At 47.2% G+C, this 72,089-nt stretch overlaps 2 protein-coding genes across 2 annotated transcripts; one reads left to right on the top strand and one right to left on the bottom strand.

Moving 5' to 3' along the window:
* The first annotated feature begins 36,339 nt into the window (after positions 1 to 36,339).
* LOC123139854 (uncharacterized) lies at positions 36,340 to 42,099 on the top strand. Its single transcript, XM_044559554.1, has 3 exons — positions 36,340 to 36,985; positions 37,943 to 38,130; positions 41,164 to 42,099. The coding sequence occupies exons 1-3, from the start codon at positions 36,385 to 36,387 to the stop codon at positions 41,671 to 41,673; spliced, it is 1,299 nt and encodes a 432-aa protein (XP_044415489.1). The 5' UTR covers positions 36,340 to 36,384; the 3' UTR covers positions 41,674 to 42,099.
* Positions 42,100 to 50,210: 8,111 nt separating this feature from the next.
* LOC123139847 (probable xyloglucan glycosyltransferase 7) lies at positions 50,211 to 54,237 on the bottom strand. Its single transcript, XM_044559547.1, has 5 exons — positions 53,178 to 54,237; positions 52,298 to 52,606; positions 51,894 to 52,184; positions 51,685 to 51,798; positions 50,211 to 51,310 (listed from the first exon to the last, which is right to left on the bottom strand). The coding sequence occupies exons 1-5, from the start codon at positions 53,931 to 53,933 to the stop codon at positions 50,672 to 50,674; spliced, it is 2,109 nt and encodes a 702-aa protein (XP_044415482.1). The 5' UTR covers positions 53,934 to 54,237; the 3' UTR covers positions 50,211 to 50,671.
* Positions 54,238 to 72,089: the final 17,852 nt, after the last annotated feature.

Genomic DNA, 72,089 nt, shown 5'->3' with positions numbered 1-72,089 from the left:
CGCACAGTACTTGAAGGATTTATAACAGAGTGGCAATCACACATTTATTACATCAAAAGTCTCAAAAGAGAGCTTAATACAATAAATATGGCTTATGGCCATCTAATAACGATAACAGCGGAAGGCTTGGAAGATAAGTGAGTCCATCAACTCCAACGGCATCACTGAGTATAGGACCACGATCCTAAAGCATCTTACTCGTCGTCTGAAAAGTCTGCAACATGAACGTTGCAGCCCGAAAATGGGTCAGCACATGGAATATGCTGGCAATGTAACACATAGAGAGTAATGAAATGATAAAGCTATACTACATGCATATATGGCTGGTGGAAAGCTCTATGGTTACAGTTTTTGAATAAAGCCAGTTTTCCCTACTGCAAAGAAATAAATTTGATTTAACTATCATGGTAGTTGTTAAACATTGAGAATGGTTGACAGTATTCTCAATCCCAATTAAGCACAATCATTAAAACCCAACAATATTAATTAAAGTAACATGATGAGATTCACATGATAATCCAAGTACTAGATACTCAAAACGTCCATAACCAGGGACACGACTAATCATGATTAGTTTGTACACTCTGCAGAGGTTGCGCACTTTTCCCCACAAGACTCGATCACCTCCGTTTGTTTTCTCGCACTTCACGGTGTTTGAGAAACGGATGACCGAGACATAGTCTTTCAGAAGCGCTAGCACCTTACGATTGGGTAGACCGTACCACCTACATCCCCTACATCTGCTAGTCTACCACCATAAGAGTCCGCACGACTTACTCAGCTATGCTAGAGCCCATAATAGCATGTGGCTGCACACGGAAGTTTCTAGCATGAAATAATCTTATGATCCCTTTGAGCCTGGGTGGCGGTCCAAAACAAAAAGGCAATCCTGGAATACCCAAGTGCCTCAATCCACCCAGATGTGTATTAAAGTTGCCATCTGTCATGCCCAATATGCGACCCTATCCAAAAGGAACTCGAGGTCCCACCAAGGATAGACCCGCATATTGAAACGCTTTTGCAAGGTGGATATCATTACATCAACATTACATAATAGATGGGGATACATACATAAGGCATACAATGCCACTCGAATACAACAATACATCATCCATAAGATCAACATCCGACTACGGAAGAAACACAAACAGAAACTCAAACGACATCCACCCTGCTAGCCCAGGCTGCCGACCTGGAACCTATCCCCTGATCGAAGAAGAAGCAGAAGAAGAACTCCAATACAAGCAAACATCGCTCTCGCGTCATGATCATCGCATAATTTGTACCTGCAACTGTTGTTGTAGTAATCTATGAGCCACGAGGACTCAGCAATCCCATTACCATGGGTATCAAGACTAGCAAAGCTTAAAGGGAAAGGAAGGGGTAAAGTGGTGAGGCTGTAGCAGCGACTAAGCATATATGGTGGCTAACATACGCAAATAAGAGCGAGAAGAGAGCAAGCAGAACGATCGTCAACTAGTAATGATCAAGAAGTGATCCTGAACTCCTACTTACGTCAAACATAACCCAGAAACCGTGTTCACTTCCCGGACTCCGCCGAAAGGAGACCATCACGGCTACACACACGGTTGATGCGTTTTAATTCGGATCTGGTGTCAAGTTATCTACAACCGGACATTAACAAATTCCCATCTGCCTATAACCGCAGGCACGGCTTTCGAAAGATTATACCCTGCAGGGGTGTCCCAACTTAGCCCATGATAAGCTCTCGCGATCAACGAAGGATATACCTTCTCCCAGGAAGACCCGATCAGACTCGGAATCCCGGTTTACAAGACATTTCGACAATGGTAAAACAAGACCAGCAAAGTCGCCCGATGCGCCGACAAATCCCGATAGGAGCTGCACATATCTCGTTCTCAGGGCAACACCGGATGAGACTAGCTACGAGTAAAACCAACCCTCAAGTTGCCCCGAGGTGGCCCCGCAGGCAGCTCAGTTTGGACCAACACTTAGACAAGCACTGGCTCGGGGGGGGGGGGGCTAAAATAAAGATGACCCTCGGGTTGGCCAACCCAAGGGAAAGGTATAGGTGGTGGTGAGGCAAATGGTAAAACCAAGGTTGGGCCTTGCTGGAGGAGTTTTATTCAAAGCGAACTATCAAGGGGGTCCCATAAATCACCCAACCGCTTAAGGAACGCAAAAATCCGAGAACATAACACCAGTATGACGAAAACTAGGGCGGCAAGAGTGGAACAAAACACCAGGCATAAGGCCGAGTCTTCAACCCTTTACCAAATATATAGATGCATTAATTAAATAAGAGATATTGTGATATCCCAACATAATCCTGTCCGCCATGGAGCAATCTTCAACTTCACCTGCAACTAGCAACGCTATAGGAGGGGCTGAGCAAAAGCGGTAACATAGCCAAACCACGGTTTGCATAGGAAAGGTGTCAAAGGTTAGAGGTTCATGGCAATATGGGAGGCTTGATGAGCAAAAGATAGGTAACGCAGCATAGCGATAGAACGAAGCAACTAGCATAGCAATGATAGTAGTGAGATCCAGGGTAGCGGTCATCTTGCCTGAAATCCCGCAAGGAAGAAGAATGAGTCCATGAAGAAGATGAAGCCACGAATACGAACCAAGCATAGACGAACGAATCCTCACGATCGCAACGGAAACAGGAACTATCGAAAAGAAGCACACAACATGGTAAACACACCACACATGAACAAGGCATGATGCACAACAAGCATGATGCATGACAAGGCTACATGAAGCTACTCAAGGCAAGAGATGATGCAAACAAGAGCAACACATCAAGGCAAGTTTAAATGAGGCCGGAAACAACATATAACAATTTCGGTAAGTCCTCATATGCATATTTCAAAATTGGTCCAGATCTGAATAAACATTATGTTCAAGTTGTTAAACAGCAATTTAAGATGCACAAAGATGATCTACACGAGATCCTAGTCAAGTTACATATAAAGTTCATTTAGTTCGGAGCTACAGCCTAGGAGATATGAGCAAAACGAGTTAAACATGGCATTGATGCAAAATGCATACAAACATCAAGCAAACACCTCAAAACGAGGATGCAACATGATAATATGAAACTACATGCAAAATCAAGCAAGTTTCATATAGAGCACACTCAAAACGGAGCAACGGTTCAACACACACACACTATACAAGTTATAGCAACAATCTGTCCAAAACAGCAACTAGGCATATTGCAAACATCAAAACAATATGCTACAGCATCTCAACATGAAAACAAAAGACATGGGCATTATGTACAGGTAAAGCATTACAAAACATGAACACTGAGCTATCTCCAGAAATCACGAGAACATGCTCAAACACACATGGCAAGATTGCAAACAATAGCAGTTCCGACTTTGCATAAAATAACACCAGGTTGCAACGTTTAGAGCTATCAAACAAGATGTTACAGGAACTTATCATGGCAAACAAAGGCATGACATGAATCTACTAAACCCATAGATCAAAAGTCCCTTACTAACCATGAGCCAAAAATGATCAGAAAATATGATGGCACCCATGTAAACATAGCAAGTTATATTACAGATTCATACATGGCAGGAACAACGATAAGTAGGCATGTAGATGAGCTTGTGCAACTCACTACAGAGCAATACATGGCATGATAGGGCAACCAACAGTAAGAATGCCTGTTTATTAAGCTAAGCATGGCAAGAGCAAGTTCATAGGGTGCATGTATCACTAACAACAATCATGGCAACAACTGAACTTAATGTTAACAGGCTGATAGCAACATTATATAGCAACTTTGGAGCAAGATATGAACAAGCTACAGAAGGCTATAAATGCAACCAGGGGCATGGATGGATAGAGCATAGCATGTAGAACAAAACATATTTAGTGAACATCTCCAGATTATGCATAGAATGATTTGTAGAAGCAGATTTACATAGCATCGCGAAATAACAGATTCAGCCTAGCAAAACAGCAACAACGAGTACCCTACTTAACAAGCTCGATCACTCACCACAAGTCATTGCATGACAAGATAAGCATAGCATCAGCAAGAAGACATATTTATCAAACAAACCAAGGCAAGAACAAGTACATAGCATGCAAGGATCAACTACAACAACCTTGGCAAAATTGAATAACATGTAAACAATCTGCTAGGAAACATTTTGAAGCCAAAGTAGAGCACGAAAATGACATGCTAGACTACTCCACAATTGCAAAAAGGGGCAGGGATGGATAGAGAATAACCATATGTTCAAAGCACCCTTACTGAAGTATCTCAAAATATGCATGGATCTCTCTCTAGCATCATGTTTACATGGCATCACAACAACAGCAGAACAGGGACTAAAATCAGCAATATCATGAAGCCTAGTTTGCATGCTTGTGCTAGTCACCACATTGATCACTAAAATACATGGTAAGCACCTCTGTAAAGAAGACATGGCATAGTTCAAAACACATGTAGACATCAACCTCATAGGATGCACACATCAATCATGGCAAAAATGACAAAAGTGCATGTTCTGTTAACAGACAGCAGACAACATCATGAAGCACTCTTGCAACGATGATTCCGGCATCAAGATGACCTCAAATGAACATAATGCAATGGAATGAAATGAAGTACTCGTTGAGACAAACAATTTGGTATGCTACACGCTCAAAATGGAGCTACGGATGCAGAGATATGATGCGATGAACATGGCATGATAATGTCAAAATATTTCGGGACTTGGTCATTTTTCGAGAAAAAAACAGGGTGAGCGTAATATAGTTAAGCATCGCACGGGCGAAGGATAGGGGGCTGCTCACCCACGGGCTTCGGCCCAGGCGGAGGGATGCAGGCCGGGCAGAGCTGGGCTGGGCCGCGGTGCACGCTGGGCCGAGGAGGAGGGCGTCGGCCCACGCGGGGAGGGAGCTCGACCCCGACCTCGATCCCTCCTGGATCGGGCAGGGGCGACGGCGCACTCCGGCAGGGCGGGGCGGCGCTCCGGCAGGGCGGGCGCGGGCCGCAGCGGCCGGGGACGGCGGCGCTTGGGCGCGGGGCAGCGGCGGAGATGCGAGAGGGCGGCGGCGGACGGGATCCGCGGCGGGGCGAGGTTGCGCCGGCGGCGACCAAGGTCGCCGGCGGCGGAGCCGGGGCGAAGACGCGGACGGCGGGGCGCGGCCCGGTTCGGGCCCGGCGGGGGCCGGATCTGGGCCTCCCGAGCCTGCGCAGGCGTAGAGGAGAGAGAGAGTCAGCGGCGGTGAGGTGGCGCGGTGGGATTGGGCGAGGCGGCGGCGGATCTGAGGTGGCGGCCTCCGATTCGTCGGAGCGACGTGGCGGCGGCGGCGGACATGTCCAGCGCGACGCGGACATGTCCGGCGGCTGAGAGGGAGAGGGCTAGGGTTTGGACTACGAAAAATCGGGAAGGGGCACATCTTTATAGTTTCTGGGAGCTAGGAGAGTCCAAATTAGGAGCGGTTTTCGGCCACGCGATCGTGATCGAACGACCGACATCATGGAGGGGAGTTGGATGGGTTTCGGGCCACTTTGGAGGGGTTTTGGGCTGCAAAGAGAAGGGGGGTTTCGGGCTACGCGGTTAACCGTTGAAGTATCAAACGAACTCCAAATGGCACGAAACTTGACAGGCGGTCTACCGGTGCTAAACCAAGGCCGCTTGGCAAACCTCGGGCCATTCCGAGAAAGTTTAACACCCACTCACAAGAGGAGACAAAAGGGGAACGCCGGAGGGCATAGGAGTGCCGGATTGCAAAAGGGACAACGAGGAAAATGCTCAGATGCATGAGACGAACACGTATGCAAAATGAAATGCACATGATGACATGATAAAATGCAACACGCAAGAAAATGACATGGCAATGACGGCGAATAACTGGCAGACAACTGGCGCATCGAATCCGGGGCGTTACACCACCTTAAATAAACCATTAATTATCAATCTCACACATGTCATGGATATTCACTCACCCAATCCACGTCTACTAGCATAGCATGGCATAATAAGCAAACGTAGAAGTAACTCCCAAGGGTTTGATAATAAAACAGGTAATAGGTACTACCTCATCTACTTCCCAGAACCCACAATTTAATTAGATCCTAATCATGCAAATTATTTGAGGATTGATCTAATGCATAAAACTAGGTAGTAAAGAGATATGATCAAAGTGTTACTTGCCTTGCTGATGATCCGTGAAACCTAGGGATTCGAAGTAGCAAGCGGCGCAATCCGTGTACTCTATCGCAAGCAAACAAACAAACAAGCATACAAGAAGTACTCATCTAATGCACAGGTAAAAATCGAATAAGAGATCTAACCAGAAAGTTCAACTTAAGAACTCCGGTTGGCAAAAAGAATCAAATCAAACAAAGCAATGAAGATCAAACTGCGAAAGAAACAAACTTCGTTTACCAATCTGGACCTAAGTCAAATTTTACAGAAGCAAAAACTTGTTTGAGTAGATTAAACGGAAATAAGGTTTCGAGACGAAACTCTAGGCGCTTGAATCGCCTGATTCCGATAAACGAGCGAAAAGTTATACTAAAACGAAAATCGGATCAGAAATCACGATCAGAATAATCAGGAATAAAATCCGAGAAAAAGAAAAACGACGAACAGATTAACGAACGAACGTTCGTGATCTGGATCTAAACGATGAATGTGTTCGTTAAAACGAACGAACGAGCGAACGCTCGCTAATTAACCTAAACTGAGAAAAACCCGATCTAAATTAAAAAACAGATCTAAAAAAACCAACGGAAAAACCGAACGGTTTTTCTAAAGAAAAAATGGCAGCGGCGGGGTTAACCTCGGCGGCGGGTCCGGCGGCGGCGGCGGCTCCGGCGGCAGGCGGCGGCAGCGGCAGCGGCGAATTAGGGTTAGGGTTTGGGCGCTGGTGGCGGTGGCTGGGCTGGGGCGGCGGCTTGGGCTGGGGCAGCTCGGGGCAGCGCTATTTAAAGACCCCCGGCCAGGCAGAGTCCTGGCCGGTTACGGAGAGGTATCTCCGAAAGTGTCTGTTGGGTTGACACGGATCGAGACTGGGATTTGTCACTCCGTGTTACGGAGAGGTATCACTGGGCCCACTCGGTAGTGCATCATCATAATGAGCTCAAAGTGACCAAGTGTCTGGTCACGGGATCATGCATTACGGTACGAGTAAAGTGACTTGCCGGTAACGAGACTGAACGAGGTATTGGGATACCGACGATCGAGTCTCGGGCAAGTAACATACCGTCTGACAAAGGGAATACTATACGGGGTTGCTTGAACCCTCGACATCGTGGTTCATCCGATGAGATCATCGAGGAGTATGTGGGAGCCAACATGGGTATCCAGATCCTGCTGTTGGTTATTGACCGGATAACCGTCTCGGTCATGTCTGCATGTCTCCCGAACCCGTAGGGTCTACACACTTAAGGTTCGGTGACGCTAGGGTTGTATGAATATGAGTATGCAGCAAACCGAATGTTGTTCGGAGTCCTGGATGAGATCCCGCACATCACGAGGAGTTCCGGAATGGTCCGGAGGTAAAGAAAACTGTATAGGAAGTGTTGTTTCGGCCATCGGGAAAGTTTCGGGGTCACCCGGTATTGTACCGGGACCACCGGAAGGGTCCCGGGGGTCACCGGGTGGGGCAACCTATCCCGGAGGGCCCCGTGGGCTGAAGTGGGAGGGGAACCAGCCCCTAGTGGGCTGGTGCGGCCCCCCTTGGGCCCCCCCTGCGCCTAGGGTTGGAAACCCTAGGTGGGGGGGGGGGGCGCACCACTTGCCTTGGGGGGCACTCCACCCCCCCTGGCCGCCGCCCCCTTGGGAGATTGCATCTCCCAGGGCCGGCGCCCCCCCTGGGGGCCTATATAAAGGAGTGCAGGGGGGAGGGCAGCCGCACCCAAGTCTTGGCGCCTCCCTCCCCCTGCTACACCTCGTCCTCCTCCCGCAGCAGCTTGGCGAAGCCCTGCCGGAGTTCTGCTGCATCCACCGCCACACCGTCGTGCTGCTGGATCATCATCAACCTCTCCTTCCCCCTTGCTGGATCAAGACGGAGGAGACGTCATGCTGACCGTACGTGTGTTGAACGCGGAGGTGTCGTCCGTTGGGCGCTAGGATCTCCGGTGATAGGATCACGGCAAGAACGACTACTTCAACCCCGTTCTTTTGAACGCTTCCGCTCACGATCTACAAAGTGGTATGTAGATGCATCTCCCCTTTCACTCGTTGCTTAGATGAACTCATAGATGGATCTTGGTGAAACCGTAGGAAAATTTTTATTTTCTGCAACGTTCCCCAACAGTGGCATCATGAGCTAGGTCTATGCTTAGTTCTCTATTGCACGAGTAGAACACAAATTTGTTGCGGGCGTAGATCTTGTCAACTTGCTTGTCACCAGTAGTCTTTTCTTGCTTCAGCGGTATTGTGGGATGAAGCGGCCCGGACCGACCTTACACGTACGCTTACGTGAGACAGGTTCCACCGACTGACATGCACTAGTTGCATAAGGTGGCTAGCGGGTGTCTGTCTCTCCTACTTTAGTTGGAGCGGATTAGATGAAAAGGGTCCTTATGAAGGGTAAATAGAAGTTGACAAAATCACGTTGTGGTTATTCGTAGGTAAGAAAACGTTCTTGCTAGAACCCAATTGCAGCCACGTAAAAGATGCAACAACAATTAGAGGACGTCTAACTTGTTTTTGCAGCAATTGTCATGTGATGTGATATGGCCAGAAGTTGTGATGAATGATGAATGATATATTGTGATGTATGAGATCATGTTCTTGTAATAGGAATCACGACTTGCATGTCGATGAGTATGACAACCGGCAGGAGCCATAGGAGTTGTCTTTATTTTTGTATGACCTGCGTGTCATTGAAGAACGCCGTGTAAATTACTTTACTTTATTGCTAAACGCGTTAGCCATAGAAGTAGAAGTAGTCGTTGGCGTGACAACTTCATGAAGACACAATGATGGAGATCATGATGATGGAGATCATGGTGTCATGCCGGTGACGAAGATGATCATGGAGCCCCGAAGATGGAGATCGAAGGAGCTATATGATATTGGCCATATCATGTCACAACTATATAATTGCATGTGATGTTTATTATGTTTTATGCATCTTGTTTACTTAGAACGGCGGTAGTAAATAAGATGATCCCTTATAATAATTTCAAGAAAGTGTTCCCCCTAACTGTGCACTGTTGCTAAAGTTCGTCGTTTCGAAGCACCACGTGATGATCGGGTGTGATAGATCCTTACGTTCACATACAATGGGTGTAAGACAGATTTACACATGCAAAACACTTAGGGTTAACTTGACGAGCCTAGCATGTACAGACATGGCCTCGGAACACAGAGACCGAAAGGTCGAACATGAGTCGTATGGAAGATACGATCAACATGGAGATGTTCACCGATGATGACTAGTCCGTCTCACGTGATGATCGGACACGGCCTAGTCGACTCGGATCGTGTAACACTTAGATGACTAGAGAGATGTCTAATCTGAGTGGGAGTTCATTAAATAATTTGATTAGATGAACTTAATTATCATGAACTTAGTCTAAAACTTTTGCAAAATATGTCTTGTAGATCAAATGGCCAACGCTCATGTCAACATGAACTTCAATGCGTTCCTAGAGAAAACCAAGCTGAAAGATGATGGCAGCAACTATTCGGACTGGGTCCAGAACCTGAGGATCATCCTCATAGCAGCCAAGAAAGATTATGTCCTAGATGCACCGCTAGGTGAAGCACCCATCCCAGAGAACCAAGATGTTATGAACACTTGGCAATCACGTGCTGATGATTACTCCCTCGTTCAGTGCGGCATGCTTTACAACTTAGAACCGGGGCTCCAAAAGCGTTTTGAGAAGCACGGAGCATATGAGATGTTCGAGGAGCTGAAAATGGTTTTCCGAGCTCATGCCCGGGTCAAGAGATATGAAGTCTCCGACAAGTTCTATAGTTGTAAGATGGAGGAAAACAGTTCTGTCAGTGAGCACATACTCAAAATGTCTGGGTTGCACAACCGCCTGTCCCAGCTGGAGATCAACCTCCCGGACGAGGCGGTCATTGACAAAATCCTTCAGTCGCTCCCACCGATCTACAAGAGCTTTGTGTTGAACTACAATATGCAGGGGATGGTGAAGACCATTCCTGAAGTATTCTCAATGCTGAAGTCAGCAGAGGTTGAAATCAAGAAAGAACATCAAGTGTTGATGGTCAATAAGACCACTAAGTTCAAGAAGGGCAAGGGTAAAAAGAACTTCAAGAAGGACGGCAAAGATGTTGCCGGGAAGAAGTCAAAGAATGGACCCAAGCCTGAGACTGAGTGCTTTTATTGCAAGGGGAAGGGTCACTGGAAGCGGAACTGCCCCAAAACTTAGCGGACAAGAAGGCCGGCAACACTAAAGGTATATTTGATATACATGTAATTGATGTGTACCTTACCAGTACTCGTAGTAACTCCTGGGTATTTGATACCGGTGCCGTTGCTCATATTTGTAACTCACAGCAGGAGCTGCGGAATAAGCGGAGACTGGCGAAGGACGAGGTGACGATGCGCGTCGGGAATGGTTCCAAGGTCGATGTGATCGCCGTCGGCACGCTACCTCTACATTTACCTACGGGATTAGTTTTAAACCTCAATAATTGTTATTTAGTGCCAAGTTTGAGCATGAACATTGTATCTGGATCTCGTTTAATACGAGATGGCTACTCATTTAAATCCGAGAATAATGGTTGTTCTATTTATATGAGAGATATGTTTTATGGTCATGCCCCGATGGTCAATGGTTTATTCTTAATGAATCTCGAACGTAATGTTACACATATTCATAGCGTGAATACCAAAAGATGTAAAGTTGATAACGATAGTCCCACATACTTGTGGCACTGCCGCCTTGGTCACATTGGTGTCAAGCGCATGAAGAAGCTCCATGCTGATGGACTTTTAGAGTCTCTCGATTATGAATCATTTGACACATGCGAACCATGCCTCATGGGCAAAATGACCAAGACTCCGTTCTCCGGAACAATGGAGCGAGCAACCAACTTGTTGGAAATCATACATACCGATGTGTGTGGTCCAATGAGCGTTGAGGCTCGCGGAGGATATCATTATGTTCTCACTCTCACTGATGACTTGAGTAGATATGGGTATGTCTACTTGATGAAACACAAGTCTGAGACCTTTGAAAAGTTCAAGGAATTTCAGAATGAAGTAGAGAATCAACGTGACCGAAAGATAAAATTCTTACGATCGGATCGTGGAGGAGAATATTTAAGTCACGAATTTGGTACACACTTAAGAAAATGTGGAATCATTTCACAACTCACGCCGCCTGGAACACCTCAGCGTAACGGTGTGTCGGAACGTCGTAATCGCACTCTATTGGATATGGTGCGATCTATGATGTCTCTTACCGATTTACCGCTATCATTTTGGGGATACGCTCTAGAGACAGCTACATTCACTTTAAATAGGACACCGTCTAAATCCGTTGAGACGACACCGTATGAATTATGGTTTGGGAAGAAACCTAAGCTGTCGTTTCTAAAAGTTTGGGGATGCAATGCTTATGTCAAGAAACTTCAACCTGAAAAGCTCGAACCCAAGTCAGAAAAATGCGTCTTCATAGGATACCCTAAGGAAACCATTGGGTATACCTTCTACTTAAGATCCGAGGGCAAGATCTTTGTTGCCAAGAATCGATCCTTTCTGGAAAAAGAGTTTCTCTCGAAAGGAGTAAGTGGGAGGAAAGTAGAACTCGATGAAGTACTACCTCTTGAACCGGAAAGTAGTGCAGCTCAGGAAAACGTTCCTGTGATGCCTACACCGGCTGGAGAGGAAATTAATGATGATGATCAAGGTACTTCTGATCAAGTTGCTACTGAACTCCGTAGGTCCACAAGGACACGTTCCACACTAGAGTGGTATGGCAACCCTGTCCTGGAAATCATGTTGTTAGACAACGGTGAACCTTCGAACTATGAAGAAGCAATGGCGGGCCCAGATTCCAACAAATGGCTAGAAGCCATGCAATCCGAGATAGAATCCATGTATGAAAACAAAGTATGGACTTTGACTGACTTGCCCGATGATCGGCGAGCGATAGAAAACAAATGGATCTTTAAGAAGAAGACGGACGCAGATGGTAATGTCACCATCTATAAAGCTCGACTTGTCGCTAAGGGTTATCTGCAAGTTCAAGGGATTGACTACGATGAGACTTTATCTCCCGTAGTGAAGCTTAAGTCCGTCCGAATCATGTTAGCAATTGCCGCATACTATGATTATGAGATATGGCAGATGGACGTCAAAACGTCATTCCTTAACGGTTATCTTAAGGAAGAGTTGTATATGATGCAGCCGGAAGGTTTTGTCGATCCTAAGAATGCTAACAAAGTGTGCAAGCTCCAGCGATCCATTTATGGGCTGGTGCAAGCATCTCGGAGTTGGAACATTCGCTTTGATGAGATGATCAAAGCGTTTGGGTTTATGCAGACTTATGGAGAAGCTTGTGTTTACAAGAAAGTGAGTGGGAGCTCTGTAGCATTTCTCATATTATATGTAGATGACATACTTTTGATGGGAAATGATATAGAATTCTTGGACAACATTAAGGCCTACTTGAATAAGTGTTTTTCAATGAAGGACCTTGGAGAAGCTGCTTACATATTAGGCATCAAGATCTATAGGGATAGATCGAGACGCCTCATAGGTCTTTCACAAAGCACATACCTTGATAAGATTTTGAAGAAGTTCAAAATGGATCAGTCCAAGAAAGGGTTCTTGCCTGTACTGCAAGGTGTGAGATTGAGCTCGGCTCAATGCCCGACCACGGCAAAAGATAAAGAAGAGATGAGCGTCATCCCCTATGCCTCAGCCATAGGATCTATTATGTATGCCATGCTGTGTACCAGACCTGATGTAAACCTTGCCGTAAGTTTGGTAGGAAGGTACCAAAGTAATCCCGGCAAGGAACACTGGACAGCGGTCAAGAATATCCTGAAGTACCTGAAAAGGACAAAGGACATGTTTCTCGTTTATGGAGGTGACGAAGAGCTCATCGTAAAGGGTTACGTCGACGCTAGCTTCGATACAGATCTGGATGACTCTAAGTCACAAACCGGATACGTGCATATGTTGAATGGTGGAGCAGTAAGCTGGTGCAGCTGCAAGCAGAGCGTCGTGGCGGGATCTACATGTGAAGCAGAGTACATGGCAGCCTCAGAGGCAGCGCATGAAGCAATTTGGGTGAAGGAGTTCATCACCGACCTAGGAGTCATACCCAATGCATCGGGGCAGATCAAACTCTTCTGTGACAACACTGGAGCTATTGCCCTTGCCAAGGAGCCCAGGTTTCACAAGAAGACCAGGCACATCAAGCGTCGCTTCAACTCCATCCGTGAAAATGTTCAAGATGGCGACATAGATATTTGCAAAGTACATACGGATCTGAATGTCGCAGATCCGTTGACTAAACCTCTCTCGCGAGCAAAACATGATCAACACCAGAACTCTATGGGTGTTCGATTCATCACAATGTAACTAGATTATCGACTCTAGTGGAAGTGGGAGACTGTTGGAAATATGCCCTAGAGGCAATAATAAAAGGTTTATTATTATATTTTCTTGTTCATGATAATTGTCTTTTATTCATGCTATAATTGTATTATCCGGAAATCGTAATACACGTGTGAATACATAGACCACAATACGTCCCTAGTAAGCCTGTAGTTGACTAGCTCATTGGTCAACAGATAGTCATGGTTTCCTGACTATGGACAGTAGATGTCGTTGACAACGGGATCACATCATTAGGAGAATGATGTGATGGACAAGACCCATTCCTAAGCATAGCACAAGATCGTGTAGTTCGTTTTGCTAGAGCTTTTCCAATGTCAAGTATCTCTTCCTTAGACCATGAGATCGTGTAACTCCCAGATACCGTAGGAGTGCTTTGGGTGTACCAAACGTCACAACGTAACTGGGTGACTATAAAGGTGCACTACAGGTATCTCCGAAAGTGTCTGTTGGGTTGACACGGATCGAGACTGGGATTTGTCACTCCGTGTTACGGAGAGGTATCACTGGGCCCACTCGGTAGTGCATCATCATAATGAGCTCAAAGTGACCAAGTGTCTTGTCATGGGATCATGCATTACGGTATGAGTAAAGTGACTTGCCAGTAACAAGACTGAACGAGGTATTGGGATACCGACGATCGAGTCTTGGGCAAGTAACATACCGTCTGACAAAGGGAATACTATACGGGGTTGCTTGAACCCTCGACATCGTGGTTCATCCGATGAGATCATCGAGGAGTATGTGGGAGCCAACATGGGTATCCAGATCCCGCTGTTGGTTATTAACCGGAGAACCGTCTCGGTCATGTCTGCATGTCTCCCGAACCCGTAGGGTCTACACACTTAAGGTTCGGTGACGCTAGGGTTGTATGAATATGAGTATGCAGCAAACCGAATGTTGTTCAGAGTCCTGGATGAGATCCCGGACGTCACGAGGAGTTCCGGAATGGTCCGGAGGTAAAGAAAACTATATAGGAAGTGCTGTTTCGGCCATCGGGAAAGTTTCGGGGTCACCCGGTATTGTACCGGGACCACCGGAAGGGTCCCGGGGGTCCACCGGGTGGGGCAACCTATCCCGGAGGGCCCCGTGGGCTGAAGTGGGAGGGGAACCAGCCCCTAGTGGGCTGGTGCGCCCCCCCTTGCCCCCCCTGCGCCTAGGGTTGGAAACCCTAGGTGGGGGGCGCACCACTTGCCTTGGGGGGCACTCCACCCCCCTGGCCGCCACCCCCTTGGAAGATTGCATCTCCCAGGGCTGGCGCCCCCCTGGGGGCCTATATAAAGGAGGGCAGGGGGGAGGGCAGCCGCACCCAAGTCTTGGCGCCTCCCTCCCCCTGCTACACCTCGTCCTCCTCCCGCAGCAGCTTGGCGAAGCCCTGCCGGAGTTCTGCTGCATCCACCACCACGCCGTCGTGCTGCTGGATCATCATCAACCTCTCCTTCTCCCTTGCTAGATCAAGACGGAGGAGACATCACGCTGACCGTACATGTGTTGAACGCGGAGGTGCCGTCCGTTCGGCGCTAGGATCTCCTGTGATAGGATCACGGCAAGAACAACTACTTCAACCCCGTTCTTTTGAACGTTTCTGCTCGCGATCTACAAAGTGGTATGTAGATGCATCTCCCCTTTCACTCATTGCTTAGATGAACTCATAGATGGATCTTGGTGAAACCATAGGAAAATTTTTATTTTCTGCAACGTTCCCCAACACTCGTGGCTCACAGATTACTACAACAATAGTTGCAGGTGCAGGTTATGCGATGATCATGACGCGAGAGCGATGCTTGCTTGTTTTGGAGTTCTTCTTCTGCTTCTTCTTTGATCAGGGGATAGGTTCCAGGTCGGCAGCCCAGGCTAGCAGGGCGGATGTCGTTTGAGCTTCTGTTTGTGTTTCGTCCATAGTCGGATGTTGCTCTTATGTATGATGATGTTGTATTCATGTGGCATTGTATGCCTCTTGTATGTATCCCCAACTATTATGTGATGGTATGATGTAATGATATCCACCTTGCAAAAGCGTCTTCAAGATGCGCTTCTATCCTTGGTGGGACCTTCGAGTTCCTTTAGGATAGGGTCGCATCTTGGGCGTGACATCTTTCCATGAAACTCAGTGTGGCTTTCGTTGACCATCTTTGTTTCCCATCGAAAATTCCTAATTAACATATTAAAATGCTCACAAAGTACCCTACGAAGGTTGAAGCAAGACATAGAATAAACTAGAACTGCATGGGCCACTGCTTTTACCAATACTTCTTTACCTGTTGTGGACATGGTTCTTTCAATCCAACCCTGTACTTTGCTCCCCGGATGATATTTTAAATATTTGAAAGCCACATTCTTGGAGGAGCCAACATCAGATGACATCCCCAAGTATTTTCCATTCAGAGTCTCATTTGGGACATGAAGAAATTCCTTTACATCTGTCCGCGCATTCTCAAGAACACCATTGCTCAAAAATATTGATAACTTGTCATAATTTTCTACCCTATGGCCTGACAATAAGTATCCAACACCTGTTTCACCTCGGTTGCTCCCACACTATTAGCCTTGAACAACAACACGCTCTCATCAGCAAAACCGTAAGTGGTTAACCGGTGGCGCAAAAGGAACCACTTATAGACCAGGAAGATTGGATGACTCAACTCTTGATTTTAAGAGGCATGTAAGGCCCTCTGCTACTAACAAGAACAACTATGAATAGACCGGGTCCCCCTCTCGAATACCCCGAGATGGTTTGAATTCTTACAATTTCATCCCACCAAACAGAATTGAGAACTTAACAGAAGTTATCATGCTCATAGCAATGTCAACCCATCTATCCGTGAATCGTAGTTAACATTATTGCTTGAAGGTAGGCTCACTCCACTTTGTCGTACGCCTTTGTCACATCCAATTGAGAGTGGTTCTTCTATGCCCACTCTCAGTGCACTCACACAAGAAAACATATCAAAACATTTCGAAAAAATATAAAAATTTATGAAAATGATCATCAATAAATGTTAGAGAGGTTTGCAAAATTTGGTAGTCAAATGACATTCGAGGAGCTCTATATAAAAAAAATACTCAAATTAGTCAAAATGTATGTGTAGTGTTTGACCAAAATTTGTAATTTTGTGTTTTTGTACAGTTCGCCTCGAATGTTATTTGGCCACCAAACTTGGCAACCCTCTCTAACATTTGTTGACGATCGTTTCCACAAAGTTTCAGATTTTTTTGAAATGTTTCCGTCTATTTTTCTTGCGTGGGTGCACCGAGGTAGGGTTCAGCCATTAGTTTCCCTAACCAATTTCAAGGCACAATGTTGATTTCTTTTTGCCCTAATTCGTTTCATAAGATGGAGACACTCATATGCAAAAATTATATTATCAGTAAAATCTCCTTGGGACAAAGGCTGATTGTTCATCTGAAATAATTTCTGGTAGGACTAGCTTTAATCGGTTGAAGATAACCTTTGAAGCAATTTTGTGGAGGACGCTGCATAAACTGATAGGACGGAAAACCGCGAGGAGATTCGGATTTTTTACCTTTGGGATCAAAACTAATAAAGTGTCGTTAGTTCATTCTGCTGACTCGGTCCCTTCCACTATCCCGAGGATGAGTTAATTGCATAGAAGTACCACAATTGGGGCATTTGAAGCAGATTGGTACTAAGATTGGTAATTTTTACGTGTTAGTACCAAGATTGGGGCGAGCTGTAGGACCTTGAAGTATGTCTAGAGGGGTGGGTGATTAGACTACTTGACCAATTAAAAACTTAACCTTTTCCCAATTTTAGAGTTTGACAGATTTTAGCTATCTTGGGACAAGTCAAGTAATCATCACACAGTTCAAGCAAGCATGCAAAGAGTATATAGGCAGCGGAAATTAAAGCATGCAACTTGCAAGAAAGTAAAGGGAAGGGTTTGGAGGATTCAAACGCAATTGGAGACACGTATGTTTTTGGCGTGGTTCCGATAGGTGGTGCTATCATACATCCACGTTGATGGAGACTTCAACCCACGAAGGGTAACGGTTGCACAAGTCCACGGAGGGATCCACCCACGAAGGGTCCACGAAGAAGCAACCTTGTCTATCCCACCATGGCCGTCGCCCACGAAGGACTTGCCTCACTAGCGGTAGATCTTCACGAAGTAGGCGATCTCCTTGCCCTTACAAACTCCTTGGTTCAACTCCACAATCTTGTCGGAGGCTCCCAAGTGACACCTAGCCAATCTAGGAGACACCACTCTCTAAGAAGTAACAAATGGTGCGTTGATGATGAACTCCTTGCTCTTGTGCTTCAAATGATAGTCTCCCCAACACTCAACTCTCTCTCATAGGATTTGGATCTGGTGGAAAGAGGATTTGAGTGGAAAGCAACTTGGGAAGGCTAGAGATCAAGATTCATATGGTAGGAATGGAATATCTTGGCCACAACACATGAGTAGGTGGTTCTCTCTCAGAAATGGTAAGTTGGAAGTGTAGGTTTAGTCTGATGGCTCTCTCCACGAATGAAGAGGAGGTGGAGGGGTATATATAGCCTCCACACAAAATCTAACCATTACACACAATTTACCAAACTCGGTGGGACCGATTCAACAGACTCGGTCGGACCGATTTAGTAAACCTAGTGACCGTTAGTGATATTAGGTGGGACTGACATGCAACTCGATGAGACCAATTCGGTTAGGGTTAGGGCATAACATAATCTTGGTAAGACCGATTACACAAACTCGGTGAAACCGATTTTGGTAATAAGCTTTCCAGAGAGTTGGTCAGGTAAACTCGGTGGGGCCGATTTGCTCTTTTCGGTGAGACCAAAATGTTACAAAAGGGAAACAGAGAGTTTACATTGCAATCTCGATGGGACCGATCGCTCACTTCGGTTAGACCGAAACATTACGAAGGGAAACAGAGAGATTACAATCCCATCTTGGTGAGACCGAGATCCCTATCGGTAGGACCGATTTTCTTAGGGTTTGTGGCAGTGGCTATGATTTTTGGAATCGGTGGCGCCGGATTGGAAGAATCGGTGTGACCGATTTTGGCTTTGGGTTTAGGTCATTTGTGGATGTGGGAAAGTAGTTGAGGGTTTTGGAGCATATCACAAAGCACATGAAGCAAGAGGCTCATTAAGCAACACCTCATCCCTCCTTGATAGTATTGGCTTTTCCTATAGACTCAATGTGATCTTCGATCACTAAAATATAAAATGAAGAGTCTTGAGCTTTTGAGCTTGAGCCAATCCTTTATCCTTAGTATTTTGAGGGATCCACTTTCATCATCCATGCCATGCCATTCATTGAGCTTTCCTGAAATAATAGTCTTGGAATAGCATTAGCTCAGTGAGCTATATTTTGTTATGAATTACCAAAACCACCTAGGGATAGTTGCAGTTTCAATCTCCCCCTTTTTGGTAATTGATGACAACATATAGATCAAAGCTTCGACAAATGATAATAAGAATAAAAACATCGTCGCTTTGAGAAGTATGTGATAAGAAAGAGCTCCCCCTAAGTTTGTGCATAGTTTAAAATTTGCTTTGGACTGCAAATGCATAAGGAATTAGGCTCATGGGTTACTCTTCCATGTCACATACATCTTGGTGGAGCGCTCAAAATGATCAGTATTGAATACATGCACTCATCATCAAGCAAAGTGAATGATCACATAAGATAGATAAGATAATATCATCAAACATGCATAAGTGTAGCTTATGATCAAACACATGATCATCAATGTCTCACAAGCATAGTATCTCAACCAATCAAAAAGCAAACAAGTTTAAACCAACAAAGCAAGAGAGAACAAAAGCAAAACACTCTCTCGAAGCCTATGACCTATACATTTTTCTCCCCCTTTGGCAACAAGTTACCAAAAAGTTCCTAGAAAATGCATAGTGCTAGATCGACTCTCAGGCTTGATCTTCAGTTGGTGGTGTCCGGAGAACTCCAAGGATGAAGGCTTCAGTTGATGTAGAGGGTGCTGGAGTTGATGCTGAAGCTGGTTGCACTGGAGCTGAAGGGGCAGTAGCTGGTGCTGAAGATGTTGCTCTAGTGTCTGGCACTGGCACAATAGCTGACCTCTGAGCTCTGGGCACTCTGGCAAAGACATTTCTGGTTGTCTTGCCCTTCCTCTCCTGCATGTCATCCTGTAGTTGCTCCACAACTGACTGAATCTCAGTTACTTTGACGTCTAGATCATAGAATTTTTGTTCCATGATTCTCTCCAGGCTCTCCTGATTCTGAGTGAGGGTGGCCAACCCCTTCTCAATCCTCAGTGATGATGCTATCAAGTAACCAAGCTGCTCCTGCTTGTTTTTCAAGAAATACTCAGATGCCTCCTCTTGAGTTGGCATCTTAGCAGCCTTCTCCTTCCTTGCCTTCTCCTTCTTCTCTTGAGCTTGAACTGATGATGGATCATCCTCATTCATGACAACCTCATTGTCTTCAAAGTCTGGATAGAGAGGAAAATGTTCCCTATCCAATAGATATTTGCCAGTTCCCATCTTTGAGTTGATCAATTCCTGAATCTGAGGGGCATAGCCACATCTCCTCTTCTAATCTGCTGCAGTCCTCTTAATGGTTTCAACTATAAGGCTCATGACTTTGAATTTCTGTGGCACATCAAATAAATGCAACATATTGATGGCATGCCCTCTGATCATGTTGTGGTCACGAGACTTGGGCAACAGAGTGTGCCTCAGAATCCAATTGATAGTAGGCAGCCCTGACAACAGAAAATGGACTGATCCAAAAGAGAAAGTCTCTAGGGATTTGTCTGGGATCTCCTTGTACATGTGTGCCATGGTATTGTGTCCCATTTTCTTCTTGGCATATACATCCAAATCATCATCATTTTCCTTTGGGGCATTTATCAGTTTTGCCCATTCTTCAACAGTGGATTGGTACCTTGTACCTTCAGACATCCAAACAATTCTTCCATCTGGGTAAAAATGTGCTGTGGAGTAGAATTGCATGATAAGTTCATCATTCTAGTTTGTGAGCTTTTGCCCAACAAAATCTGCAACTCCACAAGCAACAAAGTTGTCTTGCACTCCAGGATAGTGCTCTTCATTTTCCTTCATGTAGGTCTAGTTGACCCACCTCATATCACAAACTATGGGCTTCTTGTCCAATAAGATTGTCTCATAGAAGTCCTGCTATTCCTTTGTATGGAACCTATAATCAACAACAGTTCTTCTCCTTGTGGCATATGGATCTGCCATCCTCCATAGCCTCAATCCTGAGTCTTTTCTGATGTTCATGTCCTCAGCCACATGATGGGCATATTGTGATCTGGTATCTTAGGCTTGAGCTTCCTTAGAATATGTCCTTCTTCATCTTCCTCCTCAGCAACCTCAGGCACTGGGGCCTTGTTCTTCTCAGCAGCTGGAATACTCCTGGTATTCCTCTTTGGTGCAGACTTGGCCTTGGGGGCAGCTTTGGGTGCTTCCTTGGGCTTAGATGTTGCAGCCCCTGATTTAATAACATCACCCATAAGCTTTGGTGCCTTTGGTGCTGGTGCAGTAAGCTCTTCCTCTTCCATCATGGAAGGTTTCCCAACAACTCTGGCCATGGTCTTCTTGACCCTTTCCTTCCTCTTCTTGCCTTCAGCAGCTGGCTCTTTGGGATCAGGCTTTTCAGGAAGTTGAGTTGATGCTCTGGCCTTGGACATTGGTTGTCTTCCTGCAGGCCTTTTAATCTTCATGCCTGGCTTTATATCTTTTGTTGAGCCATATTCCTTCTTGAGCACCACTTTCTTGGAAGTAGCCTCATCTTCTTCAGCTTTGTAATCCTCATCTTCTGAGTCTGAGGTTCTCTTTCTCCTTTGCCTGGTAGCAGCCTTAGGCAGGTTGCTAGGAGTGCTTCTGCTCCCTTCATCTGAAGTGCTGGAGGGACTAGTGCCCTCACTCATGTGAATCTACCCTGCTGACCTGTTCTGACTGTCACTCTGATCTGACATGCTGCAAAAGCTGACTGCTGACCCTGTGAAGAGTTATAGATGAGATAGAGTGGATGAGCATCACAAAATGCAGAGATTTTTAAAAATAATGATTCAAAAATTCAGTTTTAGTTTTCCACAGAAAGCATTTCGGATCAACCGATTTTCAAACTCGGTGATACCGAAGCAGTTTTTGGAACCTAAACTAATGAACTCGGTTGGACCGAGTCACAGTTCGGTGGCACCGAGACTTCTAGGGTTTCACAGAATCCTAAAATCGGTCGCACCGATTAGTAATTCTCGGCCAGACCGAGAGTCACTAGTGCAATGGCATATGCCAAATCGGTGAGACCGAGTTTTTCAACTCGGTGGGTCCGAGATGGTTTTGGCGGAAACCTAACCCTAAAAATTTGAATCTAATCTACTCTACGGACTACTTTGGCTGGATAGGATTGTTTCAATCGTGGCAAGAATCAATAAGAGTACAATGTGCTAGGAATCAGATGTGGATAGCACAAAGATCAAGTCCATACCCTAGTGCGGCGATGAACTCGCTATGGTGGCAACAGTGGGGTTGAATTCCGTTGACGGCGGCGGAGACCAGTGATAGGAGGCGGCTGGCGACGAGGAGACGATCCGGAGACCTTCATGGCAGAGCGAGCTATTGCGCGGGCGAAGGGGTTCGGAGAAATTTCCAAAATTTTGCTCGTGTCTATATATAGCCCGACCCTGTCGGTGTGACCGAGTGGAACAACTCGGTGGCACCGAGATGCATAATTGTGTTCAGTTACAGCAACTCGGTGTGACCGAAAAGTTCAAATCGGTTGCACCGAGATTGAAAACTTAGATCAACTTAGTGATCTCGGTAGGACCGAACTGGAGGAATCGGTCAGACCGAGAATCACAAAGAGGTTTTGGAAGTTTAAGTCTATGACGAATCGGGGACTCCGAGTGCTCCTCACACAGAGTGGTTCGAATCTGACTTGATCAAATTTTGTGATGTAGCATGAATAGAGTTTGAGACGAGAAAAGCATAGATAGCTAGAGAGGGTTCTTAGGCATTCTTGTCCATCCACTTGGCCAAAAGAAGAATGAACCAAACAATCAAAACAACAAGTGGATGTCCTTGAATGAGTAAAATATGCACCAACATGCTCACACAATAAAATGGCAAATGAAATATGTGGCAAAGCATGCACAACCAATTCTAGCATCTATCAAACAATTGGCGATGACTAGGTCATCTATATATGAGTATATTGACTTAGGAGTCAAATGAGAACATTTGATCATAGGTCATACTCATCGTTTAAGCTCAAGTGGGGTTACCACTTTTACATAATGCATTTATGTGTTCACATCATTAGAGTTGCTTTGACTCAATTCTTAGAGTTAAGCTCCCCCTAGATGTGAAATCCCCCCTTAGAGGGATGAACTAACCTTGGGTTTTGTCGATGATGACTTCATGTAGGTGTTGAAGATGTGAATGCTCAATGTTGATGTAGATCATTTGGAGCAATCCTTTGGAGTGAGTTGCACTTTCAACTTGCCTACATGGGTTAGTCCCACAAGGAACAAACAAGAATATCCATAGACATAGAGTGATGCACACACAAGATGATGTCCATGAAATCATTTGGTTACCTTGTCCCTTGCCTTACCAACATGAGGGTTTGTGACTCCTTGAACTAGTGCAAGATGTGGAAGTTGATTGCACTTGTCCTTGCCATAAAGATATGAGTGAAGAATGTTGGCGGAGTCACTCTCAAGAACTCTCTAGTTCTTCTTCTTCGGGATCCACATTATCTTGATGGGAATCCTTGGAGTTGTAGTTGTACTTGATGAAGTAGAACTTGCCGTAGTCTTGGGAATCCACTTGACCGAGACCTTAGGTGCTTCTTCAAATGTATCAATCTCTTCTTGAAGCTTATCCTTGCCTTTGTTCTTGTGGTCTTGTGGAGGAAGATCATCTCGAGCTTGTGTTCCCTTGAAGGAAGTAGGATTATACTTCTCTTGTTGAGGAACAAACTTCATCTTGGGGTATTGATCTTCTTCCCACTCAACTCCATTGGCATTGAACTTTCGTTCAAAACCAACACCTTGATTCTTCCGGTGTCTTCCTTGCTTGCGTACAATTTCCTCGAATTGCTTACTCCCGGCAAGGCTATTGTAAACACCTTTCTCTATAATTCCCTTCAATAAGCTATTTTCTTGCTCAAGTGTAACTTGGCTAAGAGAATCATTAGTGGAATCAAGAGAACTACTAGAAGCAACAATATTGGATTTAACATTATTATTGTTACTACTAGAGGAAGTATCGTTCTTGTACTTGTTACCAGACTTGACTTGAGGCATGTAAGTAGATAAGAGTAAACGCTTGGCAATGTAAGAAGAACTTTTCTTACGGAGATCATCATTGATTGCCTTTAAGAACTCATGCTCTTGCTCAAGATTGAGCTTTTCAAAGCGTAACTTCTCATGAGCCCTTAAAACTTCTCGATGATCTTCGAAGATAGTTTCATGAGCCAACTTTAGAGTGTTTAGTTCTTTAGTTAGAAGCTCAATTTTCTCCTTATCATTGTCATTCGTTTGATTAGCATTATTAATTGACGTTTCATCATAGTATTCATCACTAGAGTTGTCAACAAGTAAATCATCATCCACAAGCAAGTCATCTTCATCACTATTGAAATCAACATACTCAAGATATGTTACCTTTGGACCTTTGGCCATGAAGCATCTTCCAATTCCTTCATTTGGTGAATCAAATATGTCGTAGGAGTTGGTTGACACAAGTGCTAGACCGGCAACACCTTCATCTTGAGTATGTTCGGAGTCGGAGTGATAGCTTCTCTCGGAGTGATTGTCGGAGTCGGAGCCGGATACCCATTCACCAACATGAGCTTGATGTCTTCGTTTTGTGTAGCTCCTTGATGACTTGTCCTTCCTTTCCAAATCCTTGCTTCTCTGTGAGGGTCTTCGTTCATAACGATCATCTCTACTCCTCCTATCTCTTGGTGGTGATTCTTCTCTTTTGCTTCTTCTTTTTGGAGAATCTTCTCTTCTTTTGTAGGGTGATGTACACTCATTTGAGTAGTGTCCAGGCCTCCCACAATTGTAGCAATTGCGCTCTCGACTAGAAGATCTTTTGTCATGATAAGACCTTGACTTGGAGCTTCTTTCTTTGCTTCTACTCTTGTAGAATTTGTTGAAGTTCTTCACCATTAAGCTCAATTCTTCATTGAAGGTTTGTTTCTCACTTGATGATGTGGGGGCTTCGCTTGAGGCTTTGTAAGCACCACTTGACTTGTTGTGAAGTTCCTCCTTATCCTTGAGTGACATCTCATGAGCAACAATTCTTCCAATGACTTCCGTTGGCTTGAGATTTTTGTAGTTTGGCATCATTTGGATCAATGTGCACACGGTATCATACTTTCCATCCAATGCTCTTAGGATCTTCTTGATGATGAATCTGTCGGTCATCTCTTCACTCCCTAAGCCGGCAATCTCATTTGTGATAAGTGCAAGCCTAGAGTACATTTCAGTGCACCTTCACCATCCTTCATTTTGAACTTGTCAAGCTAACTTTGGAGCACATCCAACTTGGATTCCTTGACGGATTCGGTACCTTCGTGCATATCAATCAAAGTATCCCAAATTTCCTTTGCATTCTCAAGACGGCTGATTTTGTTGAATTCTTCGGGGCACAATCCGTTGAAGATGATATCACAAGCTTGAGCGTTGTATTGCAGCATCTTCAATTCTTCCGCATTCGCTTCACAGTTCGGTTCTCTCCCATCAAAGAATTCACCTTGCAAGCCAATACAAATAATTGCCCAAACGGCGGGGTTATGTCCGAGAATATGCATTTTCATCTTATGCTTCCAACTAGCAAAATTAGTACCATCAAAGTAAGGACCTCTACGGTGATAATTTCCCTCGCTAGACGCCATACTCTCCTAGGTTGTGAAACCAAGGCTATGACCACCAAAAGCTATGGAAATCAAAGCAAATGGAGACCAGAGCTCTAATACCACTTGTAGGACCTTGAAGTATGTCTAGAGGGGGGGTGATTAGACTACTTGACCAATTAAAAACTTAACCTTTTCCCAATTTTAGAGTTTGACAGATTTTAGCTATCTTGGGACAAGTCAAGTAATCATCACATAGTTCAAGCAAGCATGCAAAGAGTATATAGGCAGCGGAAATTAAAGCATGCAACTTGCAAGAAAGTAAAGGGAAGGGTTTGGAGGATTCAAACGCAATTGGAGACATGGATGGTTTTGGCGTGGTTCCGATAGGTGGTGCTATCGTACATCCACGTTGATGGAGACTTCAACCCATGAAGGGTAACGGTTGCGCGAGTCCACGGAGGGCTCCACCCATGAAGGGTCCACGAAGAAGCAACCTTGTCTATCCCACCATGGTCGTCACCCACGAAGGACTTGCCTCACTAGCGGTAGATCTTCAGGAAGTAGGCGATCTCCTTACCCTTACAAACTCCTTGGTTCAACTCCACAATCATGTCGGAGGCTCCCAAGTGACACCTAGCCAATCTAGGAGACACCACTCTCCAAGAAGTAACAAATGGTGCGTTGATGATGAACTCCTTCCTCTTGTGCTTCAAATGATAGTGTCCCCAACACTCAACTCTCTCTCATAGGATTTGGATCTGGTGGAAAGAGGATTTGAGTGGAAAGCAACTTGGGAAGGCTAGAGATCAAGATACATATGGTAGGAATGGAATATCTTGGCCTCAACACATGAGTAGGTGGTTCTCTCTCAGAAATGGTAAGTTGGAAGTGTAGGTTTAGTCTGATGGCTCTCTCCACGAATGAAGAGGAGGTGGAGGGGTATATATAACTTCCACACAAAATCTAACCGTTACACACAATTTACCAAACTCGGTGAGATCGATTCAACAGACTCGGTCGGACCGATTTAGTAAACCTAGTGACCGTTAGTGATTTTCGATGGGACTGACATGCAACTCGGTGAGAACGATTCGGTTAGGGTTAGGGCATAACATAATCTCGGTAAGACCGATTACACAAACTCGGTGAAACCAATTTTGGTAATAAGCTTTCCAGAGAGTTGGTCAGGTAAACTCGGTGGGACCGATTTGCTCTTTTCGGTGAGACCGAAATGTTACAAAAGGGAAACAGAGAGTTTACATTGCAATCTTGGTGGGACCGATCGCTCACTTCGGTTAGACCGAAATGTTACGAAGGGAAACAGAGAGATTACAATCCCATCTCGGTGAGACCGAGATCCCTATCGGTAGGACTGATTTTCTTAGGGTTTGTGGCAGTGGCTATGACTTTTGGAATCGGTGGTGCCGGATTGGAAGAATCGGTGTGATCGATTTTGGCTTTGGGTTTAGGTCATTTGTGGATGTGGGAAAGTAGCTGAGGGTTTTGGAGCATATCACAAAGCACATGAAGCAAGAGGATCATTAAGCAACACCTCATCCCTCCTTGATAGTATTGGCTTTTCCTATAGACTCAATGTGATCTGGGATCACTAAAATATAAAATGAAGAGTCTTGAGCTTTTGAGCTTGAGCCAATCCTTTGTCCTTAGTATTTTGAGGGATCCACTTTCATCATCCATGCCATGCCATTCATTGAGCTTTCCTGAAGTAATAGTCTTGGAATAGCATTAGCTCAGTGAGCTATATGTTGTTATGAATTACCAAAACCACCTAGGGATAGTTGCACTTTCACGAGCCGTTGCAAAAAAGACTAAAAGTGTGTTTTATACGTATTGACAGAAAAGCTGACCGGTTGGGCCCGCCCGTCAGGCGCCACACTAGCAAGTGCGCACGTGCCCACACGCCGACTGGGTGCTGACTGGGATGAGGCCGGCTCGCACCGTTTAGGTCTCGCTGGTGCGACCGAGCCAGACCCTGACCCCGCCCCCTCTTCCTTCTCCTTGCACCCTCGCCGGCGGCTGCCTCCCCGCCCGCCCCGCCGCCCGCCCGCCCCGCCGTCCGCCACACCACGCCACTGTAGCCATGGATCGAACTGCTTAGGAGTTGTCACCTCCCCGTGGCTGCTCCTCCTTCACGCCCTCCTCTCCCCCGCGGCTGCTGTGCCCTAGGTGACGATGGCCTCGGCTACTCCGGTAGGCGGCAATGGCCGGGGCGATGCGAGCGGCGGCGACCTCCCCCGCTTAGGCCTCGATGGCAGTGGCGGCTACTCCAGCTCGGAGTACAGTAGCGCGGACGAAGATTTTGCGGAGCCGGCGTTGTCGATGGAGCAGAGGCTGAAGATGGCTCGAATTTGGGTGGCCAACCCTAGCACCGCCCATCACTGGACTCATGGCTTCGGTGGTGTTATGTAAGTGTTCCACTGTTCCATTCTTGCAAACTGAAATTGGGTATACTGCCTGGTTTACTGCCTGCATGTTAAGCACTCTAATTGCTAGTCCTAAGTAGAGCAGAGAAGTATAGTAGATTACATGAGTCCTAACTAGAGCAGAGCAGAGCAGCATTAGTGGATTACATTGTTATTTCTTAGTCCAAATTGTCAGAGCAGCATTAGGTGTTACCTAGGTAGAGCAGAGCAGAGCAGAGAAGCATAGTGGATTAAATGATTCCTAACTAGAGCAGAGCACCATTAGTGGACAATTCTGTTAACTACTTATCTGAAAATACAAATCATCAGTTTGCTGTCAGTTAAGTACCCACTCTGTAATAATTGTTTACATTGTTTGATTTTGTAGTAATTGTTTAGTTTATATGTTAACTTAAACAAAGCTATGTTTATATGTTAACTTAAACAAAGCTTTGTTTATATGTTAGCCTATCTGTTAAGTAAAATTGTTTATTAACCATTTTTGTCTGTTATTTCATTTTGCAGTTTGTATGATGACATTTTGGATGTTAGGTTCTATTTTGATGCTTCAGAAATGTTTGAGCTGAAGCTCTGCAGTTTAGATGTAACATACCTGAATATGATTGCGGTGATGGAAACCCAAGGATTTAGTGAATATGATCTGTTGTTTCACATTGAGAATCCACAATTAGGGGAGAAAGGATTGGAGATGGTAGAGTGTAATGCTGAGTTGCTTTTAGTAAAGAAGCAGGTTGAGGAGTCTAAGGTCTTAAATTTGCTAGTGAGGGCACGTCCACCTCCTTGCAGCCAGTTTGAGAGGCAAGAATTATCCACTGTTGTGTATGAAGAGCCTGTGTTATACGATCTCAGTGAGCCACCCATCTATGCTGTTAATGAAGAAGGAGTTGCATTTGAAAGTTAGAGTAGCAGCTGTAGTGTAGCTCATGGTACTGGTGTTTGCACACAAGAGAGCAAGAATGTAAAAGGAAAACTGAAAGTTGTTTTGGAAATAGAAGAAGAAGAGGGATATGATGGCAGTGGTGGTTCTGATTGTGAAGGTGAGGAGGACAGTGATGTACCACCTTTTTATATGGGTGATGCTGATGACATAGAGATGGCTGAGGGAAAGAAACAGAAAGAGTATGATGAAATGGAAGAGGAAGAAACATATGATGAAGAATCTGAGGAGGAAGAAGTGGAGCATTATGAGGATGACACAGAGGTGGAGGAACCTTTTCAAATGGATGAAGATGACAAAGTTGTTTCACAGGATGAAGAAACTGTAATTGTACATGAAGAGAAGAAGAAGAAGAAACAGAAGCTTCCAGTTAGGAGAGGGCCTACAACAAGGTCACATTCAAGTGTAGTACCAGAGGAGGAACCTGATTTCAAACCTTCATCTGATGAAGAAGATAAAGGATTGTTGAAGGAGGCTGATGATGATGGTTTTGAGCCATTGTCATTTGTGCTGCCAAAGAAAAGGAAGAGCAGGGCAAAGCAGAGGCCTCCTAGAAAATGGTACAATGAGAAAATGGATGCACCACATGAGCAATTATGTCTACACATGTGTTTCTTGGATCAACATCAATTCAGAGAGGCTTTGTTGAACTTACACATCACTCAAAAAAGAAACTTCAGATATCACAGGAACTCAGATCAAAGAATAATTGTAGAATGCAACCAAAAACATTGCAACTTCTTTATGGTGGCAGTAGTTATAAAAGGTGAAACTACTTTTGTGATTAAGAAGATGAGAATTAAGCACACTTGCCCTACTAGTACAGAGACAACAAGGGTAAGTGCCAAGTGGCTTGCACAGAAGTATGAGTCAATGTTCAGATCTGATCTAACAACTGGCATTCAGACTTTGATTGATGCTTGCATGGAGAAGTATGGTCTGGATGTGCCCAAGTCAATGGCATATAGAGCAAAGAACAAAACTATTGATGCTGTGCTAGGAGACCACAAGAAGCAATACCCTAGGTTGAAAGACTATGCTCAGACAGCGATGGATACAAACCCTAGGAGTAGAGTAGTAGTCACTACTGTAACTCCAACACCCACTGAAAAAATCCCCCATCCAGGTCCAAGATTCCATGCTATGTTCTATTGCATCAATGGAGCAAGGGAGGGGTTTCTCAAGGGGTGCAGACCATTCATTGGTTAGTTTGTTCACCTTGTGCATTAGTTACATATTGTTTCATCTTGAAATGCATTTGAATGTTTTAAATATTGAATTTGCTTGCTCATTCAAGTGTTGATGGGTGCTTCATTAAGTTAACTACTGGTGCTCAACTACTTGCTGCCACTGGTAGAGATGGCAACAATAATATATACCCACTAGCATTTGGTATTGTTGGGCAAGAGGACACACCTAACTGGTGTTGGTTTCTACACCAACTTAAAATCTGCCTAGGAGGAGAAGAGGGACAGTTTGGTCCATATACAATAATGTCAGATAGACAAAAGGTATGTGCTTGCATCTTATGTCCTTGTTCCTATATGGTTGTTTTGTGCTAGATAGTAGCTTAGCTAGTTTAATTGTGTGTCCCAGGGCCTACTAAATGCAGTGAATGTTGTCTTTCCTAAGTGCAACCAAAGGTTCTGCCTTAGGCATATCTATGCAAACTTCCAAAATGCTGGGTTTAGGGGGGAAGATCTGAAGAAGTGTATGGATAATGCTGCCTATGCATATAGTGAACACAAATTTAACATTGCAATGAATGACCTTAGAGCTGAATGTCAAGAAGCTTGGGAGTGGCTTTGTCAAATACCCAAGAAAACATGGGCAAGGCATGCATTTGACACAAACTGCAAGATTGACCTTGTATTTAACAATTTGTCTGAGGTGTTCAACAAGTATGTCCTAGATGTTAGGAAGAAACCAATTAGGACAATGTGTGATGGAATAAAGGATAAGCAGATGATGAGGTGGCATAGGAATAGGGAGAGTGGAAAGACAGCTAGATGGGACATAACACCCCATTATAGTGAGAAGCTAGAGGTTGAGAAGGAGAGGGCCAAATATTGCAAGCCAATTCAAGCTGGTGTGAACTTGTGGCAGGTTACAAGTGGGCAGCAAACCCATGTTGTTAACTTGCAAGTGCACACATGTGGGTGCAGAAAATGGGACCTCACTGGCATCCCATGTAACCATGCCATCTCAGCAATAAACAAGGGAAAAAGAAAACCAGAGGATTATGTCAGCAAGTTCTTCAAGAAAGAATTTTATGTGGCAGCTTATGAACCAATGATCTATCCAGTTCCTGGTGAGCATGACTGGACAAAGACCCCTGGTCCAGACATTGACCCACCTACATTTAAAGTGAAGAGAGGAAGAAAGAAAGAGAAGAGGATCAAGGGGAAATTTGAAGTTCCAAAGCCTAAGGACACATCAAGAATGGGGACTATAACATGTGGCAATTGTGGACTGCAAGGACATAGGTACACAAGCTGCCTCAAGCAGTTGAAGCCTGAGCTGGCTTTGAGGAAGAACAAACATGTGGTAATCCTCTTATAAGTGGTTTTCCTTCTTGTACATTCCATTTTTTAAGTACTAACTCATTTTCCTTCTTGTTTATGCAAGCTTCTTGCAAGGAATTCCAATGGTGGTGGTGCTGCTACTACACCAGCAGCAAGAACCTCTCATGCAGCTCCTACAACAACACCAACAGCTGGAACAGGAGGTGCTGGGAGAGGAGCTGGGAGAGGTGCTGCAGCTGCAGGAGCTGGGAGAGGAGCTGGGAGAGGTGATGCAGCTGCAGGTGCTGGGAGAGGTGCTGCAGCAGCTGCAGGTGCTGGAAGAGGTGCTGGGAGAGGTGCTGGAAGAGGTGCTGGGAGAGGTGCTGGGAGAGGTGCTGCACCAGGTGCTGTAAGAGGTGCTGGGAGAGGGAGAGGTTCATCCTCTGCCCCAAGATAATCTGGTCCCTCCACATCTACTGCTCCCTCCACATCTGTTGCTGGGAGAGGTGTTGCTGGTAGACATAGTGGATGGGGGAGGTACTTCTATGCAAGTGGTAACTAGATACTTCATGTGTGTCTTCTTGCATCCTATGATACAATGTCATCTTTGCTTTGGTGGTGTATTTTAAGAATCAATGCCATATATGGCTTTTGTTGATGTGGATGCAACTTATGAGTGAATGCCTGGAATGGACTATCTTCATGTGATATGTTGCTGGAGTTATTGACATGCTGGAGTTATTGATATGCTGGAGTTATTGATGAGTACTCATTATATTATGCAAACTTGGATGGTTCTTTTTATGATTGATATGTTTTCTATGCTAAAAATGGTTCTTTTTATGATTGATATGTTGTCTATGCTCAAAATGATTCTTTTTATGATTGATATGTTGTCTATGCTCAAAATGGTCCTAAAGCCATCATTTTGGGTTTTGATGGTTCGGGGTCGACGGAACCACCTAAAGCCATCATTTTGGGTTTTGGTGGTTCGGGGTCGACGGAACCACCTAAAGCCATCAACTAGGGTCTATGGTGGTTCGGGGTCGACGGAACCACCTAAAGCCATCAACTAGGGTCTAGGGTGGTTCGGGGTCGACGGAACCACCTAAAGCCATCAACTAGGGTCTAGGGTGGCTCGGGGTCGACGAAACCACCTAAAGCCATCAACTAGGGTCTAGGGTGGCTCGGGGTCAACGAAACCACCTAAAGCCATCAACTAGGGTCTAGGGTGGCTCGGGGTCGACGAAACCACCTAAAGCCATCATTTTGGGTTTTGATGGCTCGGGGTCGACGGAACCACCTAAAGCCATCAACTAGGGTCTAGGGTGGTTCGGGGTCGACGGAACCGCCTAAAGCCATCATTTTGGGTTTTGATGGCTCGGGGTCGACGAAACCACCTAAAGCCATCATTTTGGGTTTTGGTGGTTCGGGGTCGACGGAACCACCTAAAGCCATCATTTTGGGTTTTGGTGGCTCGGGGTCGACGAAACCACCTAAAGCCATCAACTTTGGTCTACGGTGGCTCGGGGTCGACGGAACCACCTAAAGCCATCAACTTTGGTCTAGGGTGGCTAGGAATCGACGAAACCACCTAAAGCCATCAACACTAGGGTCTAGGGTGGCTCGGGGCCGACGGAACCACCTAAAGCCATCAACTTTGGTCTACGGTGGCTCGGGGTCGACAAAACAACCTAAAGCCATCAACTTTGTAACATAACAAACTATTCCTTTTGCAAATGCATTTAAGAATTTAAGCATCACTCTAACATATGTAACTATTCCTTTTGCAAATGCATTTAAGCATTTAACCATCAGTATAACATAAGCATCAGTATGTCATCATTTTCAGTCTAACATAAGCATCACTATGTCATCATTTTCAGTCTAACATTGAAAGCAAACGATACTAACTGGAGTTCAACACATTATAGGAATACACAACCATTGTTCACATTACATAGTGGAGTTCAAATGCACAATCCATCCTTTTCTCACAAAAAGATGGATAGCATAACTACTAGGTACATAAACAGCCAGAGTTCACAATTAGTACTAGAACCATACATTACACAACCATAATTCTAAGTTAGTAGGTCATTGCACAACCATCCTTCCCAAAAAGTCTGCAATGCCCACTAATCTAAATTCATCTTGTTTAGTTATGCAAGATGGCCTGGATCCCCTTGATCTTCTCCTTCAGCTTCTCCTGTGCCTTCATGAGCTCAGTAATCTTAAACTCTTGCATCTGCTTCTCTTCATTATAGTTTTCCTTGAGCTTCAGCAGATCAGCAACCTAGAACTTCAACTCTAGCTTCTCTTGGGTGAGCTTCTGCTCAAACTGTGTGAACTCTGCATTCTTCAACTCCAAATTCATCCTAGCCTCACTCGGCAATTCCTTCTCTTTCATATTCCTCAACTTCAGGTTTTGGATGATAGTTGCTTGAGCACTTGTCAGGTTGCACAGGATTTCATACTTCTGTTGAACCTTCTCTGCAGCTGCATCTTTCTTTGCCATTTCTGCCTTCATACCAGCAATCAACTCAGCTCTGCATTCCTGCTGATATGTGAGGTTGGACTGCAGATAACTGAAATCCACAACCCTATCAGCCTGGATATCCACAAGTTGATGCACATCTTTCACCAACTTGTCATAGTTTGCATCTAGCTTGTTCTTTTCTTCTGTCAAATGGTGAATAGTTAAAGCACTTTCAAGATTATCATTCACCCTAGCACACTTGCTCTCTTCAACCATTGACCAAAGCTTCAACAATGCATTCTCCATTGTTGGGGGCCACTGCTTATCAACCCACTGAACAAACCCACAATTCTGACCTTCCTGGAAAAATTAGAAGGGCAACATTTAGTACAATACAACTACTAAGCAACAAGAACACATTGAAAAATAAATTAATGTAATCCTACAATGTGCAGATTAACATTGGGCAGTACCTAACAATGGGCAAAATTTAGTACAATACAACTACTAAGACTAGTAAGCAACAATTAGTTGTTGGCAGTACCTAATGTTGGCACTGACATTAACTGATTTGCACAGCCATTTGCTAAGCAACAAGAACACAATGTACCTAATGATGATCAATATATTTACCAGGCACCAGAGTAACACTCCATTCAACTTACTAGTTGCTAAGCAGCCATGTGCTAACCAACAGCAATTGCTAAGAATTGACCATTAATATAATGGAATCCTAAATGATACCTACCAATACAATGTGAACTACTTTGTCCAGCTAAATGCACTACACTAGCCTGCAGCAACAAACTAGCTAATGAGACTACCTACTGTCAGCAGTAAGCAATAGTTACTAACTGGCTTCACTGAAGTTAATATTGAGCAACACTGCATTTGGAAAGAAGTGTAAATAAATAACATGTGCACACAACAGGAGCATACATTTTAGCAGAAATGCAGTCCACTGTTTAGCAGAAATGCACACAACTTAGTATTGTTTGCCACTAAAATTAATAATGAGCATTCCCACAATGAGCACTACAGTAGGGCATATATGACTAACAGAGCATATATTTTAGTACAATGAGCACTACAGTAGGGCACATATGACCACCACAATAAGCATATATTTTAGCAGAAATTTAGCATGCACATAACTGAATCACAGGTGGCAAACAATACTCTGCCACTTTCAATGAACAAATCCAATGCTTAATCACCAAGGCAAGAAACATACCGGCTCAACACATGCTAAGAACCTTCTCCCAGTCATTGTTCCTTCAAACGCAACAAGCCTCTCTGATGGCTTCCCATGCTTCTCACAGAACACCATCAGATCTAGCTCAAGGCCCTTGTAATCTGGGCCCTCAAGTGAGAAAGGCACCTGCACAATTAAAGCACAACAAGAGGACACAGCAAATCAAACGCAATCCTCAGAACAAAGAGCACCTACACACAAAAATCCCAAAAATTCCTAAACCTAACCCTAACCCTATCTCCAATGGAGTAACTAACCTGGTTCAGCCCATCAGTGGAGGTTTCGGAGTACATGTAGGGGAGGCTTGAGTTGTCATCGCTGCTCTCATCCTCCAGAACCATGGCTACGGCGGCGTGGTGTGGCGGCCAGCGGTGGCGGGCGCAAGCGACGGCGACGCAGGGAGCAGGAAGAAAGGAAGAAGAAGGCGAGCGGGTCAGGGTCGGGATCTGGCTCGGTCGCACAGCCGCGACTTAAACGGTGCGAGCGAGCCGGCCTCGTCCCAGTTAGCGCCCAGTCAGCGCGCGGGCACGCGCGCACTGGCCACTGGCCAGCATGGCGCCTGACGGGCGGGCCCAACCGGTCAGCTTTTCTGTCAATACGTATAAAACACACTTTTAGTCTTTTTTGCAACGGCTCGCCCCAATCTTGGTACTGACACGTAAAAATTACCAATCTACTTTCAATGCCCCAATTGTGGTACTTCTATGCAATTAACTCCCCGAGGACCGTCTTTGTCACCTCTTCTCCACGGACCTCCCAGTGGTGCTGAAAAAATGAGCAAGAATCTTAATGAAGATTTTAAATCTAACATTTAGCAAACAAATGGGCCAAAATTTCTAAATTTATTTGACACCTTTAGTCTTAGGGATAAGGGTAATAATCTCATAGTTGAAAGCCGACAAGGTTCATATTGTTCTTATGAGAAATCATCAAACATTGCTTTCACGTCTCACTTAATTAAGTTTCAGAACCTCTAGTAAAACTCAATATTTGAATCCATCAGACCTGGAATTTTATTATGTTCCATAGAAGAATGCATAAATAATGACCCTACTAGCAACCTGCATGACAAGTTACTATGATATTCAATGTTCATCCGCAAAAAAAAGAAAGATACTTATGATATTCAATGTAAAATCATTCCCAAAATTCCAAGCTTCAGACGGAGCCTCGCCAGGGTTGCTGATGCCAGAATCTACCACTGAATACACAGACGTGATCATCCCCGTCGCTTTCTGATCGGACGGCCCCAAACACACTGATCTACAACTCCAGAATCTACCCACTCCCAGAGCTCAGCATCGATCCTCCTTCCCCCACCCTCTTCCCACGCGCGCACCGCACCACAGCATGTCGTGGCTCACCCGCTCCATCGCGGCCACGCTCTCCGGCGAGCCCGACCCCGACTCCGACGCGTCCGAATCCGAGGCCTCCTCCGCCGGCAGGCCGGCCGCGGAGGGGTCCTCGCCGCGCGATCTCGAGGACGAGGACCCCGAGCAGCCCATCACCCCGAGCCGCGGCGTCAAGGACGACATCTCCGAGCTCACCGAGACCCTCACCCGCCGCCTCTGGGGCGTGGCATCCTTCCTCGCCCCTCCACCGCCCCCGCCGGAGTCGCAGTCCTCGTCCCCGCGCGCCGCGCCCGCGGAGGCGGACGAGGAGGGGGGCGATGTGGACGTGGACGGGGACGGGATCGCGGGGATCCGGAGCGATCTGGCGGAGATCGGGGGCAGGGTGAGGAGTGGCATCTCCATGCTGCAGAGCAACCTGGCCGTGGCGGAGATCTCCAAGATCGCGTCCTCGCTCCTGCCGTTCGGGGAGGAGGAGCCGGACGAAGGGGAGCCTGTCGCCGGCGGGACCGAGGAGGTGCTGGTCTTCGTGAAGCACATCTCGACGCGGCCTGAGACGTGGCTTGATTTCCCACTCTTCATCAGCGAGCGTTATGCAGACGGTAAGATTCAGTGTCGAACTGCCGATTCAGATAATGCGTAACTTAATTTGGTGCACTGGAATGAAATGACGTTGTGGTCTCAGTTTGAGCGTATTTATCAATGAAGAAAGTAGATGCTGGAGGTAGTCTTAGAATTTTCCTTCAAAGATCTCAAGCATGCTCATCCTGAATTTGTTTATATGGCATCTTAGAGTCCATAAACTCCTTTCTCGACTGGTTTAGTTCTATGTAGTTTGTTGAATAGATTGAAGCCCCCATGTCGCAGTCTGGAATGCAATTGCACTTCCTTTGAAAGCTACCTACATCGGTTATCACTTATCAGTTCATTGATGCTAGCCTATATTTTTCTACTTTGCTTGTACACCTGCTTGGTACCAACTATACTTTTGGAATCTTGATGTTGTGATTCTGTCCATCTAGCAATGCATTTTCGCATATTCATGATTTTTCGGTTGTCATGCTATCAATTTGATTAACAAAATCGGGTTAATGTCTTAACTCTTAAGCACCATAACTTGTTTAATATGAATGTAAATACGTAATACCATGCTCCGTCGGTTTTATGGCTTTCAACAGCAGTCATGAATGCTTCATATCGTTTTAGAGGTTGCGCGTTATGTAGTTATGCACAGGAAATCATGTAAATATCACAGAATTGATTTCAAGCAGTGTTCCCCTATTGTTGCAGAATGCATCACTTTAGGATACATAGGTAATAGGTATCTCCATTTCAGCTTCACGTGATATTGAGCTAACATTTAGTTCTGAAATAAATAGTTCACCCTATGTATGCATACCCTCTCTATGCCTTTTAGTCCTGAAATGGTTTCTGATGCTTTGTTGGCCTCTAGTTGCATCATATAACTCATGCTTGTCTCTCTCAAATAGAATCATGTTATGTGTAGTAGACCTCACTGATTACCTTAAATATCTTACACAGTTTCTCTTGATCTTTAGATTTTGAACTGTCGAATGCTCAGTATGTGCATGCACTATCCATGGAACACCTTGTGCCAAGCTTATCAGATTTAAAGGTTCAGATTTGCTCAACTGATATGAGTGAAGCATGTTTCTGGAAGATATATTTTGTCCTTCTGCACTCAAAACTCAACAAACAAGATGCCGAACTTCTTTCAACACCACAGGTAGTTTCCTGCATTATTCACAGTATTTATCATGTTTTTGGCACATTGTTTTTAATTTATTATGGCTTTTGTGTATGTTGCAATGAATGGAGTGCTTCTTACAGATTTTTTTTTGCGGGGAAGTGCTTCTTACAGAATTAATGGGACATTTAACAACTCCAGGCTATATGCCTATAACTATTAAGCTATAGCACCACAATCAGTTTGTAGTCAAGAAATTTATTATCTCAAGAACTGTTTGGCCCCTTTGCAGGTGATACATGATTTGATATGCTATATTTAGTTATTTAGTACGCACATGTAAAGAACTGAATCTCCGATCCTGTGGGTGATCTGTGGTAGAAATGTGACCCTTAGGGTGTGTTTAGTTTGGGAACAAAATGGAATGGAATGTCATGGTTCCATCCCACTGGAACGGCTTGGTTCTGTTCCTGTGTTTGGTTCAGATAATTAGGTTGAACGGAAGGGTTGCATTTCAGTGTTTAGTTGGGGAGATGAAATGTAATAAATTTGGTTCAGGTTACCTTTTGTATAGAAATGGTGAGATTACCTCTGCATATGTGCATATGTGTAATAGAAATGGTGAGATTACCTCTTTTATCAACAAATTATTCGAATTCTAACAAAAAAATTCTATTGTATTTCAGTATAGAACCATCAGTTGCAGCAAATAGCGAGGTCAAACGATCCGTCTAAGTAGGATAACACCACAACCACACAACATCAGTAGCTGCATCCAATCCATAAATAACTCATGCGGTACACACTTCAGAGTTCAGGCTCTCGCATGCACCAACACTTCAGAGTTCAGGCTTGACATTACCACCTAAAAAGCACGGACACGGGGACGGAAAGACAGGGATACGCATGCGGGGATACGGGATACGGCATTTTTCGAAAACAGCCATTCGGGGATACGGCGAGTATATATGAAATAAAATTAAAATATGCGATGTAATATACATTTAAGACAGAAAATTAATGAGAAAGAGGTCAGAATAGAGAATAGTGCCCCATTTGGTGTCTCTTTTATCAAGTGCTTGATTGATCCTCTTCCCCCCATGTAATGTTGTCATTGCAAGCTGCATCCATCTTGCAAAACGCATCTAACACAAACAGTAAAGAAGATTAGAAGGCAAGACATAATTGGAAGACAATACAAGCATGAGCAGCAGCAGGCCAGCAGCACAAGCAAGCAGCAAGCCAGCAAGCAACCTCCAGCACCAGCAGCACAAGCAAATCTGAAGAATAAAAGAGGAAGAGGTTGAGGAAAGAGGAGAGGGGAGAGGCTGATGGGTTACCTGCGAGGCTGGGGGTAGCGCCAGCAGTTGCTGGTCGAATCCAGGCGGCGGCGGCGGCGGCGACGAGGAGGAGTCCAGGCGGCGGCGGCTTCGATCCAGGAGGCTGGCGGCGCGGTACAGCGCGACCTGGGAGGCTGGGAGGGAGGGACCAGAGCGTGCAGCCTGCAAAATAGATTAGGTATACTGGGTTGGGCCGATGCTGTTTTGGGTTGGGCCGATGCTGTTTTGGGCCAGGCCGTGTCCCAAACGTATCCCGTACGTGTCCCGGCGTATCCCTGCATTTTTTTTCTTTCTTTAAAATCAAAATTCGGGGGATACTGCAAAGTTCGCGTATCCCGGCGTATCCCCGTATCCCGCCGTATTAGAACAGCAGTTCGGCACTTCCAGCCGTGTCCGTGCTTTGTAGATTACCACACATGCACTTGCTGGTTGCAGTTTACAACCAGTAGCAATTTGTTCTCTCTTGCTTGCATTTCCGCACCCTCTCTCGAGAAAAAAGCTAGCTAGTTAGCCAAGAAAGAGTTTGAAAAGAAAAGGCTAGCCAAGAAGATGAAGCTCTCAAACGAGACAAATAAAAGTTGGCATGAGTAGATCGATTCGACTCAATCCTAGAGAACCTGGGGTGCCTGAGGTAAAAGAACACCATGCCAAGCAGCAGCAACTTGAACAGCGCGGCATACAGTACCAGCACGGTCAGACACACACCATGGCGAACACTCCCATGGCGTGTGGGTCTGCGTCGGCTTCCTTGCCGGCTTGCTCTCGGTCAAATCGGCCGCCACCCAGCAGCCGACTCCTACCCCTCCCGCCACACCACCTCTCTTCCCCTGAGCCGCCGCCGCTGATATTCCATGGCTGCTAGCCCGACGCCACTAGCCGCATTCTCGCTGGAAGCTCCGCTGCTCTTTCCATCTCCGCCACAAGTGGTGGAACCGTGTCTATGGGGTATATTCTCTTTCAAGGAATGTGTTTGTTCTGGTTCCTTCTCAAACCAAACGCAACAATATTTGCTAGGTGTAGGATGAACCCATTACATTCTACCCTATGCTTCAAACCAAACACACCCTTATAATGCACAACTTATATTCACCTTTAACAGTTTCAGACTGCAAGTAGAATGAATACTGTTTGCTTAAAATGATAAAATCGTTTCGCTTCAGATGGCCTTTGCATCCCAAACAAGTTGGGGTAGGCTAGAGTTGAAATCCACAAGATATTGAAACCAAGTCATGTTTCTGGCACGTGGATTGCTAACTTCCACGCACCCATGTCCATGGCTAGTTCTTTGGTGATATTCCAGTCCTTCAGATCTCTCTTTACGGACTCCTCCCATGTCAAGTTTGGTCTACCCCAACCTCTCTTCACATTATCAACATGCTTTAACCATCCGCCCACGCACTGGCTCTTCTGGAGGCCTACATTGTATATGCCCAAACCATCTCAGACGTTGTTGGACAAGCTCCTCTTCAAACGGTGCTACCCCAACTCTATCACGTATATCATCTTTACGGGTCTGATACTTTCTTGTGTGGCCACATATCCATCTCAACCGGGAGATGCACACTAACAGCATAGAATCAAGAAAGGGCGGCATTCACTTAATTGTTGCTTCAAACTTGACCAAGTGTTTTCATTTTTCAATGCACACTAACAGAGTGATTTTCTCCTTAGGTCTCATTTATTTTCTATTCCAAATTATTTCCACCTTATAATTTCCCCCTTTTCTGTACAGATCCTGGAAGCAAGGGAGGAGCTGCTGCAAAGTTTACAGGCTAAGAATAAGCGAGGATCTGAAACTACCGGAGAATCATCAGAGAAACTGAATGAATCCTCTGCCCCAGCTGAAGAGAAGGTGATAGAACCTTCAATCATCCAAGATAAAGAAGTCTCCGTATCGGATGTCCATTCCTTTGAAGAACCCTCCTCTGACATCACGCCAGAAATCGAGGCTGAGAAGTTCCCAGTCTCAACCACCGAAGTGGAAATCGTCGACAAGTCAGTGATCGAAGAAGAGCTGTTGTCAGTGAAAGATAAAATCAAGGCTCCACTCGTGGAGTCCAGACTCCACGCCGACACCGATGAAGACGAAGTGGACGAATGGCCCGACGATGACTCAGCCGAGGAGCCCGAGGCGGTAGCGGCAGCAAGCAACAGGGCTTCGCTGGGGCGGGAGGAGGACGTATCGTTCAGCGACCTGGAAGACGACGACGATGATGACGGCAATAAAGGGTCGGGCAAGTAGCTAAGATAATTTCTAGGTCCGGTCCCGGCACAATCATCCGAGCCTCCATTGGAGCAGTCCCACAAGCACACGCTCGCTGGCTTCACTCAAGGGACTACAGAAGGCAGCGGTGATGATTACGCGGTCATTATTAGCCTCTTGAGAGGCGATGATGATGATGGATCCTGGAAGCTGGCTGGCTGGGCCTCCCTCAGCTGCCCTGAATTAGAAGAGAAGCACAAAACTGGAGTAATAATGATGGCAAGTAAGTACGTACATCTGTATCGTTTGGCCTGTTTCTGTACATAGAGCCCCCTGGGGCGGGTCTGCCTCCTGTATGAACCAACCTGGCAACGTACGTACCACTCTGTCCGTCCATCTGGGTGGGCGCTGGTGCAGGTGCACGCACTCAATAAAATCGCTTGATTAGCTGCAAGCGCTTCGGTTTGGGTACGTCGTGCTTGAGATCCACCAAATGTCTTTGCTTCGGCGTCCTGATTTGGTTCCTGGTCTGAGTTGCCCTGGACGCACTCGTGTGCTTAGAAAGTTTTACACAGTTGTGGTTACATGCTGTCATGGAGTGAGCATGAGGGGGAAATGACGGGCAGCTAACTTGTCTGAATCATGCATCCAGCTTCTTCGAACTATGTATAGTGAGGCCCTCCGTTCCAAAATAGATGACTTAACTTTGTACTAAAATTAGTATAAAATTGGGTAATCTATTTTGGAACGGAGGGAGTAGTTGGTACATGCATGATGGCACCAACACCCAAGTAATTCTTGCGTAGATTCTTCGCCTGGCGGCCGAGCGATACGGAATTAACCACCCAGGTGATCACCGGCGCGTCTGGTTGGACCGCCTGGACAGCCGTCTCCCAGGCTCCCGACGACGGCGACGGTGTGCGCATCCGTCTGGCCGGCCACCTAGATGGACGGCGGCGCAACTCGGCGAGAACGTACGACGCCGCGCCGGCCAAACGAAGAAGAAAGGCATCGTTTTCCCCCACGCGGCGGCATGTCATGTACCGTGTAAGGGCATTCTCCAACGATGTACATTAAACCTCCCTAAATGTCCGGACTGCATGGTCAGGCCAACTCCACCGCGCGACCGCAACCGTCCGTTCGGGGTAAAACGGACGAACCATACGGCCCAGCGCGCGGGAGCAAACGGATTTTTGTCTGCTTTGTGTCCGCTTTTGACCCATCCCTGGCCCAAATTTACGCCGGTTTTGGGGTGAAATGTACAGCGAGCGGATGGGCGGGAAGTGCGCGCTTGTCCGTCCCTGGCCCGTCTGTCGGTGGCACAAAGCAAAAAAACCCCGCGCCCCCTTTGGCGTCATTTCCCCCCAAACCCTCCCATGTCCCGCCGTCCCCCTCCCTCCCCTGTCCATGGCCGGCGCCCAGCTGAACTTCGGCGGCATGGTCGTCGACCCGCCCGGAATGGCCAAGAAGAAGAAGGGCAAGGCTCCAAGGGAGCCGCGGTCGGAATGAACGCCGAAGGAGATCGCCAAGTTGGACGCGGAATCGGCGAAGAGGAGGAACCGGAGGGCGGTCGTCAAGGACAACGCCTCCGTGGCCAAGTTCGCCGCCGAGCGCGATGCAATGGAGGCCGCGCGGCGTAAGGCCGAGGTCGAGAAGGAGGCCATCGTCAACAAAGCGCACACCCTCCTCATGCTTGGCATTTTGTCGCCCGACTGGTTTCTCTGCAGCGGCCGTCGGCCCAGCGAGCACAGGCTCGTCGGTCGCCCGGCCTCCGCACTGCCAGCCACCGATGTCGCAGACCACGCCTATGTCCCTCGGCTTCCCCCCGCCAAGGCACGACGGCCAGACCCGTTTCTCGGGGTCGCCGGACATGAGCGTGATCGCGCCGTCCACCCCACGCCCCTCGGCGGTCATTGACCTCAACATCACACCTGGGTCCAGCAGCGGTGGCCGACCGTCCGTCGAGATGCAAAGAAAGCAAGCACGACCGCCGTTTACGGGGCACCATGTTGTCCCCCCGCGTCTTGTTCGACGGAATGCCAACACCAACGCCACTGGTCGACGATCCCTACTACGACCGGTTCATGGAGGACGTGATCTACAACGGTGAGCACGTCCCTGCCTACGATCCCGAGGAGACCCAAAGTCAGGATGGCCGCGCTCAGTTTGTTGCCGATGAAGAGGCCGACGACCGTGCTGACTACGACCATGGTGACTCGTGGCATGAATACGATGACATCTATGTCGAAGGTGATGGTGATGAAGAAGAAGGCAATGACATTGATATCAGTGGCGACCCATTGTTCATCGACGAGCTCACCCAAAGAGCGGAATCACAAAAGAGGAGGGAGAGCATTCGCACGGGTTCATATACACAAGATGAGAACAAGTTGATTTGCCAATGTTGGATGGAGATTAGCCAACATCCGAGGACGGGCGCGCAACAAAAGGGCTAGTTTTTTGGACGAGAGTCCACAAAACTTTCCATGAAAGGAAGATGTTCGAGCCCTAATAAATTACAATCAACCGTGGCATCACCTCCATTCAAAAGAGGTGGTTGTTCATCCAACAAGAGTGCAACAAGTATTGCGCCGCATTTGAGAGCGTTGAAGCACGACCCGTGAGTGGTCTCGGCGTTGGGGACATGATATGCTCTCCTCATCCTAGTCCTTTCCTTGCTACGGCCATGAGTCTTCGGCCTTCTATATGTTTGCATGTCCAATTCTTGTTGATCATGTAGTGTAGGCATTTTAATCTTTGGAAGCATTCAAGGCCCGACACAATGACAAGCCATTCACTCTTACACATTGTTGGACAATCATCAACAATTGCCCTAAGTTCAAGGATCAATACTGTGAACTTCAAAGGAAGAGAGGCAAGAAGACGGCCAAGTTCGCCGGAGGTGGAGATGGCGAGGAGTTGAAGAGGCCGAGGGGCAAGACCAACTCCAAGGTGGACAACATACGTGATGCCTCATCCATGGCCTTGCATGAGACGTTGCATGGCATGATGTCTCAAAAGGATTTGAGGGACGAGAAGAAGCGGCAAAGCAAGGACAAGCAAATGAAGCAATACCTAGAGCTTCAAAGGAAGAAGCCTGAGATGGAGGAGGCGGCCAAGAAGAGAAAGATCGACATGGAGGAGGCGGCCCGACAAAGGCAGCTCGACATCCAGGCCGCAATGTCACGGCCAGGCAGAGGCAGCTCGACATCGAGGCCACCAATGCCGCAACCAAAGCAAAGGAGGTGCCCCTTGCGATCATAAGCGTGGACTTGACCAAGATGAGCGAGAAGACGAGGAGCTGGTTCGAGGCCATGCAGAAGGAGATGTTCGACGTCGACGGCCTGAACTAGGTTGTCCGATCGGCCGTGGCCGTTCTTTTTGGAGGCTGGCATGGGTGCCGCCCGCTGGGCCGCCGGCTGTGTGACGGCGAGAAACTGATTCATTTTGGAGGCTGGTTGTGTTGCCGGCGAACAAAACTATTTATTTTGCAGGCCGGCTATGTTGTCGGCCGCTGGTTGTGTTGCCGGCAAGGACGTGTAGGCCGCTGGCTTTGTTGTCAGCGCGAACTAGGGCCGCTGGCGTGAACTAGGCCGTTGGTATTTGAAACGTTGTTTATTTTGAAGGCGGACAAGATGTGGCCAAAGGATGCAGCCGCGCGCTGGGCGCACGACCACCGCATCACAGGACAGGCCCGGACACGACCCCATTATCCTACCCAAATGAACAAAATCCGGGCAAAACGGACGTCCGTTTGGGATCGCACGGTGGAGTTGGCCTCACATCATGCGCCGAATGTCCGGGAACCAGTCCGCACGTCCAAATTTCCGTAAACTGGAAGCAAGCGGTAGGAGGTTTGCAGGCGTCTGGAAGTTTGCCACGTAGCCGTTTGAGTTAGTGGTCTCACCCAAAACTCTCGCCGGCGCACTCATGCGGCTCATCAACGGCTCTCAAAGCGGAGGCGACCGAACGACCTGCTTACCGCATTCATGTCGTTTAGACCGACGTGATCAGACGGTTCATGGGAGCCGCTTCAATGCGAACGGGATGACCGAGAAGCCTACTGCGTCCGCTGCGCCCGCATTGAGGCGGCGCTGGTAAGCCTGGCCCGGTTACCCCCTCCTCTTCTTTCCTCCGCCTCCACTCCTCTCCCCTCGTCCGCAGAGATGGGCAAGTCCGGAAGCGACTCCCGGTGGTTTTCGGTGCAGGCAGGTGGGTCCTCGGGGGCATCCGGATCATGGCGCTGTCGTCGATGGTCTCTGCGCCCGCCGGTGGCGACGGTCAAGGGCGAGGTAACAATCTCTGACGATGATGATGAGGAGGAGTCACTCCTTGCCGAGGCTGTGCGGACGGACGAGAAGAACGTGTGCGCGGCCGCGTCCATTACTAACTCGGCCAGGACCACGACGCGTCGTCCTCCCACGCCAAGACGGCTACCGACAAGGCGACAACTGAGGAGTAGTGCTGGGAGCGACGCAACGTGGATCGCCATTCGGCCTTCGCCAAGTCAGATGTGCCACCAGACTGGGTGCGTGTCGACCCGGACCTCGCCTTGGCCTTGGCCGAGGATCGGCCAGGAATACCGCATAGACGTCATTCCGCCGCGGGCGCTGGATCATCGACCAGCTCTACAAGATAGGATTGACCAAGTCCCACGCGCCGCCCTTGCCCACACCGGCAAGGGCGGACGGTGTGGGCCGGAGTCCGTGCCCGACTGGCGCCGTGGGCCAAACGCGGCTGATCGTCTGCGCAAAGCGAGGCGAAGAGGCTTCGCCGCGAGCGCGCAGCGGCGGCCGATCAGAGTTGCCGCAACCCCTGAGTCGTCCGCCGCTGGAAGGACGACGGCGACAGCAACAATGACAGCAACGACAACGATGGCGTGGACGGCCGCGTAGTTGCCGGTGGCTTTGCCTCGGAGGCCACGCCTAGAAGATCACCGTCCGGTACCTCGCGCAGTCTAATGCATACGATTGGATGGGTGGACGTGCCCACGAACGTTTTGCGTGTCGTTTCGTTGGACGGCATGCCGTAATACCGGCACGTGCGCTGGGCTAAGTCGCGCGCACGACCGACGACCGCGACGGTGGTAGACGAAGAACCTCGTACCGCTTGCACGGACGGCTGCGCGACTAGGCGAGCTTGTACGGCGCCGCGCCGGCCGAACAAAGAAGAAAGGGAATACTTTCCCCTTGCACGATGGCGGCATGTCATGTACAGTACCATGCAGTACCCGTACGTACGTGCGGTGGGCTAGTCGCGTGCACCACCATAGTCCTGCGCCGGACGACGACGGCGACGGTGACAGGCGCGAGCCTCGTACCGCCTGCACGGCCAAATGGCGGGCGCGACTAGGCGAGCTCGTACCACGCCGCGCCGGCCGAACCAAGAAGAAAGGGAGCCTTTGCCCCTCGCGCGTGGCCGGCGGCATGGCATGTTAAATGGCATGTCAGAGCAACTCCAATGCGCCGACCCATTTCATCCGTGCACGTCCGTTTGGGTCGGCGCGGACAGAAAAGTCGGCCCAACGCGCCGACCCAAACGGACGCGCGTTCGCTTTTCATCCGCCTGCCGACTCATTCTCGATCTATTTTTGAGCCGGATTTACGTCGGCGTGGACATGAGACGGACGCCCGCCCGCCTACTCCTTTACTGGCCCGCTGGCCGGTGACACATTGGCCATCCTCTCCCATTCTAATAGCAAACCCTCACCCGCCTCCTTCGTCGCAGACATCGCCGCCGCCTATTTTTTCGGCATCTCAAAATCTCTGGATCTGGCACTCTTTCTTTGGCATGGTCGGACCACACAATGATATCAACGTGCTTCAGCGCTCGTCGGTGTTTGCTAGGCATGCCGAAGGCAACAACCCACCGGTGAACTTTACTATCAACGGCCACAACTACAACAAAGGATACTACTTGGGTGAGGGTATCTATCCTCAGTGGACCACTATTGTGAAGACAATCCCCAACCCTGACGGAGAGAAGAGGAAAAGATTTGCCCAAGAGCAAGAGAGTGTTAGGAAGAATGTCGACCGTGCCTTTGGCGTTTTCCAATTTCGATGGGGCATCATTCGGTATCCTGCTAATACTTGAAGCATGAAGAAACTGTGGGAGGTGATGATTGTTTGTGTGATCGTGCACAGTATGATTGTAGAATATGAGCGCCCGGAACGTCTCTACGATCAAGTGTTTTAGTTTCAGGGTGAGAATGTTGTGCCTGAACATGGAGGAGTGGCTATGTTTGAACAACTCACCTGATTTTGTCATGACTTGCGTGATTGGAAAACTCACCTATTGGTTGCCAACATGAGCCCACATATGCTCAGCCAAATCATTTTGCAGTTGCACGTGAGTTTTCCAATCACGCATGTCTTCATGAAATTGGGCGAACTGTTCAAACGTTGCCGCTACTCCATGCTCAGGCACAACATTTTCATCCTGAAACTGAAAGCCTTGATTATACAGACGTTCCGGGCGCTCGTCTTCTATGATCATATTATGCATGATCACACAAGCAGTCACCACCTCCCACAGTTTCTGCGTGCTCCAGGTATTAGCAGGATATCGAACGATGCCCCATCGAGATTGCAAAACACCAAAGGCACGCTCGACATCCTTCCTAGCACTCTCTTGCTCTTGGGCAAATCTTCCTCTTCTCTCCGACATGGTTGGATATTGTCTTGACAATAGTGGTCCACTGAGGATAGATACCGTCACCCAGATAGTAACCTTTGTCGTAGGTGTGGCCGTTGGCAGTAAAGTTCACCAGTGGGCTGTTGCCTTCGGCAAGCCTAACAAACACAGGCGAGCGCTGAAGCACGTTGATATCATTGTGTGATCCGGCCATGCCAAAAAAAGAGTGTCATATCCAGAGATCTTGAGACGTTACGGCCTCAAGTATGATAGTGCAAGCCCTGACATGGCCCTTATACTGCCCTTGCCAAGCAGAAGAGCAGTTCTTCCACTCCCAATGCATGCAGTCTATATTACCAAGCATCCCTGGAAAGCCCCTACTGACATTCATCGCCAACAAACGGGATGTATCTTCAGCAGTCGACTCTCTCAAATACTCAGGGCCAAACACAACAATAACAGCCTTGCAAAACTTATACAGGGACTCTAGGTAAGTAGACTCGCTCATACGGACGTACTCGTCAATGAGATCACCGGGCACTCGACGACGGAGGATGAGGGCGAGGGTTGCTGTTGGATTAGGGAGGGCGATGTGACACAGACCAGCGGGCCCGGGGGAAAAGAGGGCGAGCGTGCGCGCGTCCGTCGCGTGTTCGCGCCGTCGCAAATCCGGCTTAAAAAGGACCGGAAATGGGTTGCACGCGGACGAAAAACGGACGCGCATCCATTTGGGTCGGCGCGTTGGACCGACTTTTCTGTCCGCGCCGACCCAAACGAACGGCAACGGACGAAATGGATTGCCCCGTTAAAATTGCTCTCACATACCCGGGCCGTGCGCCAAAGGTGACACGGGCAAAAGTGCGACCGTGGGATCGGCCGGATGGTATCGGTGGCGGGTCCTTGCCTCGCGGAGACATGTGCAAGGGAACTGCAGCTACGGAGCGATGTTTTATCCGCCGATGCCGACCCTGCCCGCGCCCCGGTGGTCTCGCTGCTCGCTAGATCGATCGATCCCGAGAGCGACTGACTGACGGGGAGGGAGGCAGAGGTCTCTTTCCTCTCCTCGTAACGTGCGCTGTCTCCCGCACCCGGCGCCCACGACCACGACCGCCACCCGTATCACGTACTAGCATCCTCCAGACACAAACAAAGCTGATTCCAAACAAAACATGCGTGCAAGAACACTCCACCCGTGGACGTAATTCTTCCCCCACGGTTCAGCATCGGTACAATCAGCAGCAAAGAGCCCGGGTCCGTGCTGATACACAGAAAAAAGAGCTTCAGACTGACTTGGGGAGAGGTAGCTATGTACTCTCTCCGTCCAAAAAATTTTGTCTTACATTTGTCTAGATATGAATGTTACTAATACTAAAACGTGACTTGATACATCAGTATTTGGATAAATCTAAGACAAGACTTTTGGGACGGAGGGGATATGTACGATGGGTTGGAATGTGAATATGACAGATCATGAAAGAGGACCAAGGTGAATACACAAGGAACCGGACGACAAGGCAATTGACTGTCTGACCGACCGAGAAGTGGTTAGTTAGTTTCTGACCGACCCCAATTCGCCAGTTGGAAGATAAGCCAGGCAAGAACATGCACCGTCAGGCAACAGTCCAAGAACGCCTACTAGCACTGTGAGTCCCTGTGCGCCTCCACATGGACTGCTCTCCAAGCCAAGCCGAGCCCAGGGACAAGCCCGGGGGTACACGTCCTTCTCGCCGATTGCGACACGGATCAAATAAGCAAACAAACAAGCAACGAATATGTCCCATGCCAGTGCACATGACAGGGCCAAACAAAGACAGCATGGAACCCGGTCCCCCGTACATTCATTCACTCGTTCATTCAACAGCCAGCCTCCATTTGTGAAGCTGCCGGCTAATCTTCCATAGCTTCCCCATACAAAGCTAGTACTATCATTCAGAAGAGGTGAAGAACTGAACATGTATCTCTGATAATTAATTGATTGATCGTGGCAAAAAGTACAAGGCGAAAACAAGTATTATCTTCATTTTTTTGAAGGTAAAGTCTGTCAACAAGGAACAAAGGACCACCCGTCATCTAGGCACCCACCCACCCACCCAACAGGTTTTTGATTTCTTGTTTCTTACAAAAGAATTTCGACGGCCCGAAAGAATAAAAGCGTCTCCCAGGCTTTTTTGTTGTTGATGATGATGATCCAGAGCTATATCTATCTACATTCTCCACATTTCAGTTTGTATGCCTCAGACCCCCACCCTAGGGCAGGCAAGGGATCAGAGAGAGCGAGCGAGCTTCCTCCTGTAAGCATCACACAAGCATCAAACGTTGCCTCCCTTTACAGAGGGCTCCTCTGATGCCTGCAAAGTACGAAAAATAACCGCCGTCGTAACGATCTTCGGTTGCTGTAAAAACATCACTCCACTTGCTCGCCGATCAGGTCGAGGCCCATGACGAGGAAGGAGACGCCCTGGAACAGGAGGAAGTAGAAGTGGATGCCCTGCGCCGACAGCACGCTGCGCGCCGCCGCCGTCAGCAGGAGGAACGACAGCGCCAGCTCCTTCCGGTAGATCCTGTTGTGCTTCTGCTTCTTCTTGGGGGCGTCCTTTTTGGGGAGCGACGAGTCCTTGGCCGCCAGCCCGGCGAGGTCCGGCGCCGACCCGACCCGCTGCTGCTGCTGCACGGTGTGCTTCTCGACGAGGGCCACGAGGTCGCCCTCGGAGGACCGGCCCGACTTCTTGGTCACCACCCACTCGTAGGCGCTGCCGAGCTGGAACAGCCCGGAGATCATGGCATTGAACTTGGTCACGGACATGGTGTTCTCGAAGAGGAGGTACGGGACGATGAACGGGAAGGACTTTGGGGATGGCAGGATGCTCATGATGGACATTGTTGCTGGAATATAGCATACGACCCATGCGGGAAGCTCGGCCTCGGGGACGAACATTGTCATGGGGAGGATGACGCAGAAGAGGGTGAATGAGTAGAAGGGCAGGATGAGCTTGCGGAGGAGGAAGAATAGGAATATCAGGTTGCACTTCTTCCAGAATCCAATCTGCAGCACAAAGCAAGCAGCATTGTTAGGCCAATTATCCATACAAGCATTAGACTACACACCACAAAATGGCGCTAGAATACAATCAAGGGGACAAAGATAAAAACAAAAGATGTGCTGCCATGAATTGTGGATATGTCAATACTTCTACTTCAAGTGAACTGAAAAGGATTATTGTGGAAATTGATGGCTGCTTGAGTATAAAGGAGCAAATGTAAATAAATTAAACTTCGTCAAACAATTATACAAAAGCATTTTACTTGATGTTTTAACCTATAAATCCAAAACATGTTTCCAGAAAACTACATTTTACTGAATAAACCATGGCTGGACATTTTAACTTTCATAGTGCGTCATCAGAAAACGTCTCATACCTTGGATTTTATAATGTCCACAAAGCAGAGTCTAAACAGCTGCATGGGACCTGAGTGCCACCTGTGCTGCTGCTTTCTGTATGCTTCATATGATTCTGGCAACTCACATTGGCACTGAAAGGAAAGTTACAAAAGTTAAGTTTTATGACTCTTTAATCTCTATGCAAAGGTCAACTCTGCATAAGTCATAGGGAAATTTGTGCCAGTACCTCGACATCATTCAGGTAGAGGAACTTCCATCCCTTGAGATGTGCTCGGACAGCAATGTCCATGTCCTCCACCGTTGTCCTCTCCATCCAGCCGCCGGAGTCTTCAAGAGCCTTGATTCTCCACACTCCGGCAGTCCCATTGAACCCGAAGAAGTTGAGAAATGCTCCATTCACTTGCTGCTCCACCTCGAAGTGGAAGCACAGATTTATGTTCTGTAATCTAGTCAACAGGTTCTCATCGTTGTTTACGAAAGACCATCTTGCCTGAACCAACCCAACATCGTCCTTCCCCTGGAGGTTGCACATTGAGTTTTGTCAGAGAAACATAACCGATAGGATCGATTGCCAGATAAATGAAGCAGCGATACAACTACATCGGTAAGAATTGTTCAGTCGAGTCAAACCTTGAAATGGGGCATGGCGCGCTTCAGGAAATCCGCCTGTGGCTGGAAATCAGCATCGAAGATGACAACGTATTCATAGTCCTTCACATAGCTGCAGTTCATTGCTGATTTCAGGTTTCCAGCCTTGTAGCCGTCCCGGATCACCCGGTGCCTGTATACTATGCGCACGCCCTCCCGCTGCCATTTCTCAACCTCCTCCTTGATGAGCGCCGAAGTGGTGGCATCATCGGAGTCGTCCAGCACCTGCACCAAGAAGTTTGACCTTGGCCAGTCGAGAGCGCAAATTGCGCCAATGGATTGCTGGTAGACCTGCAGACATCCAAATGAAATAAGTTACTAACTGAATTGGACTGGTGTTCTTTTACAACAACAAATTACCCATAAGATTTTCCCAAAGGAAGTGTACTAGTAGTTGATTGAATTTTAGTATATTTTCTTAGTCACTTCCCAAATTAAGTAGTGCGCTATAGCTTGACACTTTGATCTCCAATCACATGCCTCCTCAATTATTATCTGGTGACCGGTGACGACAAACTTCTAGTCCGAGATTTGGATTAATGAGTGTGCCTTAAAGAAAGTAGAGATGATATGAATCCCAACCGCAAACCAAATTCGGCCTTTTGTAAAGCAAATCACGGAGTTTGTTGTTGTTGGTGTGAGATTCATATGAAGTACGAACACATCAACGTCAGAGAGCATCAGAGTTGTGGTTGGAGAGCTCGGGACAAAGATCCGAACAAAATGTAGTCTACACATACCCAGACGGTAGCATCTTCCCCACTCTACCTGAACTGGAATTTAGGCTGTCCTATTCGTATCATGGAGCTCCAATTGCAGCTCAAGATCGATAGGGGAAGAAGCAGAGTGAGCTTGGGCTTACCTCTCGCTCGTTGCACATGGGCATCTGCACGAGGACCATGGGGAAGTCCTCTTCGCCGGCCTCGACGTCGTCCTTGTCGGCGGCGATGGGCACGGGCTTGATGCCCCTGAGCTTGATCCAGAGGCAGCCGAGGCAGAGGATGAGGCGGTCGACGCTCTGGATCATGAAGAGCACGACGCAGGAGTTGGTGAGGAACTGCAGCGGCGGCGCGATGTACTGGAGGCGGACGCGCATCCAGCCGGCGTAGGCGGCGGCGGCGAGCCCGTCGACGGCGAGGAGGCCGTCCATGGCGAGCTGGCCCGGCATCTCGGGCATCTCGGGCATCTGGAGGTGCCAGCCCTGGAGGTAGGCGGCCACCTCGACGGCGAGCAGCAGCATGGAGAGCACGACGAAGAGCCTGAGGCAGCCGTAGAAGCGCGCGCGCAGGGCCGTGCTCTCCCCGGGAGCGGCGTCGCCGTCCGTCCGGCCCGCCGCCACCCGCCGGCGCGCGGCGGCGGCGACGGCGAGCGCCGCGGAGGCCGCGCCCGTGAGGCGCCCCGCCGCGCGGTGCGCCTTGAGGAGCAGCACCCAGGTGATCTGGCGCGCGTTCTTGCCGCGCCCGGCCTTGCCGGCCGCCAGCCCCGCCGGCGACCCCGGCACCGCCTCCTGCTCCATCTCCGAAATGGACCAGTTGGGGTTCTCCATCTTGACCACCACCGGCGTCCCGCCGCCCCCGTCGCTCAGCCTCGCCTCCCTCCCCCAGAACGATGGCGCCATTGTTGCCACCCGACCTCGCCGACCTCCGACAGACAGCAGCAGCAGCAGCAGCCAAGAACTCTCAGCCAACGAAGAATGGCGCTTCTTCCTGCTCCTCCTCGGCGCCGCTTTACCCGCTCATAGAGGGCAGCAGCTGGACACCCTTAATAGCCCCCTGGAGGACGGACGGACGCACCCGCCAGAGCACGCAGAGCAGCAGGCCACGAAGGGGGGAGGGGGGAAGAACAGCTCACCACGTCGCTCGCTCGCTCTCGCTCAGGGATACGATACGAGCTCCCCCTCCCCCGCTTTGTTTATTTGTAGCCTCGTCCGCCCCTCGCCACCGCCGCGTCGACCCCCCCTACCGCCCGACCCGGCCGAATAAAAAACGCTTCTTTGGCGCCCCGAGACGCGCACAGGCGCACACACGACCGACCCGCCCGCCCGGCCGTGGTGAACCGAAACGAGCAGCGGAGCCGGTGCCGGGTTTGGATGGACGCTTCGCCGCTGCTTCGGAGCCGAATTGGCGTGATGAGATCAACGTGCGTGGGCGCGGTACGTAGCGAGGCCAAGGAGTTCGGCGCACGTCGGTCTATTCGTTGCGTGCGGTTGGGCTGCGGCCTGGGCTGTCGCCTGTCGGTGCCACGGCAGCCGGCGCGCGCGCTCTGGCCGGCAGCTTGCTACGTGCTGCATGGTGCCGCGCCGGTCAAAACGGCCGGGCGGTCAGGCTCTGCTGACGAGCACCAGGTGGGGAATTCGGGGTGCATGGGGGCGGATTACGGGCCAAAAGTATTGGGGAAAAGGGCAAGAAGGCTGAGATTAGATCTGCGTACGGGGCTCCACTTGGCTAGAGATGGGGACAAATTGAGCCAGCATTCCATTAACAAACGTAATCCGTGGTAAGCAACAAAAGGGAAAGTGATCGGCCGAATCTCTGAATACCGGGGACAGGATTAGTATCTGCAACTAAACAGACAAATAGATAAGCAAACGTGGAGAAGATTGACACTGTTTTGTCTGCAACATTTTAACACGGGGAGTGCTGGAGGTACGTGCAAACTGGCAGGAAACGGTGGGTTAGAGCAAGTCTAGTAGAGCCCTCAAACCCTCAAACCCCTAAAAATAACCGTTTTTTTTACAGTTTTAGCCGAAAAAACGTCGTAGACTAGAACCTCTAAACCCTCAAACCCGTAAAACAATTTAGAGGTCCAACCCTCAAACCAGTTTGCAACCTGTAGAAGTAGGGGTTGAGAGGAAAATCTCCCCCCAACCCGCACTCCTCTTCCTCTCTCGCGCGGGAGGAAACTTCCTCCTCCTCCCGCCGCCTCCCGCCGCCTCCTGCCGCGCCGGCCATGGAGGGACCCGCCGCCGCCGCGCCCGCCCGGCCCGCCCCCGCCCCCGCCCACCCGACCGTGGCTGACATGGTGGCGGTGACCCACGTCGGGGCCAAGCGGCGGCGGGCGGGCCTCGCACCTCCTCCTGCCGCCTCCCCGGCTCCCGCCCCGGCCACCATCACCGCCCCGGCGCCTCCCGGCTCCCGCCCCGGCCAGCAAGAAGAGCCGGACGAAGGCGCCATCCAAGGTCGCCCCGGCCGTGAAGATGCAGCGGAAGAAGCGCGCGGTGCGGAAGAAGGCCGCGCCCCCGCCTGCCTCCGTCGCCGAACCTCCTTTCGTCGCCGTGGCCGAACCTCCTCATGCCGCGCACGAGGTGTTCGAGAAAATGGCAACCCCATCCTTGTTCATGGACCTCCTCCAAAACGCGGAGGTGGACCTCGGGGCTCCGCCTCTCGAACCCTTTAGGGTTGGTGATGACTTAGAGGAAGATGAGGAGGATGAAGGTGATGACGAGGAGGAGGTGGCCGAGATAGGGGAGGAGGCATTCACTGCCGCTTCCCACCCACACGCGCGGTCGACAAACTACACCGAGGCGGAAGATATCCTCTTGGTTCGTGCTTGGGCAGCTATGGGAATGGATGCAACCACCGGCACCGATCAAACCGGTAAACGATATTGGCAAAGGATCTAGGACACCTATTGTAGGATCAAGCCGAAGAATAGTGGGTTCATCTCTCGCACTTACTGGTCGCTTCAAGGCCGGTGGGAGTTGATCAAGCCCGCTTGTGCTCGTTGGAGTGCGGCCATGGACCAAGTGAGGGATGCACCACCTAGTGGAGCCGTGGAGAGTGACTATGTGAGTACATATTTCTTCACTATTTTGATTATGTGTGTGTACTATGCTATTGGTGGGTTCTTATGTGATTTATGTGTGGTTGATAGGAGACAATTGCCGGCATGAGGTACAAGGAGATGGCCGCTTCCAAGGGCAAGCCATTCCCATTTAAGCATGCTTGGACAATTCTTCAAACCTTTGACAAGTGGAAGTTAAGGGATCAAGAGACCGCACCCAAGAAGTCGGCAATGCTTAGGATGGATGATAGTGAAGATGAGGAGGAGAGGAACTTGGGCAAGCCCGAGGGAACCAAGAAGGGCAAGCTAAGGGTGAAGATGGAAGAAGAGGCGTCAAGCCTAAGGGAGAAGATGGACCACATGATTAAGGCAAGAGAGGAATTGACAACGAAGACATTGGAGACGAAGCTTCTTATCACTGAGAAGAAGAAAGAGGTCAAGCTTGCACAAGTTGAAGCAAAGCGTGAAGAAGCAAAGCGCAAGGCCGAGTTGGAGGAGAGGATGATCAAGCTCAAAGAGGAAAAGGTATGGAAAGAACTCATGGTGGAAGAGAAAGAGCACATGATGATGTACAAGAAGGACATGGATCAAGACCAATTGCAATGGTGGAAGGACTACAAGGAGGACATCGCAGAGAGGAAGAGGATGTTCCGTGTTGCGTCCTCTACTTTTCGAGGTGACACTCCGATGAGTAGTTGTGGCGATGGCGGTGTGTACGACTCCACCGGTGCCCATGGAGATGCTTGATGGATCCCGCATGTGGTCTAGGAGATGGCGCCGAGGTGCAACTTTTTGGTGATGGTGCCGATGAGAGGAGGAAAATGATGATTTTGTGATGTAAACTATTAAACCATGCATCAATGATTATCATTTGGTAGTTTGTTTGGAAGTTGATTGTGTTTTTTTGTCATAAATTGTGAGATGTCAAATGATAGATTTAAAGGTTGGGGTTGAGGCAAAGACTAGAACCCTCAAATCCAATCCTTAAAGCAGTTTAAGGGTTGGGTTTGAGGGTTCTAGTATTTGCCCCTGTTTTTCAACCCTTAAAAGTGTCAAAAAGTGGCACTTCTCAACCCTTAAAACTCCTTTAAGGATTTGAGGGTTTGAGGGTTCTACTAGTAATGCTCTTAGGGCATCTCAAATGGCAACCCGCAAAAACCCTTCCGCACCCGTCCGCAGAAAGGAATAGGAACCAATCCGACACGGATGCCGGAGGATGACATCCAACGTTAGCAGCATATATTTCAAACTCTTTTTCAATAAACTAGATGAAATTCGTGTAAATAAGGCCGGACCCCATATAAACATGACGGTTTTTATATAAACACGTCCAGATTTCATATAAACATGACATATTTCAGTATATTTACATAAAAGGGGTGCTAGTCCGACTCTAAAGATATAATTAATACCTAATCTAAATGGTCACCGGCACGGCGGCACCCGTCCCCGTGTCTGGCCATCGGCCCCGAGAACTGAAGCTTGACTGTCTCCACTTCTGTCTCGGTGCTCTCCAGCTCCGCCTCCGTAACCTCCTCCTCCGAAGCCTCGGGAACTGAAGTTGTTCGCCTCCATGTCGCCGCCAAGAGACTAATCGGCCAAAGATGGTGAGCCCACCAAGCTTGACGTCAACGGGAGGGGAGGAGCGGTGGTCTTTCTGGGACACAAGCGGCGGCGACCTACCGTGCACTACTCTTCCTCACTGCCGGCGGCACTTGCAGACGTGTCGGTTTCTTCATGGTTGTGGTGCCGGGGCACGAACTCCTCGTCGTCGGTGGCGCTGAACAATGCCTCGCCCGCCTCGTCGTCGCACTCCTTGCCGGCGGCCACCTTCTCCGCCACCCGCTGCCGGTATTACCATCGAGCGAGGCGTATCTCACGGGCGGAGCGATAGGACTTGAGCAGCGCCATCTGCTCCGCCAGGTCCGCGTCCGGCGGCGACCTACTCCTCCGTTTGCAGATACTCCTGGGGGAGGTTGTGGTTGCAGTTGGCGTTGGCCTGCGCCTCCCAAAACTGGTCCTCCTGCACCATGTCCATATAATGGGCACGAGCCTTGCTAATGGTCATGGTGCAATGCACTAGCGAGGATGGAGCCGAATAGGAGGGTGCCATGGAGGAGAGGAGGGTGGCGTTGGCACATTGTCGGAGGCGTCCTCCAGCTGCCTACCGGCCTGCCTGTCGGCAGCAATGGCGGCCATGGCCTTCTTCTGTTCTAATGTTAGCTCGCCCTAGAGAACTTTGGCCGCAGAGGGATCCATGGTGGGGAGTGTGCGGAGAGAGATGACTGTGGCTATGGTCGGGGCACCGGGGTAACAATTTATATAGCACCGGTGGGTGGCAGAGGGACGGACGGGTAGTGCCGGAGGAGACGCCCCGACAACTGTGTGCCATCAATGCGGGCGACATACGGATGGATGGGTGGCCATCGTGTCGTTTGAACGCGCGACAGCCGCTTGCACCGAGAAGCGGTGCGGGCGGCGCTCTCTCGAACGGCGTGCCGCTTCAGTGCCGACACTAGTGAGCGGTCGCGTCCGCTCTGGCCGGGCATGAATGCGGGCGCTGATGCTCTAGGGCGGCGCTGACCAAAAATATGTGGGAGGGGTGGGGTTTTTGGTGGGCCATGACAGTCAGAAGCGGGCTTGGGATACGTCCAGACTCCCGCAAATCTCCCCCACTTTTGTCTCCGGTTGCGGGATAAATCACGTCCGAACCACGCCGCAAACCGTACATGACCGTGTTGGATGGCTTCCGCGGTCGAGCCGTGCGGTCCGGACGGTTGTGGGAGGTTTGCGGGTCGGCGTTGGAGATGTCCTTAGAGCATCTACTACAACCGCAACGCGCAAATGTGATCCTTTTACGTCTCTGAACAGCGACCGACCACCCTTTATTTCTCTGCATTCATAGTTGACCTACTCAAATTCATGCTACACATGCAACGTGATCAACACTTACGTAAATACAACTTGAACATAGCAATAGCAAACATATATGTTGAGGATAGAAAGTTTCATCATCTCCTAGATACAACCGGACATAAAATGTCCATCACCACCTAGACACGACAAGCCTAAACAATAGATAAACTAGATAGATAGATTCTTGCGAAGGAGGAGGGTATCTGTAGGATCGAAAGTTGGTCTAGGGGGTGATTAGACTACTTAACCAATTAAAAATCTATCATTTTCCCAATTTTAGTTGTGAGCAGATTTTAGCTATTTGCACAAGTCAAGCAATCAACCTACACATATAATTCTAAGAATATAGCAGCGGAATGTAACACATTGCATATGAAGGTAAAGGGAAGGGTTTGGAGGAGGCAAATGCAATGTAGACATGGAGATTTTTGGCATGGTTTTGATAGGTGGTGCTATTGTACGTCCACGTTGATGGAGACTTCAACCCACGAAGGCTAACGGCTGCGCGAGTCCATGGAGGGCTCCACCCACGAAAGGTTCACGAACAAGCAACCTTGTCTATCCCACCATGTCTATCGCCCACAAAGGACTTGCCTCACTTGGGTAGATCTTCACGAAGTAGGCGATCTCCTCGCCCTTACAAACTTCTTGGTTCAACTCCAGAACATGTTGGAGGCTCCCAAGCGATACCTAACCAATCTAGGAGACACCACTCTCAAAAAGGTAATAGATGGTGTGTTGATGATGAACTCCTTGCTCTTGTGCTTCAAATGATAGTCTACCCAACACTTACCTCTCTCTCACAGATTTGGCTATGGTGAAAAGATGATTTGAGTGGAAAGCAACTTGGGGAAGGCTAGAAATCAATATTCTTGTGATAGGAGTGGAATGTCTTGATCTCAACACATGAGTAGGTGGTTCTCCCTCAGAGAAATGAGTAGCAGAAGTATAGACGCGTTCTGATGGCTCTCTCACAAATGGAGATGGGGGTGGAGGGGTATAAATAGCCTCCACACAAAATCCAACCGTTACACACATTTGACCAAACTCGGTGAGACCGAATAGATGAACTCAATCTGACCGATTAGTTCAAAATGTGAACATTAGAAATCTCAGTGGGACCGGCTGGAACAACTCGCCGTGACCGATGTGCTAGGGCTTAGGGCAAACATCAACTCGATGGCGCCGATTGCATCAACTCGATGAGACTTAAGTGAAGCAATAAGGAACAAAGTGAATGTCAAGCCAACTCGGTGAGAACAGTTGCAATTTCAGTGAGACCAAAATAAATACAACAAGTCACATGAAGTTAGCAAGGCCATCTCAGTGATACCGAGATCTGTATCGGTGTCACCGAACTGTTAGGGTTTCCGGCTGTGGCTATGTCATATGAACTTGGTGGAGCCGGATAGAAAGAATCGGTGTGGCCGAGATGGAGTTTAGGGTTTTGACATATTTGGAATGAGAAAGTGGTTGAGGGTTTTGGAGCAATATCACTAAGCATTTTGAGCAAGCAGACCATTAAGCAACACCTCATCCTCTTTTAATAGTATTGGCTTTCCTATGGGCTCAATGTGATCTTGGATCACTAAAACAAAGATAAAGAGTCTTGAGCTTTTGCCAATATGTGTCCTTAGCATTTTGAGGGGTCCACATTCCTAGTCCATGCAATGCCATTCATTGAACTCTCTGAAATATTTAATTTGAAAGAATATTAGTTCAATGAGCTATATGTTGTTATGAATTACCAAAACCACCCGGGGATTAGTTGCACTTTCAATCTCCCCCTTTTTGGTAATTGATGACAGCATATAGATCAAAGCTTCGACAAATGATAAAGAATGAAATACACGTCACTTTGAGAAGTATGTGATAAGCAAGAGCTCCCCCTAAATTTGTGCATTATTTAAAATTTGTGTTTCAATGCGAATGCACAATCGAATAGGATCATGGGTCACTCTTCCAAGTCACATACATCTTGGTGGAGCGCACAAAATGATAAGATTAAAATGACATGCACTCATCACTAAAGATACAAGTGAATGGCCATACATAAATAATCATAGAGATAGACATGCAAGCACACATTAAGCATACTATGATCAAACACATGATCACACAAGGTATCTCACAAGCATAAGACAAATGTAGCATCAAGTAGAAACAACCAACCAAAGTAGCAAAGAAAATAAGAACCAATAAAGAAGCAAAAGACTCTCTTTCTCTCTCAACCTATGATCTATACACTTTCTCCCCCTTTGGCAACAAGTTACCAAAAAGTTTGAAAACGTACAGTGCTATGCGGCACTCTAGGGACAATCTCCGGAAGCTCTTGAAGGGGTTTTCTGGCTTGTAGCTTTAGTGTGCGTAGACAACATGGAGATGAGTCGATCTGCAAATGCTTCAACTGAAGTCTGTGGAGCTAGTGGAGTTGACACTGGAGGAGCAACTGTGGCTGTGGTGGCAGGAGCAGAATGAGCAGGCCACAAGTCTGTAACTGGCTTAGCAGAAGACCTCTGTGCCCTTGGCACTGGCTGGAATCTATATGTAGTAGGTCTGTCCTCTCTGTCTTCAACATCATCTCGCAGCTTCTCAACAATGGTTTGAATCTCAGTGACCTTCACATCAAGGTTGTACATCTTGTCTTCAACAACCTGCTCTAAGCTCTCCTAATTCTTAGTCAAGTTGGCTAGACTCTTCTCAATCCTTAGGGTAGCTTCTAGCAGATATGTGAGCTGATCTTGTTTGTGCTTGAGATTGGCAATTGATGCACCTGGAGCACTTGCTGCTTTAGCAGCCTTTGCTTTCTCTGGCTTCTCCTGGGCCTCAACAGAAGTAGGATGTGAAGTATCCATGACAACTTCATTGTCCTCAAAATCTGGCCTAAGAAGTAAATGCTCTTTGTCAAGTAGATATGTTCCAATTCCAACCTTGGAAATGATCAACATCTGAATATATGGAGCTTATCCACATGACCTCTTTTGGTCAGCAACTATCCTATTGACTGTCTCAACTATCAAACTCATGACCTTGAACTTTTGTGGAACATCAAACAGATGCAGCAGGTTGATGGAGTGACCTCGTATCGTCCTATGATCTCCATACTTAGGCAAGAGTGAGCCTTAGAATGGTGTTGTTTGTAGTCAGTCCAGCAAGCAAATAATATATGGAACCAAACTTACGAGTATCCAATGCTCCATCGGGAATTGGCTTGTACATATGAGCCATAGTGTTGTGATCCTTCCTGGATTCTCCATATACATCAAGATCATCTTATCCTTTTGCTAGGGCTTTGATAAGAGCAACCCATTCAGAGATCGGTGACTGGTATCTGGTGCCCTCAGTCATCCACACTATCTTCCATCTAGATAGAAGTGTGCAGTTGAGTAAAACTGCATTATTATCTCATCATTCCACTTGGTTAGCTTTTACCCAACAAAAGCATCAATACCATTTAGCTTGAAGTTCTCATGAACATGGGGAAAGTAATCTTCATTGTCATCAATGTACTTCCAATCAACCCACTTCATGTCACATACAATGGGCTTCTTGTCAAGCAACACAATCCCATAGAAGTCATGTTGTTCTCTACTATGGAAACAGTAATCAATAGCAGTCCTCCTCCTTGTGGCATATGGATCATTCTTCCTCCACTCTCAGACCTGCATCCTTTCTCAGTTTCATGTTCTCGGCAATTGGATGATCATCATTGTTGTCTGGAATCTTTGGCTTTAATATCCTGAGCACTAGTGGCTCATCATTCTCTTGGACCTCTAGCATTGGGGTCTTGTTCTTCTCAGCAGCTGATATGTTTTTGGTGGATCTCTTTGGAGCTATGGACTTGGGTGCTTGAGCTTGGAGGGAGCAACACTAGTCCTAATGGCATCTCCATTAGCTTTTGAGACTTGGCAGGGGGTGCTTCTACTTGTTCTTCCTCCTCCTCCTCATCACTTCTCCTCATAGAAGGCTTTCCAAGCACTCTAGTAGTTGTTGTTCTAACTCTCTTCTTCTTCTTCTTCTTCTTCTTTCCTTTGGCAGCCTCATCATCATCTGACTGTTCAAGAGTGAACTGCATTGTTTCTTGAGTTGACTTTCCGACTTTAGGAAATAGAACTTTCCTTGGAGGTGCTTTCTTTTGGGAACCAGGCTTTGTGGTGGAAACAACAACATACTCGTTCTTCAGCACTCTCTTCTTTGAGGTAGCCTCATTTGCAACAAAGTCTTCATCCTCACTATCTGAGGTTCTCTTTTTCTTTGTCTTGGTGGCAGCTTTTGGCAGACTGCTTGGATTACTTATGCTAGCCTCATCATAGCTACTACTTGGGCTATAGCCCTCACTGAGGTTGACCTCTTCCTCTGACCTGTTCTGGCTATCACTTGTACTTGACATATTGCAAACAATCCCTGTGAATAGATAGGTATAGGTAGAGTGGATGAGTATCACAAAAATGCAGCTGGTTTTGTAAAACTTTGAGTCAAAAACTTAGTTCTAGTTTTCTGCAGAAGGCATTTCTGAGCTACCAATATGAAAATCTCGGTGACACTGAAGCATTGTTAGAGTCTAAACATACAACATCGGTCAGACCGAGTTGCAGTTCGGTGACTCCGGATGCTAGGGTTTCACAAAGAAATCGCTTTCGGTCTCACCGATCAGTACTCTTCGGTCAGACCGAGTTGTACTTAGCGCAAAGGCCAAGGCCAATCGGTGGGGCCGAAAGTTTCATTTCGGTCGATCCGAGATGAACTCGACGGAAACCTAACCCTAAGATTTATCATCAAAACTAATCTAAGGAACTCTTTGCTGGATAGAACGATTTCATACGTGGAGAGAGACTAGGCAAAAGCTTTGTGCATTGAATTGGAAGGGGGAAATAGCGCAAAGGGGTTCAAACCATACCCTAACTTGGTGATGGCTCGCTACGACGGCAACGGCGGAGAGGATTTCCGTTGACGGTGGCAGAGACCTGCAACGACGGCGCACAGGTGGAGACGGCGATGATCCAGAGACCAAGGGGTGGCAGTGCTGGGGCGCGAGCTTGTGTGGTTTGAAGTAATTTTCAACCATACGGGTACGCATATAATATATATACCCAGCCGCTGTCAGTGGCACCGAATGAAATGTCTCGGTGGCACCAAGATGCAAAACTGCATGCAGTTAGTGCAACTTGGTGAGTCCGAGTCATTTAAATCGGTAGCACCGAGTGAAAACCTAGATCAATCTAGTGGTTTTGGTGGGACCGAGTATGAGTGAGTTGGTCTGACCGAAATTCACAAGAAGGTTTTGTAAGGCAGCCCTTGACGGATCGGTGACTCCGAGTGCTCCTGACCCGGTGGGTCCGAAAAAGACCTGTTCAAATTTTTGTGATATAGCATGAATAGAGTTTGAGACAAGAAGAGCATACATAGCTAGAGAAGGTTCTTAGGCATTCTTGTCCATCCATTTGGCCGACAAAAACCAAACAATCAAAATAATAAATGGATGTCCTCGAATGGAGAAATTATGCAACCAACATGCTCACACAATAAGATAGCAAATGAATCATGTGTCAAAGCATGCACAAACAATTCTAGCATATATCAAGAAATTGGCGATGACTAGGTCATCTATATATGAGTATATTGACTTAGGAGTCAAATGATAACATTTGATCATAGGTCATACTCATCATTTAAGCACAAGTAGGGTTACCACATTTACATAAAGCATTAATGTGTTCACACCATTAGAGTTGCTTTAGCTCAATTCTTATAGCAAAGCCCCCCCTAGATGTGATCTCCCCCCTAAGAGGGATGAACTAACCTTGGGTTTGTTTGATGATGACTGATGTCTACCATGCAACCTTCTTCTTGTAGACTCGTGTTGGGCCTCCAAGCGCAGAGTTTTGTAGGACAGTAGCAAATTTCCCTCAAGTGGATGACCTAAGGTTTATCAATCCGTGGGAGGCATAGGATGAAGATGGTCTCTCTCAAACAACCCTGCAACCAAATAACAAAGAGTCTCTTGTGTCCCCAACACACCCAATACAATGGTAAATCGTATAGGTGCACTAGTTCCGTGAAGAGATGGTGATACAAGTGTAATATGGATGGTAGATACAGGTTTTTGTAATCCAAAAATATAAAAACGACAAGGTAGCAAGTAACAAAAGTGAGCGAAAATGGTATTGCAATGCTTCGAAACAAGGCCTAGGTTCATACTTTCACTAGTGCAAGTTCTCTCAACAATGATAACATAATTGGATCATATAACAATCCCTCAACGTGCAACAAAGAGTCACTCCAAAGTCACTAATAGTGGAGAACAAACGAAGAGATTATTGTAGGGTACAAAACCACGTCAAAGTTATTCTTTTTGATCGATCTATTGGGCTATTCCTATAAGTGTTACAAACAACCCTAGAGTTCGTACTAAACTAACACCTTAAGACACACATCAACCAAAACCCTAATGTTACCTAGATACTCCAATATCACCACAAGTATGCACAGGTTTGATTATACAATATGCATCACACAATCTCAGATTCATCTATTCAAACCAACACAAAGAACTTCAAAGAGTGCCCCAAAGTTTCTACCGGAGAGTCGACGAAAACGTGTGCCAACCCCTATGCATAAGTTCACAAGGTCACAAAACCCGCAAGTTGATCACCAAATCATACATCAAGTGGATCACGTGAATATACCATTGTGACCGCAGATAAGCACATGCAAGACATACATCAAGTGTTCTCAAATCCTTCAAGACTCAATATGATAATATAACTTTAAAAGGAAAACTCAATCCATTACAAGAAGGTAGAGGGGGAGAAACATCATAAGATCCAACTATAGTAGCAAAGCTTGCAGTACATCAAGATCGTGCCAAATGAAGAACACGAGAGAGAGAGAGAGAGATCAAACACATAGCTACTGGTACATACCCTCAGCCTCAAGGGTGAACTCCTCCCTCCTCGTCATGGAGAGCACCGGGATGATGAAGATGACCACCGGTGATGGATCCCCCCTCTGACAGGGTGCCGGAATAGGATCCCAATTGGGTTTTTGTGGATACAGAGGCTTGCGGCGGCGGAACTCCTGATCTAGATTTATTTCTGAGGGTTTCTATATTTATAGGAATTTTTGGCGTCGAGAACAAGTCAGGGGGGGTCCATGAGTCAACGACAAGACAGGGGGTGCACCCTAGGGAGGGGGCGCCCTCCATCCTTGTGGTGGCCTCGGGACTCTTCTGGCCCAACTCTTTTGCTTTGGGGGCTCCTTCTGGTCCATAAAAATCACCATAAATATTAGGTCATTTGGACTCCATTTGGTATTCCTTTTCTGTAGAACTCAAAAACAAGGAAAAAACAAAAACTGGCACTGGGCTCTAAGTTAATGGTTAGTCCCAAAAATAATATAAAATAGCATATAAATGCATATAAAACATCCAAGATGGATAATATAATAGCATGGAACAATCAAAAAATATAGATACGTTGGAGACGTATCAATGACTTCATGTCGATAGTGAATATGTGGATACTCAATATTGATGTAGATTTTTTGAAGCAATCCATTGGAATGTTGCACTTTCAATACCTAATGGGTTAGTCCCAAAAGGAACATACAAGGATATCCATAACATAGAGTGAATTGCACATATGATGATGCAAATGAAAGCATTAGGTTACTTTGTTCCTTATCTTACCAACAAGAGGGTTTGTGACTCCATGAACTAGTGCAAGATATGAAAGTTGATTGCACATGTCCTTGCTAAAATAATGAATATGAGTGAAGTGTGTTGGCGGAGTCACCCTTAAGAACACTCTAGTTCTTCTTCTTTGGAATCCACATAGACTTGATGGGAATCCTTGGAGTTGTAGTCGAACTTGATGAAGTAGAACTTGACGTAGTCTTGGGAACCCACTTGACCATGTGAAAGTGCAATCATGCCCTTAATCATATTTTGATGTTGATGACAATATACTCATAGGGGACTAACAAAGTTTGTCAAGTATATCTCAAGTTTTAGTCCCCTCAGGAGCATGTGTGTGGATTATGATTTCGGAAATATTTAACTTCCTCAAGAATGAAGAAACAAGTCTACCAGCTTAGGCCCTTTTTGTGTTTGTTCTTGAGTATAGGGATCCTGCACCATTAACAGGGGAACATGGGGTCTCGCAAAAATCTGGCTCAAGTGACCTTCTTTAAAAACACCTGTCTCTAGAACTAAATCATCGAACGTCCGGCCCTATCAGTCTTCCGGTGCCTGCTGAGGCCTCGGACATCCGGTGTCCACCATACGGCCGGTATTTTCTTCACGGAGCCAAAACATCGGATGTCCGGTAGTCACCGGACGTCCGACACTTCCTAGTAAGTACCAAAACGTTGGATGTCCGGCATCCACCGGACGTCCGATACCTTCTCTACAGAGCCAAAACGTCGGACGTCTGGTATCCACCGGCCATCTTTTACCTTCTATACTGTGCCAAAACATCGGTCGTTCGGTCCCTGTCGGATCTCTGGTGTTTGCCGAGGCCTCGGTCATCCGGTATGTCTCGGACGTCCGACTGTTGCTGTTCTCAAGTGGTTCCAACATCCACTTATTCAGGCATACTATAAATACCTCTCACCTATCCCGTGGGAGACTTGACCATTCACTTAGAACATCCACAAGAACACTTTTTACTCTCTCTCTCACACACTCCTACACCAAATCTTAGATCCCTAAGGGATTTGAGAGCATTCGGGAGAGGTTGTCCACTCAAGTGATAGATCCAGTCCTTCCCCATCCTTGCACCAAAGGAATTAATGATTTGAGCAAGTCTTGAGCTTTTCCCCATCATTCTTTTACTCTTGGAGGTTGGAGACTCCTAGGTGGTAGGCGTTATTCGGAGAAGAATCGACCATTGTGATTACCCCCGGAAAGTTTGTGAGGGTTTGGAGACCACCGCAAGGTCTACCACTAGTGGTTGAGAAATGCCTTCGTGGTGTTGTCTCAAAGGGAGAATAGGGTGAGCCTTCGTGGCGTTGGTGTGCCTTCGTGGTAACATCCACCTCTCTAACGGTGACGTAGCTTCCCTCCAAGGAAGTGAACATCAGCATACATCCTCGTCTCTTGGAGTTGCGGTTATCCCTAGCCCTAGCTTCCTACTTGTGGTTACTTGTTTGTTAGTCTTTACTTATATCATATTGGGCTTGCTTACTCGCTTACTTGTGTTACTTGTTTACCTTGCTTACCTCTTGGCATCTTACTTGCAATTGTTAGGCTCACTTTCATATTCCGCATTATTGCCTAAATTTTTTAAGTAAAAATTAAAATTTATAATTGTACCTATTCACCCTCCCTCTAGGTCCATCTCGACCCTTTCAATTGGTATCAGCCTCATGCTCTATTCTTGTGGCTTAACCGCCCTAGAGCGAGATGAACCCTGATGGGACTCCCCTTGTTGCGGATCCGAAGGATAAGGGCGCGGCTTCCACGGAAGACAAGCAAAAGGAGGAGCATGATGCTTCTCTTGAGGCCTTGGTCCAAATGAGACTAGCCACATTGACCATGATGCTTGCACCACTTTCTGGTGGTGCAGCCTCAAGGGCACTATGCCTACTCCTTCACTTGGCCAACAACCTCCTAGTAATGAACACTCCAGTGTTCCTTGGCTTTATGCAAGACCTCAAATATAGAAACCAAAGTATAACCCTCAAGGCAAACCTCCTTTACTTGATGACACTACCGATTTTGCTTTGTGGAGAGTTGCTATGCAGGATCATATTCGATATGGAAATGATGAGATGTTGGAGATCTTGGAGTATGGTTACCAAGCTGTTGACCCGAAGAATGTTACACCAAGAGAGATATACGACAAGAATCTCAACGAAACAACAACCATGTGCATAAGGAGAGGTATGACTTACAAGCAAAGGATACCATACATACACATCACAAGTGCCAAGCAATTATGGGATAGCATTGTGAGGACCAAGACCGGTACCTCCACTCTCCGGCTTGCTCAGTATGAAATTTCCAAGGGTCAATTGCAAATCTTTTGTATGGAGAAAGGTGAATCTCCCAAGCAGCTCCTTGAGCGTCTCATGACTCTCACCGCTGGCATCGAGTCTTGTGAGTGTGACAAGACACAAGATGGATTCAACTTGACTAAGCAATTTCTCGTGGACAAGTTGCTTCATGCTCTTGCTCCATATCATCACCAAATGGTGTGGGACATAAGACAACACCATGGATTCAAGGAAATGACTCCGGATGACATCATATCCACTTTCCAACTAGTTGAAGAGTCAAAGGCAAATGCTACAAAACATCATGCCATGCATGGTACCTCAACATCAAAGATCAATCTTGCATTGAAGGCCAAACATGTATGTGAAGAAGAGCAAAGTTAAGAAGAGGAAGAAGAAGAATAAGAAGATGATGATGATGAAGATGGTGATGAGATTGACTCTGATGAGAGCCTTTCATATCAAGACATTGTCCTCTTTGTCAAGAAGTTCAGCGCGGGAAAATTCAAGGTAAGATTCTAGAAGAAGAAAGTGATAAAATGCTACAACTATGAAGAAACCAACCACTTATCCAATGATTGCCCTTATGAGAAGAGAGAAGACAAATCAAGGTTTCCCAAGACCTTTCCCAAGAAGAAGTTGCCAAATCCTCTGAACTCTAAGCTCAAGAAGAGAGATAGGAAAGCAATGGTTGCTCATGAAGAATTCGATCCAGATGATGTTAGTGGTGTTGTCGGAGTATCTCAAGATTCTCAAAACACTTTGAGGCTAGTCAACAAGAGTGGTGATGTTGCCACCTACAACTATATGAAAGACTACAAGGGCAATGCTCACAAATGCCTAATGGCAAAGGCCGTGGTAGAAGATGGAGAGGACCAAAACTCTCCTGAGAAGGTCAAGGTAAACCCACGGTCAAACCCTCCTCTTTTCACTCCTTCTACTCCTTGTGATGAGTATCTTGATGTGGAGGATAATTATGATGATGATGATATAGATGATCCTATGCTTGCTAAACTAAATAAGTTCATGTGCTCCCTCAAAGGAAAGAAGCTCACTATGTTTCGTATGCTTATGGAGATGGTGAGTAAGCACACCATAACCATTAAGGAACTCGAAACCCTCATCACTGAGGAAAAGGAAAAATATGAAATCCTTGAGCGGAAAGTGCAATATGAGGAAGCACGAAATGATGAACTATGCTTGAAAATTGGTGCAAACATTGATGTTCATGCTAAAGAACTTGCCTCCTTGAAAAAGGCTAAGGACTCTTGCAAGGTGTTGATGAATGATAAAAGTAAGCTTGTGAAGTCTCATGCTTCTCTCTCTAAGTATTGTGACCTTCTATCCATGTCCTTCAAGACTAAGGAAGAAGAGCTCACTCTTCTTACAAAGAGTTTTGAGATGCTTAAGATTACTTATCTTGAAACTCTAGCCAAGGCTTACTCTTCTCCTATTATCAATGTTGATGCTTGTACTACTAACTCTAGTGGTGACCTAGCATCTATTCTTGAGGAGAATCACTTTCTCAAGGCCCAACTCGAGAAAGGACTCATGACATGTGCTCAAGGACAAAAGAACCTTAATGAGGTATTGAGCCAACACAATGAGGTGTTTGCCAAGAAGGGCTCGGGTTTGATCCAAGCACAAGCAAGAATAAGACTTCTTCTCAAAAGTGCACCACCCCTCTTAAAGAAACGTTTGTGCAAGAAGGGCACAAGGAAAAAGGTAAGGTTGTGAGTGGGAAGGCCACAAGGGGCATGCCCACTCTCAACAAGCCAAAAGAGTTCATGCCTCCATCCTATGTACTTCGTAAAACTAAGGATGGAGAAGTTTATGCAAAATTTGTTGGTCCTCGAAATGCATTCCGGTTTTATGCTATTTGGGTCCCTAAGACCCCTGTGACTAACTTGAGAGGTCCCATTGCAAAATGGGTGCCTCTAATCAAGTCATAATTGTGTGTAGGTTGCTTTCTCTAGTGGAGTCAAAGGGTGATCGATAGTGGATGTACAAATCATATGACCAGAGATAGCTAGTTGCTCCACGATTTCATGGAAGCTATTCAACCATTTATGAGCATTATGTTTGGTGGAGGATCAAAAGGACAGGTACTCGGGTTGGGCAAGGTGGCTATCACAAATGACATGTCTCTTGCAAATGTCATGCTTGTCCAATCCCTTAAATACCATTTGCTTTCTGTTCGTCAATTGGCTTCCGTTGTTTAAGAGAGATACTCTTGAAGTGACCTTTGTTGGAGAGTTGGATGGAAACCTTTACATGGTTGATTTTTTTAAAGAGAGCACATTCCATGCAACTTGTCTAATGGCCAAGGCCGACAAGGAGTGGCTATGGCATCGCCGGCCAGCCCATGTCGGCATGAGAAATCTTCAAGATCTATTAAAGGGTAATCAAATCCTTGGACTAACCAATGTCTCTTTTGAGAAAGATCATGTGTGTAGTGCATGCATAGCTGGGAAGCAACATCAATCAAAGCACCCACCCAAGAATATTGTGTCTACTTCAAGGCCTTTGGAACTTCTTCATGTGGATATCTTTGGGCCTCCTTCATGGGATGGTCTTGGTGGGAAAAAGTATGGACTTGTCATTTTTGATGATTACTCAAGATATACATTGGTGTTTTTCCTCAAGTCCAAGGACAAGACGAAGATCACCTTCATTGATTTTGCTAAGCAAGCTCAGCGCAAGTTTGACAAAGAAATCTTGGCAATAAGAACTGATAATGGCTCCGAGTTCAAGAACTACACCTTGGAAGAATTTCTTAGTGATGAAGGGATTGAGCATCAATATTCCGCACCATACACTCCTCAACAAAATGGTGTAGCCGAAAGGAAGAACCGTACACTTGTGGAGATGGCAAGGTCCATGTTGGATGAATACAAGTCGCCACATAGTTTTTGGGCCGAGGCTGTCAACACCGCATGCCATGCATCAAACCGGCTCTTCCTCTGCACAATATTGGAAAAGACTCCATATGAGCACCTAACCGAGAACAAGCCAAATGTCAAGTACTTTCCTGTATTCGGGTGCAAATGTTTCATCCTCAACAAAAGAGAACAGTTAG

Source organism: Triticum aestivum, chromosome 1B (assembly GCF_018294505.1).
Source record: "Triticum aestivum cultivar Chinese Spring chromosome 1B, IWGSC CS RefSeq v2.1, whole genome shotgun sequence".
Lineage (NCBI taxonomy): Eukaryota > Viridiplantae > Streptophyta > Magnoliopsida > Poales > Poaceae > Triticum > Triticum aestivum.
Note: the sequence above shows the minus strand (reverse complement) of the source record. Positions and strands in the feature narration are given on the sequence as shown.

Bases quoted from the DNA above. Each gene is read 5' to 3' on its own strand.
- LOC123139854 (XM_044559554.1), top strand. From the start codon at position 36,385: ATGTCGTGGCTCACCCGCTCCATCGCGGCCACGCTCTCCGGCGAGCCC. The intron at 36,986-37,942 runs GTAAGATTCAGT...CTTGATCTTTAG, and splicing joins CAGCGAGCGTTATGCAGACG to ATTTTGAACTGTCGAATGCT. The intron at 38,131-41,163 runs GTAGTTTCCTGC...TTTTCTGTACAG, and splicing joins AACTTCTTTCAACACCACAG to ATCCTGGAAGCAAGGGAGGA.
- LOC123139847 (XM_044559547.1), bottom strand. From the start codon at position 53,933: ATGGCGCCATCGTTCTGGGGGAGGGAGGCGAGGCTGAGCGACGGGGGC. The intron at 51,799-51,893 runs GTACTGGCACAA...CTTTCCTTTCAG, and splicing joins TCTACCTGAATGATGTCGAG to TGCCAATGTGAGTTGCCAGA. The intron at 51,311-51,684 runs GTATGAGACGTT...TTTGTGCTGCAG, and splicing joins TGGACATTATAAAATCCAAG to ATTGGATTCTGGAAGAAGTG.